We start from the raw sequence: 55,765 nt of genomic DNA, 5'->3' as shown, positions 1-55,765 counted from the left end.
CACTCCCTCAAATTTGGCCCACCTGCCTCCCCCATCATCATGACAGAGGGGCAGCTGGGCCAAACCTGAGTGGCGGCATGACCCGCTGCACCAGGTCACAGCACCCGGAGTGGGGAGGTGAGCCCAGGCAGCCCCTTGACCCTTTGACGTGTTCTGGAGATCCAATTTTAGGTTGTCACCCACAGGTTGAGAAACCTTGTATTAGACTATCACGGGCAGGATACACTCCCCCAATAGAGGGTGCCCAGTGTTCCCATGAAAACATAAGATTCGCAATCCCAAATGTGGCGCACCGAGTCTGATATCCACCTAATGCTTCAGAGGAAGGCAAAAAACCCACTCTCTCTCCCCTGCCATAATCTACCCGTTCAGCACGTGCAGTGATCTCCTGGAGTGTCACTTTCTCCTTGACCCCTGCCACGACTGGGACTCCGGGAGTGAAATCCTAGCCCCATTGAGCCAATGGGAGTTTTGCCATTGACTTTGATGGGGCTGGCATTTTACCCATAGTTCCGCTTGGACACAGAGAGCCAGGCAAGATTCCACCCAGGAGAACAGGGGAAAGTGACTCTATAAAAATGGCTCTTTCTTGCTCAGCAGATCTGCTGCTTGCGTGCTTGTCTCAGGGTCAGATGCCTTTATTCTCACAACAAAAACAAGGCCTTTGCAGCTTTTGACTTCTACTAGCACTGCAGAGGTGAATTCACTGGATCCCATTCCATCTAGGTCCTCAACACAGTTATGTGCTAATCATTCAGCAGGCCCACTGCATTCGCCATTGGAAAACACTGACAAATGTCCCTGGGGCAGATGCAGCCACTCAGGATCCCCTCTGTGATCGCAGAGGCGTCACCCAAAAGGCTGAATTTGGACAGTAGTGTCTATCGTTAGCAATAAGAGGTGCAGAAGGCAGGCAGAATGGTAGGGGAGAGATCTTTGCAGGGGCCAGCTTGTATCCCTCAGCAACTTCCTGCTTTCACACTGAACTAGGCCCCTCCTGAAACCTGACCTTCTTTCTCCAGCTCCACTCATCACGCTCCAAGGGCAACCTCTATTGCTGGTGATGATTCATGAGGTGGAGAGAGAGCCCACACTCCCCTTTCACTGCTTCCTTTCCAGAGGGGGCCTCCCCCTTTCATAAATGGCAGCCTCCCCTGCACTGATGTAGTTTGAGTTCCCATTTCTGGGAGGGCTGCAGACAGGACGCTGCCAGTGTCCCTCCTCCCACAGCAGAGCCAGAGATAGTAAAAGTTCATGGCAAGCTCCCTGCCCGCCCCCCTGCTGCTAGCAGTGGGATGAAAGGCATGGAAGGGTAACTGGCAGCCAGCCGTTGGGGACTGCTTTTCCGTTAGTCTACACATACTCCATTAAAGGACAGCCTGTTTGTGCACAAAGTGAACTAACTTCGTGCCTCACTGTGCTTGTCCCTGACCATTTCAACAAAGCAATGTTAGGTTATTATCTTCTATTTACTCTAGCCCACCTGCTCGTTGCACTCAGGGGTTTCATGGCTGCCTCAACGGAGACATGGTAATGTCATGATCGTATCATGGTATTTGATGCTTTGCATAAAGCCGCCGATCTCAGCTTTTAATTTTTTTAAAGGATCAGTTTCTAGCCCTCGTGGTTACAGGTCAAAGTTCAAAAACCTGACCCTTGTGCTCGAACACCAGATGGCAAAGACACCCCCAAATATGTGGGGTGGGGGTATTAAAAAACCTCATGATTTTGAAGCCAATGTAATGATTTTTACAGGGCCCGATCCACGGTTTTTGAACGCTCCACGTTAGCAACGCTGTAACAGCAATTGTTCCCGCTGTCTCTCTCTCTTCCCTGGGTTAAACCACCCCCCCACCTTCGCCCCTGCCCCTCAGAGTGGAGAGAGTTAGTCAAATTCTCATAAACCACAGACTGGGGGGAGGCTGCGTCTCTGCAGCTTCTCGGCTCTTTGATGTCACTGATCTGAACCCTGGGTCCCGCAGGTGCGGCTGCTGTTGCCATGGTGATGGAGGCAGTCGTCCCCTGACTACTTTTTCTGATGAACATTGACTTTAAAAACAAAACAAAACCAGAAAGAAAGGAGCCACAGAGCTGTCTCCTGGGTGAGCTGACTGGTCTCAGTGCAGCAGCATGTATCCTGGGACTCCATGTTCAGTGGGCCAGTGCTGGGGGCGGAGGGCGGGAGCAGCAGCTCCTCTTGAGCTTGTTCGCCCTCCATCCCCACCTAAATTCAACCCAGATAAGAGCCTGTGGTAATAACAATGCCTACCTCTTCTATAGTGTTTTTCATCTGTAGATTTCAAAGCGCCCCCCTCCAAAGAAAGTCATTATTATTATCTGCAGGTGGGGAAACTGAGGCCCAGTGAGGGAGAAGAAATTTGCTCAAGGTCACCCAGCAGGCCAGCAGTTGAGCACCCAGATCTTCTGAGACCCAGCCCAATGCTCTGTCTACTAGGCCATACTGCCTCCCCTGTAGTGCCTTACAGGGGGAAGGGGAGCAGCATCCGAAGACACCGAGCTAGGGTTGTCCAGTGGTTAGGACACTAGTTTAACACTTGGCAGACCTGGATTCTAGACCCTGCTCTGCCACAGACTTCTTGTGGACCCTTGGGCAAATCACTTGGCCTCTCCATGCCTCCATTGCCCATCTGGACCATGGGGACAAAAGCCCTGCCCTGCCTTGCAGGGGTGTTGTGAAGATACATGTATTATGCTCTGTGAAATACTTGGGTACTCTGGTAGTAGAGCTCGTATGAGTACTGTAGACAGACCTTTCCCTAGAATGCAGCCTGTCATGTCAGTGGTGTTCCCCTCCTCACACATCTCATGATGTGTTGCACTTTCACCCCAGGCCTTTGCAGAGCCTGATTGGCTCATCCTCCTCCCCTTCCATAGGAGGCAGCTATTACTAAACCCAATTTCCAGAGTGGGAAACTGAGGCACAGAGCAAGGAAGAGACTTGTCCATGGTCATGGAGAGAGTCAGTGACGGAGCTAATGGCCAGTCCCGAGTTCTGAGCCCTGAGTTCTGGCGAACAGGGTTCACGGGGTTCATGGATCCAAGTGTCAGTGGATAGAAAAGGAGAGCCATGTCCTACAGGTGGCTCAGAAGCATATTAGCCCCCTGTTGTGGAGCTGTATACCCCTCCATTTCCTAATTCCCCTGGTCCCTATCCAGTGTACGCACACCCATACACACACACACACACACAGAGCTCCTCATGGGCAGAGCCTCAGTTGCGAGATGAATTCCCAGGCACCGGTGCAGAGTCCGCCCTGCTGGCAGACAGCCTTTGTCATCTAGAAAAGGAGAAAGGGCACTTTTGGGCTTTCTCACACTGTCTCCCAGCTCCCTCCACATTCATTTCAGAGCGAGCCTCGGAGACGGCTCAGTTGCCACAGGAGCCGAATGGCGGACGCTGAGAATTGCTTCTGAGAAATGGTGCATGGGGTTTAATCATCCAGGACCTTTCTGTGGTTTCTCTCTCTTATATCATCTTCAAAGTTCAGTCACGCTGGGCGCCCACACAGTGGCTAGCATTGCAAAAGGGCGGCTGTGGGACAGGGAGCCAGTGAACAACACTAGCAGTCGCACTGCGGCTGCTGAAGCTATCGCCAGTGCCTTGCATTGGGGGAGTATTACACACCCCACTGAGCAACAAAACCCGAGCACGGAGCGCGTCGGGCCGGATTGGACGGTGTACGATGGCTCGTTTGTGCCAGCTAGGCTGGTGCAAATGGCACTATAGGGAAGTGAAGAATATCCCCGTCATAGACAGGCCCCGCTCTAGCCTCGGGCATCCTGCAGTGGGCTGGGGGTAGATTGGAGGGGGTGTGGCTGAGGCAGAACTGTAGCGCAGCGATTCTGCTCCCCTGTAAAGCCCCGGGGGGGCGTCACTAAAGCAGGGACACAAGTTAGGGCAAATCTGGAGCTGCCCTAGTGTCCTCGGCCACGCCAGTGCAGATGAATCCCTTTGTCGGTGGGATAGCCAGCTGTTTAGCCATGCAAAGCAGCAGGGCAGGACAGAAAGTGAAGGAGAGTCCCCCACGCGGTTGAATCAGCAGTTGGGTTTTAGGGTGATGTTTGGCCAGGACCCCAGAGCTAACACATCTCCAGGGACTGAACATTCAGTCCAGTATCAGGGCTGGCTTGTTCTCCGTCTTAGCTTTCCATCTGCCTCACAGCACCCACGCAGATTTTTCCCAGCCCTGCACGGCTGTGCCGAGAGCAGCAGCCCTCTATAACAATAGCAGCTGCCCGGCACCAGGCCTCTGGTCTGACATCCCAAAAGATCTGGCAACACAAGGCCACCCCAGCACCTTGCCGGGGCAGTTCTGAGGGAGAAAAGAGCTACCATAACCCATTGGTCATCATGCATTAGGCATTCCCACACTGTGTCTAGCCCACAGAGGATGTGGGTCTGTTACAGCACAAGGTGTGCAGGCTGGTTCTCAAGCTCGAGCAGTTCATGCTTTTCGTTGTTAAGATGCCTGGTTCCATCCCTGGCGTTGGCCAAGATGGTGGCGGTGGTGCAGCTCCATCCCTCCGGGTTCCTCCGTCACTTCTGCCTTTTCTTGGCCCTGTCCCTGGTAGTGGCCTTGCTGTGAGAGTGTGCTGACCACCCACATGGCCCACAGGAGCCAATGGGAGCTGTTAAGAGCTCAGCACTTTCAAAATCCAGGCCACAAGGGGCACGTGGTGCGTGGTGCTGAGCATCCCTCAAAAGCACTGGGTGGTCCCAAACCCCTGCCCGGGTCACTGGGAGCCACGGTCCCTGTCACCTCACAGGAGTTGCTCACACAGTTTCAGCTGCACCATGGGCAGAGCCTGGATCTCCCCTCTGCAGAGTGAGCCGGCAGGTCAGATGGGGTGAGTCTGTGGAGATTAAACCCTGCCCATGCTGAAGTTAGTGGGAGTTTTGCCTTTGATAATGGGGCAACTTTTGCTGGCTTCAGTGGGAGCCGCATCTGTGGCGCCGAGGGCTAGGTCCCTAAAGGTCACTTGTGTGAGGGTGGCGATGACCCACCCCTGCTGTGTGCATGGGAAGGCGGCAGGTAGCTGGGGACCGAGGGATTTGCAGTAGGGAAGGCAGGAGGGAATGAATGCCCAGTGAGGTGCTAATGGGATGCACCTATTTGCTGGGAGCTGGGCTGCCACCTGACTGGATTCATTTCAAAGTTGGCCCCTAGGAAGCCCATGGTGGCACAAGTTCAGGAAGCAGCTGCAGTGGCAGGGGGGCCAGACCCCCCTCCACCATCAGAACAGCTGCTCAGCCCTTCCCAGCTCGAAGTCACAGTGGGTGCACTTTCAAAGGAAGCCTCTGTACTTTTTCACCCGGTGCTGGTTAAAAATATCACTCCAGATTTTAATAAGGGCTGTCACTCGAGATATTTCTGTCTGGGAGTGGGAAGTGAAACCCTCTCTCTGGTCACAGCCCATCACTTGATTCTGCCAGAATGAGCTTGAGCTGCTCTTCCCCAAGGCCAGGCAGACATACCCCTTCCCTGAGCACTCCCACTCTTCCCAGCACTTGGCACTCAAAGCTCTGAGAGCCTGTTACAGCTACAAATGACTCAGACATTGCAGCACCCCTGTGCAACAGGCTAATGTTGAGCGGCAGCTCTGCCCAGTGGACAGGCCACTAAACTGTGCCTTGGCAAGGACTGGGTTCTCTTCCTAGGACTGCCATTAACCTGCCATGTGATCTTCTGAACCACTTCACCTCTGTTTCCTCTTCAAACCCTTTGCCTAACTAAGCTCTTAAATGCCGTGACTTTCTCTTATGATGTACAGCACCTACCACAACGAGGCCTCTAGGTGCTATTGCAAAATATAAATAACAAAACTCCCCATCTTACAGGTGAGGGACAGAACAGCTACAGGGGCATCCCAACTCAGGGAGTAGAGCCCAGGAGTTCTGATGCCTACTCCCCACTGCTGTAACCACAAGACTGCACTCCACCTAGCTAGGGATAGAACCCAGGAGTCCTGTTCCACTTGGGCTAACCTCCAGACCTGACTCCTGCTCTCTGGGCTGAGAATTGTAGGGACTAGGGTTCCTGACTTGCACTCCTATAGTCTAACATTTACATGTATAGATGATGCTCTTTATGCACTTAAAAACTATTCTTTATATGTTCTTAAATCCCCCATTAGTGCCTCCGCCCAAAGTCATTTGTCCTCAGCAGGTCAATGTGGAGTCCCCAGACCAACCAACCTGGACTGAGAACCAGAACAGAAAGTGCATTGGAAAAATGTTGAAAAAGCAAACTACAGCCAAGTTTTCAAAGCACTGTCACTTTAGAAAAGTCTGATTTTTTTTAACCAAACTTCCCAGCAAAAATGGACCCTTCTGTGAGATAAAACATACAACCTTTCAGAAGATCAGATTCAATTATGAGAAGTTGTGGTTGGTGTTAGAAACTGGGCTTATAAAGAAGGGTGAGCTTCAAATTACTGGGATGCGTGGCTACCATTCTGTAAAGATCATCCTGGCTAAGCAGCTTACTCTGAGTGTAGGGTTTGGTGAGACAGAACAGATATGTAACATCTGAAGGGCCAGGACTGCCCAGAAGGGGTGGGCAAAAGAGACAGCTTGCCCTGGGACCCCTGTTTGAGAGGGGCCCCAAACCTGAGTGGCACTGGGACCTCAGGTGCCAGGTTATAACACCTGGAGCAGGGAGCTGGGGCCAGACCTGTGGGCCTGGAGCTGTGATTGTGGGGTTGGCTCACTCTCCAAGCCCCGCAACTGTCCCTCAATGTTTTGCACCCTTGTTTCATATTTTGCACTGGGCCTCTGAAAACCTCTGCAGCCCAGGGAATTTTTTCAGTATCAGCCTTTCAGTGTCCCTGTTCTTTACACTCACACACACATGGGTGAAACACAGGGACACTTTACTCTGAGTAACTGGAGGATCCCACTCTGCCTTGCCACATTTGGCTTCTGATTCCTTCCCCACCCACCAGCTCCATCCCTCACTCGTGACCCCTTTGTAGTGTATAGGAACTGGGTAGCATCCCTTTAAACAGTTTATGGTGCTCACTGGGTTCGCTGTGCAACAGTGTGTGACTGTAACTCACTCTTGCATGTTGTATGTCACAGTAAGTGACATTATATGGACCCCACATACCCCGGTGACTCCTTCAGACTATTATTAGTGTCTAAATTAAAAAGACACAAGGCCACTTAGCTTCTTTTGGCCTCATCATTCCTCCCTCCCATTGCTTTCTGCTCATTTTCCTCCTATACACGCAGACTGTGTCCAGAGCAAGCAGGTCTCACCCAGCCAGCTGCCTCTACTCTTCCTACCCTAGTTGTTCCAGGGCCCTTGGATCCCCACTCACTCCTGTGGTGTACTGAGGACTGTGTTTGAATTGTAAGCTATCACTTTAAGAGCGCGGGGGAGAAAAGGGCTGAGTAAGGGTGCAGGGAGGTCCTGGTCCAGTTTGCAATTGCAGGCTAGGGTGGGGGCTCAGCAACAGAGTGTGTGATCAGAGTCAGTCTGGAAAGAGCCAGATTAAAGCAAAGTGCAGTGCGGTATGCCTTGCTGCCTTAGGGAGTAGCCTGTTTTCTCTCTTTCTGTTTATGGGTCCTTGTGTGTTATTGTTCTGAATTCAAAGAATTCAAGTAGCGTTACATTACAACCTTCCAGCAACAGCATTTATGTTTTTATCTAACATCTCTGTGTGTGTGCTATGAACATAACCACCCCTGCCCTTTACAATGTTACCTCTCAGTCCTGGCATGACAGCCCTCTCCTGTGCCTTTTCCCACTCCTCAGTCTTGATGCTTCAGCCGCTCTAAGGGTCTTCTTCACCTGCTCATTCCCTCTCCCTTCCAACCATTCCCAGCCTCTCTCATGTCCCCACAAGCCAGCCCAAGACTCTGCAGTCCCTCACAGCTGGGCCTCTCTGTCCCATATGTAAGGCACCAGACAGAATACACTGCTGCAATTACTAGCACTGACCACTGGATGTCACTGCAGGTGCACACACCAGTCACTGCCAGGGGATTCTGTGCAATGCCAATGACCAATAGCTGGCATTGACAATGTCCTAAAAATGTAACGGGGGCTTAACATTACATGAGCCAGGAACTGAGCACTAGTACAATGCACTAAGGAGGGTGTGGACTACAGTGGGATCTGTGCTCCTATAAATTGAGTTTAGGTAGATTTGAGCTCTTGGGTTTTAGCATGGAGATAAAAATCCGCCTGAAGCACAATCCTGGAAACTTCTCTGTAGTTCAGCAAAGTTCAGGTAAATATTTCATCCAGAGGGGAAAAAATCCAGCCCTTTGGTGCTTCCTAGTTTACCTTGGGTCAGAAATGCTGAAACACAGCAAGGAAAACTGTTCGAGAATATTTCTGCCTGGAATTTTACCTCCTTGGATACATTTGAACAAGATGTAGATAAACATCTGAACCTCTAAACCTTTGGAATTGGTATAATTAATATTTTATATTCCAGTCGTTCCCAAAAGCCCCGCTAACATAGTATGAGACAGTCCCTGCACCCAAAAGCTTGCAATCAGAATAGACAAGACAAAGAAATGAAAGATTTTATACCCTTTTTACAGAGGGGGAAACTGAAGCATAGAGAAATTAAGAGACTTGCCCTAGTTCATACAGGAAGTCTGCGCCAGAGCTGGGAAGTGAACCCTCCTCTCGAGACCTAGTCTGGTGCCTTAGTCACAAGAACAGGCTCCACCCTGGGAAAGATCCTCTCAGTAGTGATTATGTCCTCCACAGAGTCAGAACAGTCAGTTCCATAGTTCTGAGCACAGTATCTCATTGTCTCTCTTTTCTCTCTCATGATCTATCTATCTATCTATCTATCTATCTATCTATCTATCTATCTATCTATCTATCTATCTATCACCAAGATATCTGGTGTGCAAACAGAGACTCATCATCCAGATGTATTCAGACATGTATACATGATCATTACATTTTCCACTCTGAACTTTTCCACACAAGATGTAAAACCTGAAGGTGTTTTATTCCATAGTTCATCGTCCACTTTGTGGGCTCTTCTCTTCCATTGTGGGTAGCATGCCAAACAACAAAACTTTGCAAGGGTGAAGAATGACATGCACTCAGACACAGCATCCCTTGCATGGTGTCTCCCTGACTGCAACGTTTCACACTTGGATGTGGCACTGAATGTCATGGACTCAGAGCTCAATGGCGCTTGCGCTGTTGAGATTACTAGTGACATGGTCACCTTACATACAGGAAGGAAACTTTAGGGCAGGAAGGGATTGCAACTAGCCACACCAAATAATAACCATCTGTGGGCAGGTCTGCTGTGTTTCAAGAGAGGTTATGCCCATTCCAGACCTGGCATTAAAATAAACCATTGAAGTAAAGCGAAAGACTCTCATTGACTTCAATGGGTTTTGTTACAGGGCCATGAGTTTGGTCCACTAATGAACATGAACCACTAATTGACGCAGCAGGTTTAAAACAAACAAAAGGAAGTATTTTTTTCACACAACGCACACTCAACCTGAGGAACTCCTTGCCAGAGGATGTTGTGAAGGCCAAGACTATAACAGGGTTCAAAAAAGAACTAGATAAGTTCATGGAGGACAGGTCCACCAATGGCTATTAGCCAGGATGGGCAGGGATGGTGTCCCTAGCCTCTGTTTGCCAGAAGCTGGGAATGGGTGACAGGGGATGGATCACTTGATGATTTTCTGTTCTGTTCATTCCCTCTGGGGCACCTGGCATTGGCCACTGTCAGAAGACAGGATACTGGGCTAGGTGGACCTTTGATTGACCCAGTCTGGCCGTTCTTATGCATACTGGAGGAGTCCTTCTGGAAGACTTCCAAAGAGGTTATACCAAGTCTTGTTAAGTTTTCCCGAAAGGCATCTCTGGAAGTTTGTGTAACTTAGATCAGGCTGGAGATGGGAGACAGAGCAAGGACTTCTGCAGTCCTACAGCTACACTGGTATTGGGCATCGTTCACTCAAGCTCCCTATGATTCTTTTAACATCATGCACCTTCTGCTTATGCACCTGGCCCAAAAAGCCAAGTATTACGACTGAGTGTCACGCTCTCGGTTTGGCACATCTGTTGGTGCTCATGGGCTGGCTGGTGGACAGCAGTGGGATGGGGACTGGATGTGGGCAAGTAGGACTCTAGTTTGCATGGCAGCTGTTGGCTTTATATCACATCCAGCTGCAAGAATAAAGGCACTTCCCTCCTGCCTTTAAAGCAGCAGCACCTCTTACTATTTGCTGCTATTTAAAATTACAGTACTTGGGGGAGTATGAGTTTGTTCCAAGGGCTGTTAGTTGGAGAAGGAAAATCTTGTGCCCCTAGATCACAGGTTCAAATCCAGCTAAGGCTGGTAACAAGCAAGCAAAGGCCATCACTCGGCCCTGCCTTGCTTACTGACTCTGATTGCACATGTACCTTCAGGAGCGGGTCCTATTAGCTCAGTGGGCTCTGAGGAGAATCAAGACCCTGGCCCCTCTTCGCTCCCCTCCTACCTCTGTTTTCCTAGCACCTGTCCCTCCCACAGAAGCTCATCCCTGTTGCATCAAAAGCCTTCTCCCCTGGGTGCCTCTAGCTGTCAGCTACAACCTCTTACCCCCCCCACAATAACCCATGCCTCTTCATTTCTCCTTCTCCCTACTATTTTGGGTACAGCTTGTGCAAAGGGCACCCTATAAAATGAAGCCATATTGGGTTAGTGTATGGTTCAATGGGCCGGAAGGTCTCGGTCCATCTCCGAGAGGCACATGTCCACTGAACCCCTTGATCATCGAGCATCTCCAGCCTTTTTCCAGCCCTACTGCACCTGAGCCCACTCTCCACCCCTTCACCCTGGTTCCCAGGGCCTATCTGAAGCTGAGCATCTTCACCCCCTGCCTCATCTTCTGGGCCTGCCATCGGATCACCTTGATGGCCTTCAGGCTGATGTGCAAGAGCATGTCGTACTTGAAGACCATCTTGTAGAAGGTGTCAGCCATCAGGGCTCCAGTGGGGTCGGCGTGTTTCAGGGCCGTCATGGGCGTGTAGAAGGCGTTGGTCTGGTGGCGGAAGGGTGGCTTGGCGGCACTGATCACCTGCAGCGTGTGCTGCAAGGGAACCGAGACAGCCCCACGTGAGTGCTGTGCCGCCCTTTGCTAAGCCAAGAGTAACATAATACTTTACCAGCACCGTGCTTTGCAGCTCCATCCCAGAGCTCCCTGTGAACATCAGCCTCACCACGCCCTGGGAGGTAGGTCAGGACCCATAGTCCTGCAGCGCGCTGTGCTTTTAAGGGATACGGTAGCGGTGTCGCCCTGGGACTCTGGTTGTGCCGCAGGTGGTGGGATCTCAGAGAGGACACAAGAAAGGTCTCTGACTGAATCTCCTGGGTTCGTGAGCTGCCTCTATGTCCAGTACCCAAACGTGTCCAATATGTTACAGTCCCCATTGTGCTGGGGGGAAACTGAGGCTCAGGGAAGGGAAGCGATTCTCCCCAGGCCACCAGAGGGTCAGTGACAGAGCTGGGAACAGAACTCAGGAGACCTAGAACCCACTCCTACACTTTAACCACTAGACAAGCAATAGGTGTTTACAGTATACCTGACTTGATGGAGCAGCAATCTCATCTGACAGGGGGAACCCCCCCGTTTCCTATGCATCATCTCCCCACAGGGCGGGGGAGGAAGTATTGTCTAAGGATTTGTGAATCATGGGGTAGGAGGCAGTACCATTCATCTACTCAGTGCGTGACACACATCCACCAGTGAGCAAGAGAGTGGGCGAAGGGAGACATCCCAGGGTTCAGACTGGGGCAAAATCCTGGGTTCCACCCCACAACACAGATCCTCAAACCCATGAATCTCATCTTGTGGAGACTAAATCTCTTCCTAAGCCCCCCTCCCTGGACCTAGGGAGAGTGGTCACTTTGGATAAGCTATTACCAGCAGGAGATTGAGTTTGTGTGTGTGGTTTTTGGAGGGGGGTGAGGGGGTGAGAGAACCTGGATTTGTGCAGGAAATGGCCCACCTTGATTATCATACACATTGTGAAGAGAGTGGTCACTTTGGATGGGCTATTACCAGCAGGAGAGTGAGTTTGTGTGTGTGGGGGCAGAGGGTGAGAAAACCTGGATTTGTGCTGGAAATGGCCCAACTTGATGATCACTTTAGATAAGCTATTACCAGCAGGACAGTGGGGTGGGAGGGGGTATTGTTTCATGGTCTCTGTGTGTATATAATGTCTACTGCAGTTTCCACGGTATGCATCCGATGAAGTGAGCTGTAGCTCACGAAAGCTCATGCTCAAATAAATTGGTTAGTCTCTAAGGTGCCACAAGAACTCCTTTTCTTCTTCCTCCCTGGACTGCTGCTGCACCTGGGGTGAGTCACACAGAACCCTAGAAATGTCAGGCTGGAAGGGACCTCAAGAGACCAGCAGGTCCAGCCCTTAGTGCTGAGGCAGGACCAAGTAAATCTAGGCCCTCTCTGACAGGTATTTTTCTAACTTGTTCTTAAAAACTTACAATGGCATGGATTCCACAACGTTCCTTGGAGGCCTGTTCCAGAGCTTAACTACTCTGAGGGTTAGAAAGATTTTCCTAATATCTCACCTAAATCTCCCTTACTCCCATGGTGATGCCATGGAGGGCCGTGTGACCAAGTGCAGACCAGGGCCGGAAAGACCCACTGGACTTTGAACGTTGGTAGCAGGGACTCAGAGACCCGCTTTGTGCCTTCCAAACAAACCCAGGGGGGCCCCGCTGGGATCAGTGGAGGGGGAGAGCCAATCTAAATGGTCTCCTGACAGCTTAGAGATGCTAAGAGGCTTTGGGGCAGGATAAAGTGGGGATTAGGGAGGATTATTTTGTGAATGTTGAGGGGGAGGGATTAATTAATTTGCGAATGAGCCGGAAGATATAAACAGAGGGAGGAAATATGAGCTAACGGGACATGACATTCTTTGAGTAAAAGGAAAGGAGGCCAGATAGCCTCCATTTAGCATTGCCACTTAGTGGGATTCGTGAGGAGGTTCTGGGGAAGCTTGGCCTAGAGGGGAGAAGAGTGGATTTGCAGCTTTCAGTCATTGGGTTTAGAATCAAGAAGTAACTAGAGCAACTGGTACCTGTCAGCTGTTGGGCAGCAGAATCCAGATATATAGCCAGAGCTCATGCCAGGTGGGCGTGAGGAATGGAGTCCCGCTAATTTGCCTGCCAGGAGTGGTGCTGGAACTAGGGGTGCTGCTGCACCCCCTGGCTTGAAGTAGTAATAACAAACACCAGATACATGGTTTCCATCATCAGCTGCCAGGTGAACTGTGGCCCCTGGAATCCATTCTAAGGGGGCACTGGTGCTCCAGGACATGTGACAGTGACCGCCTCCTTATTCCAAGTGACCAAGCAGGCGGAGGGAGCCCTCCTTAGCTCACACTTGTCACCTGGCCAATAAGGCAACGGATTTTCTTGCCTGCCCAGAATGGATTGCAGCTATGGTGCACTGCTGCCTGGTGTCAACGTTAAGACTTAGCATCTCACCATACTGCTGGGACAGGAGCTCGGGCTGTCTCCTGGCACGCTCTGTCTGCAGGGAGGGAACGCAGAGATCATGGAGGAGGTAATGGCATTGCTGGCAATTAACATACCAGCTATTAGCCCTCCTGCTGAGATCTCTCCACAGTCCACTAGGGACTGATGTGCTCCATAGGGGGACCCTCCCTTCTAAAGGGATACCATGAGGTCCGCCAGCAAGGCGTGCTTTACCACGGAGAGTGGGGTGGAGATCAGACGCCTTGTTTGGGGCGTTCCAGATCTTGGGGTTGTGTCATGTGCGCTTGTGGAAGGGTGTGTCCACGAGAACATGTTTCTGCTGTGTTAGCGTGTGGCCAGGAGCATTAGTCTGGAGAAGAGAAGACCGAGAGGGGACATGAGAACAGCTTTCAAGTACATAAAAGGTTGTTGCAAGGGGGAGCGAGAAGAATTGTTCTTCTTAACCTCTGAGGACAGGACAAGCAGCAATGGGCTTAAATTACAGCAAGGGAGGTTTAGGTTTGGACATTAGGAAAAACTTCCTACTTGTCAGGGCGGTGAAGCACTGGAACAAATTGCCCAGGGAGGTTGTGGAATCTCCATCATTGGGGATTTTTAAGAGCAGGTTAGACACCTGTCAGGGATGGTCTAGAATATCATACTTAGTCCTGCCATGAGTGCAGACGACTGGACTAGATGACCTCTCGTGGTCCCTTCCAGTCCTGTGATTCTATTATTCTATGCCTGCTGCTGGGTGGGTGATGCATATGGCACGTATGAACAAGGATAGAGGGCAACCCTCTCTGTGTTTGGGGGCACACCCACGAGTCCTTTTACCTCTGCTATGTCACTGGGAGTCTGCCCCAGGCTGGAGAAAATCGCCTTGGAGTTCTTCAGGTAGAGGTTAGTGAACATGTCTGCCGTCTCAGGGTCTGTTGTGGAGTAATCTGCATTCTCTGCATCTTCATAGACCTTCGTCTCAAACTCTGTCACCACGGGGCCAGGCTCTATCAGGCTGACGCTGGAAACACAGGCAAGCATAACAGCCCTGTTCACAATGCAGTGGGTCTGTAGATTTTAAGACCAGAAGAGTCCACTGTGATCCTCTAGTCTGACCTCCCAGTGTTAAGGCATAGTTCTGCCTGGGCACCTCCTACCGTGTCATCCCTGGATGCCAGACCAGCCTGTGTTAATGTCTCCTAGGTAACCATGCCCGCTGACATCATGACACCGCATCGGCATGGAACCGTGCCCAGTGATGCTGTGTTAACGAGGGGGAACAACACAACCCTATGCGGCGATGTCCCAGCTTCGTGCGCTGACGTTGCTCCTTCCCGCAGTGACGTTGCCTCGTGACACCTCGTCTTGCTCTGACCGGATGTTAGGATGTCAAAACAGGCCGGGAGAATCGCCACAACACAGTCTCCTGGGCAACGTCACTGCAGAACTAGCTACGGCAAAGCTGGCCACGCTCTTGGCCTTTGGAATCCAGACCGATCCCACGATTGCTTTCTGGGGCTCATGTCTCACCGGTTCTCTGCTCCCTCAGGTCATGCTGCAGGAGCTCTGATAGGCGCAAAGCTGGGACTAGAATAGTCTCCCCAGCTCCTACCAGCTGAGCACTAGTTCCCTCCTATGCCCCAAGCTATCTCTCACCTCTGCATGAGGCATAGAGGGGTCAGCCTTTCGCTCCCAGGCCACTCTGCTGCCCTTCCTCTTCCTTGTGCCTGCTCCTGGCCTGCCTTCCCTTGGGGACTCCCAGCCTGCAAGACAGGCCAGAGGCAGATTATACTAGGACGGAAACTAGGCTAAGGCAAGGGGGTTGGGACTTGATTCTCCTAAGAATCCCAACCCAGCATGCCCTATGGTGGCCTCTGATGAACTCTAGAAATTAGCTAGCTCCCAAATGACACCTTCCTGGGGACTGGCCAGTGTTTTAAGGGCCAAGCAGCAGTCGCCTCCGGGGAAAACTCACCCTAGCCAACCTGACCTGTGCAGACAAAGAATCTCAGCACAATCACAGAACAAAGGCCTCAGTATACTCCGGTGAGAAAAGCATACACGGAAGTTTGGACAGCAAGGTCCCCCTGCGAATGCCCAGGGGTTATTTCACACACTGAGCTATGGGGGACTCAGAATATCTCAAGGACTTGTAGATTTAAGATAAAATAATGAATAGGCCAACGTGCATTCCTGGGGCTTGGTTCTGGCTGGATGGCGGCTGCCTCGCCTAGCTTGCTGGCATGAAAATGTCATTATTTCTTACTCACAGTATGGAGCAAAGAGGGGTGGCAGCTGCAAGCTGGCTGTGGGTTGTGAGCACTTGTCAAGAATGTCCCACAAGACAGGACTTTAGACCTCTGCATAAGAGCCCTGTTGCTTGCCAAATGAATGCTAAGGGTGTATTCCCCAAAGGGGATCCATTTCCTATTGGAAGGTGGTACCGTGTTGTCTGCGGTTAGTCCCAGAACTGTATTCCCAGGGGATATTCCAGGGTCAGTTTTCTGTTTAAAGGAATTAATGATTATGGAGGCTAATCCCAGCTGTCTGCTTCTGCCGAGCCTGTGCCATCTCCACACCAGGGATGGCTCCCCACACCTGTGTGGTATTTTAAGCTAATACCCTCAGAACAGAGAAATGAAACAGCACAGATAATTTGGAACCCTGGCTGTGTCTGTAACATAATAAAGCTGATTCCCGTAACTCACAAGATGTTGAACTTCAGCGCCTGTATGACGAGGCTTTCGCAGAATCCTTCCACGGCAAACTTGGAGGCTGTGTAGATGTCATTGAACATAATGCCTGGAAGACAGAGGCAAGAGAGTGGTGAGAGGCGTGAGAACAGAGCTGAACCACAGCGAGCGTGTGTCAGTTACGTGAGCCCACAAAGGAGTCTCTTGCACGTTGGATCTGACGTGGTGAGCTGGTTGTGGGCAGGGGTTGAGGGGATACGGTGTGCACCAGGTAATCGAGGGGTAGCTATTGACAGGAAGCCATCGGGGATGATCCATTGGCCAGTCATGCAAAGCAGGGTAGTGGCTTTGAATTGCAGACTGCCAGGGATCTGACTGCATGCCCAGCACAGAGCAGGCTTGTTGATTTGTGAGTTAGACCCAGGTGGCAGAACCCGCTGGGGTGCGGCGCGGATACAGCACTCTCAGCTCCTCAGGGGCAACTTGGGAGCTGCTAATTACCAGCCTGCAATGCCCTGATTAGCCTGCTCTAACAAGCACCAACGTTTTCATTGCCTTGCAACTCCGGTCCATGGAGCCAAGTGCTGGAGCTTATGTGGTCTGGTGGTTGCGAGCATGAGAGTGGGACTAGGGAAACCTGGGTTCTGCTCCTGAATTGCAGTGCAGCCCTGGGAATGAAAAGGTCGGCAGCTCTGTGCCCCAGCTTCCCAGCCTGTGAAAGAGGGATAAATCTGACCTGACGCTGAGAAAGGCCAGGGAACTGTCACGATATTTAATCTGAGGCTATCTATCAATCTGTCTCCGCTCTTATGCAGAGCCTCCACATCGGTCACTACGCCGCACAGCGTGGCCAGTCAGAACGTCACAGCAGCGGGGCCAGAACTGATGCCATCCTGCTCCAGAAACCTTAGTTCCCCACTCATCTGAGCTAAAGGGCACTCTCCATTACCTCCTGGCAGTATGGGGCCTATGGCACACAGCGAACAGATCTGAATCCCTCCATCTGGGTGTAGTGGTGACACCCGCACACTAGCGATTTCACTACATCATTACCAATCAAAAGGTCAGGATCAGTGGTGCAGGAGGTAGCTGGGGAGTGGAGTGGGGTGGGGGTGGGGGCAAGAAAACACCCCCTGACCTCCCCCTCCAAGGCTTTTGCACTTGCTCAAAGTTCCATAGGCCGTGGAGCCAGGGGAGGGCCATGACCCGACCGCTTTTAAGCAGTGGCCCCGTACTAAATCAGTCTGGCTGCTGCTGGAGCAGTCTGGATCATCGCTCTGGCTGCGTGGTCACAACACCGCTGTTCTGTACGGACAGAGTGAGGGATGGGTCAAAGGGTGCTGTAACCTGGCACGTAGGGAGCCTGTCCCTGTACTGCGGGGCGCAGGGAAATCTGCTGGGAATGCGACTGCTGGTAGCACTGGCTCATGCACTGGGTGGGTCAGAGAGAGGGGAGACTCCCTGACTGAGAGAGACGCAGGTCCCTGACGGGGGAGGGAGGAGGGGACCGGAACAGGGCCCCAGCCGGTAGACCAGAATTCTGCCCTCCTCCCCCCGAAGAAATGTCTGAATTGGCACTGCTGGTCAGAAGTCTTTTTTGTGTGTGTAGCTTTTTGTGTAGCCAGTAGAAGCCCTTACTGGACTTTATTCAGTGTGTAAAGTCCCAAGAAGAGAGAGGTCACAGGACTCTGCATAATTCTCCTCTGTAATTAGATTTGCATCAGGCTGATAAGGAAGTGCTTCCTAACACTTGTACTTTGTAAGGGATGGTTATTTTTATCCCCCAGACTTTACTGTAAACCCACAAAGTGCCTCACCACAGCTGAAAAAAACCCAACCAAAACAAGCCAACCCCACAATCAGCTAGCTCAGCAGAGCAAGTAACACATGGAAAGCTGCAAATTAAAGCAGAAATGGACTTGCCGTGGCAACGGGCGCATGGAAACTCACAGGGGGTCTGTAACAGGAGCTACTGGAGTCAGTGAATTCTGGCTCCAGTCACATGACAGCGGTACTGAGCGGGGTTACCCTGCTCCAGGCCAAGAGGCCGCCTGCCTCCCCCTGTATAAACAGCTGTGCCCCATCACTATGCTCTGGTCTTATTCCAGACCTGGGCATAATTGGGGGATTTTGCACCCTTCGCCTGAAGCAGCTGTCACTGATCATTGGTGGGGATGTGCTACTGGGCCAGATGGATTTTAGAGTCTGATACAGGATAGCAACGCCTACAACCTTGAAATCTCCCAGGGACCTACGTTTTCACTATTATTAATTTATTGGTGTTCTAGGGACTTGTGGACACCATGACTGAGATCAAGGCTCCCTCATGCTCTGTGTTGTACATACAGCTAGTAAGAGATAATCCCTGCTCCAAAAAGGTTGCTAGAGACAGACAAAAGATGGGAGGGGAAACTGAGGCACAGAGCGAGGCCGTGACTGGCCCAAGGTCACCCAGCCGCTCGGTCGCAGGCCTAGGAACAGAATCCAGGGGGAGCCCTGATTCCCAGCCCTGGGCCTTACCCGCCAGGTCATGGGGGGCTGCTGCAGATCAGTCACAGGTGGACTGGGCCCTGTAAGTGGAACCAAGTCCAGCCCACCTGTGCCTCAATAACAGCCTCCTGCCCAGGCCTGAGCGAGGCAGCTGGTCTGTATAAAGAGCCGGAGAGGGTGAAGAGACAGGAAGGAAGCTATAGCAGAGCAGCAGTGAGCAGGTGGCTCCTCTCTGAGACCGGGGTGGGGGCGGGAAAGGAGTTTGGGCCTTGAAGCCAAAGGCAGAGGAAGCTGTAGAGAGGTTTCAGAGCATGACAAAGGCTCCTGTAGCAGGGACCCTGAAACACCAGGGGAGTTTTGAGACAGCACCTCAGGGAGAAGGGGCCACATCCAATTTATAAGGGGGGGGAGCTGTTTTGTGTGTGTTTATTTTGAGCTTTATGCCAATAAAAGCAGACTCTAAGGAGAGAGATTATGGAACAGCGAGACGCCTTTTGGGAGTTATGGAGGACTCCAGGAGGGGAAACTGAGGCAGGGTGCAACAGAGACACCCGAGGTCTTGAGGGGGCATTCAGCAGGTGGCTGTCCCTGTTACTATCATGTAAACAAAATCCACTTTCTCTACAAGCCAAAGCTAAAGCAGCCAGGTCCCCAGCTGGTGCAAATCGACGTGGTTGTCGGTGCCCGCGTACACCAGCTGAGGCTCTGGCCCGAGATGTGTAAGGGCCTGACTTCTGGCCTGCTCTCGCGGCTTGGCAGTAGCTGCCTTCTTGTGACCTCTGCCCTGGGCATGTTAGCCTGCCGGCCTCAGCACTAGGTGACGGAGAATGTGAAGGCTACAGCCCACAAAAAACCTTTTCCCCCTGGCCTGCCCCCTCGGAGCGGAGAGAGTTAGTCAAATCCTCACAAACCACAGGCTGAGGGGAGGCTGCGCCTCTCATCCCTTTGATGTCACTGAGCTGAGCCCTGGCTTCAGCAGGTGTGCTGGGGTTGCTGGGTGACGGGCCAGGAGTTCCGACTGTGGCATCTGTGACGTCCCTGCGTGGGACCCGGCCACCAGGTCCTCTCCCTCTGGAGGCATGAGTGGGCCCCACCTCCTCACCAAAGAGCTTGCTGTCTGTTTGGCACCAGGTCCCAAACACCTTCCATCTTCTGGGGGGGGCCAAGTGGGAGATGGAACCTAGAGACTGACCTTTTCATTTAATGCAGCCTCTCTCCATGGGCCATTTCCTTCCCCAGAATTCCTCCTTCCACCTTTCCCTGTGTACGAGGAGCCGGTCACTCTCAAAGGGCTTGGATCCCTGATCCGTCCAGCTTCCCATGTCAGGTCTAACTGTTCCCCACCCTGAAAATGACTGATTCGATGGACGTATTTATGTTGATTTAAATAATAACCAGAAAGATGCCTGTCCAAGATGCTAGGCCACCCATCCTGCGTTAATGCTACACTGAAATCTCAGCAGTATTAATTGATCAACTCAACTGGAACAGAGCCTGTCACCCACAGAAACTTCTTTCCACCCCATCGTCATCAAGCCCTCAGCCTTCTCAGAAAAATCCCTTTTTGTGGTTCTACCACCTAATGTGGTGGATTAATTTAACGCTAGTTTGGGGCAGATGAGACTATTAAAAGTGATTAATTTAAATTGTAAGTTCCTCGGGGCAGGGACTCTCTTTCTGCTCTGTATTTGTACAGCACCTACCACAGTCTATGAGATTTTCACCTAATCACCTGACTCCAGGATTTGGGGCTATGAGTAAAAACATTAACTAGCACAAAACTGACTCATAAGTGGCACTTAGGCTAGTGAGTCTCGCCCTGTGTATGGTGAGACAGGAGGCATAAGTGCAGGGAGACTGGATCTCTGCTCCAAAAACTTTAACAACACTAACGCTTTACAACTGTATGTATCAAATAGAAGATTAAAACTCCACAGTACAGCTGGAAAAACCAGGTCCTTTTTAGTGATAAACGGACACATACTTATCCAAAGCCAGAAACTGCCATCCTTATGTGTTGGCTGCCATCTTGGATGACACCAGGAAACCTCCAGTACTAAAACCATAAAGTTGCTACCATTAGAGCTGAAGACACAGGTGTAGTTTGAAGTCTGTATTTTGTGGGGGGCAGCTGCAGTCAGGCCAACAGGGCCACACTCGGGGGGGGGGGTGCAAATTCCACACCTGCCCAAGGTTTGCAGCTGGGGGGAGGCAACACCGGCTCAGAACCAGCTTTGCATAGATGTAGAGGGATGTTCTCCTGGCCCCCACCTACCTTGCAGGCCCATGACACTGCTGATCACCACAATATGCCCACTCCGCCTCCTCTTCATATCGGGCAGCACCTCTTTGATCATCCTCACCACACCGAAGAAGTTGGTCTCCATCACACCCTTCATCTCCTCGATGGTCTGGCATTCGATGGGGCCAATCATCCCCACCCCGGCGTTGTTAACTGCAAGATATGGACAAGCAGTGTAGCGTCAGCAAGGAGCCCTCTTGTATTGAACGAGCATGGTTTGCACGGGCTTGACCTGTGTAGTCTCAGGCCGTGTCTGCACAGAGGCTTGCACTGATCTTGGTTTCAGTGGGTTATTTTGGTTTAGCTTAGGATTTCATTGCCTGGCACCTGCTTTCAGGTGCGTTGGTGCAGCTTTGCCAACCCAAGTGCACAATATCACAAATAAGGCCCCCCGAAATCATGAGGGTTTTTAAAAATAAAAATCAATTCTGGGTTCTTCCTCTTGGCCTTCAGGGTTTTTGAGCCTTTTGGGATTGTATTTTCATGCTGTGCTCAGTGGCCACGAGGGCTGGGACCTTACTTTGAAAGCCAAGACTCTCATCTCATCCAATGAAGTGAGCTGTAGCTCACGAAAGCTTATGCTCAAATAAATTTGTTAGTCTCTAAGGTGCCACAAGTACTCCTTTTCTTTTTGCGAATACAGACTAACATGGCTGCTACTCTGAAACCTGTCATCAAATCCTGTGTATCCAGGAGCTGGGGCTTTAAGAAAACACGTGGTAAGACTCCTGATTGCAACAGTTGGACACACTGTTGGTGTGAGTCTCTGGTTACAGGCCCGCATAACAACTGACAAGCTCCTTGGGGCAGGGGTGCAACACAGGAGGGGAGTCAGGTCTCCACTCCCATGGCCACCGACCAGACGATGGAGGGCCGTCCTGGCCAAATTGAAGGGAGTAGCTTTGCGACCCAGCAAGCCAGGATGCAATGCCACTCAGTCAGACTTGACCCAGCTGGCCCTCCCTCAAGGCCAGGCAGGTAACCTAGGCCCCTTCCTTAGTTAGCAACATTCTGGTTGCATTCCTAGAGATCTTTCTCTTTGTGAGTCTGGACGGGCCACAGGCTTTTACCATGGCCCAGTCCTGCCTTCCCAGTGCTGAATAATTGCAGACTGGTTTCCCCATGGGTCTGGCAAGCAGCGCAGTCTGGAGCGTGCAGCTAGGCCTGCTCCTTGGGCTGGAGAATCCCTGTGTGACCTAAGGTGGATGGGGCCCAATCTGGCTCCCAGCCCAGCTCTGACTGAGCCAGCGGCATTGCAGTTAATGGGCCAGGTGGGTGTGACTGAGATGAGCTGCCCTTGCTTCCACATTAGACCCTGGCTCCTGCGGCGTCTCCACTCCCTCGCCCTGCTGAGGGCCTGAGCCACTGCCCTGGTGGGGCAGCATGAGAGACGTCCAAGAGGCTCTGCGTGGGAAGGCGCGTTCAACATGGTTCTCGGGAAGCAGGAGAGCCAATCTCCTGCTCCCAGAGTGTCAACTCCACATTGTTCCATAATCTCAGGAGAGGGGCCCCGGGCACGTGTGTCGCTGACCTACATAACTTTCACAGATCAGCCTCGGTGTAGTCTGTGCAAGCAGGGAGCAGCAAATGGGTCAAGGGCTCCTGCGATTAAAGATGTGACTCAGTGCCAGCCAAACTGCCGGCAGCCTCTGACCCAGTTCGAGGGCTGAGAGGGCTGCTAGCATCTTTCCCCCGCAGTGGAGTTAAAGGTCACGGTCCTGTGCGATGTGCAGCGGATGTGGGGAGGGCAGACATGCATCGGGCACAGGGAAAGGAGAGATGTGCATAGGGGATGGCAGACATCTATAGGGGAGAAAAGGACATGCAGAGAAGTCCAGGGGCCCAGAAGAGGACATATATATATATAGGGGATGGCATATAAGGGTGAGAGGGAGAATGAATATGCAGAAGGGAAGATCATAAATCATAGACATGTAGGGCTGAAAGGGCAGTCATCAAGTCCAGCCCCCTGTGCCGAGACAGGACCAAAGTGAACCTAGACCATCCCTGACAGGTGTTTCTCCAAACTGTTCTTAAAAACCTCCAATAATGGGGGTTCCTCAACCTCCCTTGGAAGCCTGTTCCACAGCATAACTACCCTTATGGTTAGAAATGTTTTCCTAATATCTCACCTAAATCTCCTTTGTTGCAGATTAAACCTGTTACTTCTTGTCCTACCTTCAGTGGACATGGAAAACAATTGATCCCCATCTTTCTAACAGCCCTTCACATATGTGCAGACTGTTCTCAGGTCCCTCTCAGTCGTCTTTCCTCAAGACTAAACATGCCCAGGGTTTTAACCTTTCCTCACAGGCCAGGTTTTCTAAACCTCCGGACATTTTTGTTACTCTCCTCTGGACTCTCTTCAATTTGTCCACTTATTTCCTGAAGTGCGGTGCCCAGAATTGGCCACAGTACTGACGCTGAGGCCTCACTGGAGTGGGACAATTATCTACCCTGTCTCACATGTGACACTCCTGTTAATGGGATCATATTAGCCATTTTCACAGCTGCATCACACTGGTGACTCATGTTCCCTTTCTGATCCGCTAGAACCCCAGATGCCTTTCAGCAGAGCTCCCGCCTGGCCAGTTATTCCCTATCGTGTCACTGTGCATTTGATTTTACCTTCCTCAGTGTAGTACTTTGCACTTATTTTAATTGAATTTCATCTTATTGATTTCAGACCAGTTCTCCAATTTATCAAAGTCACTTTGAATTCTAATCCTGCCCTCCAAAGTGCTAGCAAGCCCTCCCAGCTTGGTGGTGTCTGCAAATTTTATAAACCTACTCCCCGCTCCATTATCCAAGTCATTAATGAAAATACTGAATATAGTAGCAAACCCAGGACTGACCATGTGAGACTCCATTAGATACACCTTCCCAGTTTCACAGCAAATCATTGATAACTACTCTTTGAGTATGATCTTTTAACCAGTTATGTACCCACTTTATAGTAATTTCATCGAGACCACATTTCCCTAGTTTGCGTATGAGAATGTCACGTGGAACTGTGTCAAAAGCCTGACTAAAATCAAGATATTTCACATCTACTGCTTCTTCCCTATCCACTAGGTCAGTAACCCTGTCAAAGAAGGAAATTGGGTTGGTTTGGCATGATTTGTTTTCGACAAATCCATGCTGGCTATTGCTTAAAAACCTATTATCCTCTAGGCAGGGGTTTTCAACCTTTTTTCATTTGCAGATCCCTAAAAAATTTCAAATGGAGGTGTGGATCCTTTTGGAAATCTTAGACATAGTCTGCACATCCCCAGGGGTCCGTGGACCACAGGTTGCAAACCACTGCTCTAGGAGCTCCCAAACTGATTGTTTAATAATTTGTTCCAATATCTTTCCAGGTATCAAAGTTAGGCTGATTGGTCTGTAATTCCCTGGGTCCTCTTTGTTCCCTTTTTTAGGTAGACCTGTGTAGGGGAGGTTAGGACTTGTAGGGGCATTGGAGAGCACAGATATATATGGGAAGAGCAGATAAGCACAGGTGATAGGGGGAAGAAATGTGGCGGGGGCCCCATGCAGGGGGCAGCAGCAGGAGTTTGGGCAGAGGCAAGCAGGGGACCTCACTCAGTATGTCGATGTGCCGGTTGGGGATGCTGTTGATGCAGCTGATGATGGATTGCTCATCGCACACGTCCAACTGCCTGATCTCCAGGGTCTTGTTGAGGGTGACTCCGGCGGCCGCTTCCAGGCACCCTCTCTTGCCCAGGTTCCTCATGGTGGCAATGACTGTAACACAGAGCAGCCTGGCTGCAGGCACTGGGGTTTGCTGAAGCTGGACAGGGCCCGGTGATGCTGCAGGGCTGGGAGCGAGGAGAGCAGGTGTAGAGGGGGGGCCGCGATACACAACGAGCTTCTCCTGCTATTCCCACTGCAGCAGGGGTGGGTCCTGGAGAGCAGCCCGCGAAGGCAAATCCCAGGGCCATGCACCCCAGAGGCTGCAGGGCTCTCAATGGGGCTTAGAATGGGGGTTCAGAGGAGGTGTGGGGTGTCAATGTGGGGCCTCCTGTGCCATCAGGGCCATGCTGCTCCTAGTAAGTGTTCTGGCACCATGGGCCCAGATGGAGGGAGGGGGCTCCAGACTTGGCTTGTGTCTCGTTGCCCCAAGCATGTTCTTGCCCAAGGCTGGTGCAGGCCAGACAGCCATTCTCTCCCGCAAAGGCCTTTGGGTCAGCATCGACATGGGGAGATGTACCAGCTACTCGGGGTTAGCCTCCCCTCCCATGTCCTAAAGGAATACGGCAGTCATGCTAACTCAGTTCCAGGCCACTGGGTCAGATTCTCCCCCTTCCCTCGCTGGGATCCTGGCCACTGGATCACAGGTTCCCCCATGACCCCTCGCTGGGATCCTAACTACTGGATCACATTTAAGGGGCCCAAACCATCCTGGGAGGGGAGCAGGTAGGAGGAAGGCAGCTACTCCCACTCCCTTGTGTTGTCCCATTTGAGTTCCAAGCTGGGGCCCCTGCCCCAGAACAGAGGGGCAGGGGAAGGACCCATTGCCCTCTCCATTTCTTTCCCTTTGGAGCAAATTATTTATTTTACCATCTCATGTGTAAAGACTTCTCCTGTGCCCCACCACTCATGCAAAATGTTCCTAGTTCCCCACCCCTTCCCGGCTGTGTCCAATAGGCCGGGTACCAAATGCACCCACAGCCTGGCTGCATGCTGGCATGGAAAGACCCCAGGACAGGCGAGGGAGCTGGTCAGCTCTTCTTTCCCCATCCTGCTGCAGTACTCAAGGCTTGGCGGCATGGGGAAAGGAGATGGACTCTGCTGTTCTGGGAGTGGGGGTGGGAATACGCAGCCCCGTCCAGCTGCAGGGGAGTTGTGGGTCTCCCATGATCCCAGCCGTACCAGCTCCACCCGGGGGCAACCTGGGCATTCGCGCCTGTGTGCCCGACACCCTGGGCACATGTGGGAAGCGCTCACCTTTGAACCGCTTCTGTTTGTCCTGGGCCATTTTCACAGCCAAGGCCAAGCCGATGCCGGAGGAGCAGCCCGTTATCAGCACCGTCTTGGGAGCCATGCCGTTCCCAGGAAAAGCGGGGCACCAAGGAGGTCTGGTCTGGATGAGACGGGCAGGCGCAGCAGGGGTCCCTGAAAATCCTCCTGACGCAGGAGCACTCAGAGTGTTGCTCTCAGGCTGGAAGTTCCCAAGGGGTCTTGGCAGCTCCCAGCTCTGTCTTCACATCCCGCTCCGACCTTCCTTCCAGCCCTAATAAAGGATGGCCTGGCTCCTAACTGGCCAGCGCCCAAGACCTTAATCTTCTGGGCCTTGTTAATCTCAGGATGGATTTGCACGATGATTCCTGGCTAATCTCGTCTGGCTACCACCACATGTGATGCACAAAAAGCGCCACGGGAACTACGGCAGCAGGCAAACCCTCTTACCGAGCATGCCTTGCATTGGGGCCCTTGTCCAAGCGAGCACTGTGCAGGAAGGTCACGGGCTGGGTCAGAGGCAGGGCAGGTAGTTAGCACAGTGGCAGCACTGTGTGAGGTGGGAGCAGGGTGCTTTGGCGGGACGGGCGGGTGGATTTCTGCTCTGCTGGCTAAAACACCTGGAAGGTTCTTGGCTGAGCCTTGCCAAGCTGGTGCAAAGAGTCTTTTTCAGGCCATTGCAAACCCCCTTGGTTTTGCATTGCCACGAACCAGCCTGAAACGCTGCAGGGAGCTGATTCCTGATTTGGAACCCTAGGCTTCTCAGGGCTGCAGATTGGGCTGCAGACCAGGGCTGTGTTGGCCCCATGGGAACAGCTGCCCTTCTGCTGGCTGGGAGTCGTTTAGTGAGCATGTCAACGAATGGGCACAGTGAGGGCTGAACATACCTGAGCCCCTCTCAGATACTAATGGATTTAGCCTCGCAACTCCTGCTCTGCGAGGTAGGAAAAGCATCGTCCCCATGGGACAGACTGGGGAACAGGGGCCCGGAGAGATGAGGTGATTTGCCCAGGGTCACAAGGAGTCTGGGAATTTAACCCAGGTCTCAAGTTCCAGCCCTACCTGGGGGTGACTTTGCCCAAGGTCATCCCAAGAGCCAAGCATAGAACCCAGGAGTCCTGGCTCCTGATCAAACCTCCAGGCCCCTTTCCCTCGATCCGACTTCAGCATAACCCTTCCCCGGCTGGGGCCTACGTGGAATTTCCCACGGAGTTTGACGCTGCATGCGGATCAGAAGTCAGAGCCAATGCGGGAAGGTGGCTGGATCCCAAACTCCCCCGACCCATCTCCCCACCATACCGCCATAAGGAAAGGAGAGCAGCCAGGTATGAAATAGACAAGATTTATTTGTAGTGAAAAGATTTTGGAGTAGATATAAATAGAGATAAATCTGTCTTCTTACAGGGCTTGGTGCTAATTTGAGTTATTTTTCTCTTTTTTGTACAAAATAAAAGCAAGGATATGAAAAAATAACATTTATTACCACTTGTATAAAACACATCACAGTTCGACTGGCCTCTCAGGTATGTACAATAGAGACAGATCCGTCCTCTTAGCAAAACCCAGGATCCTTCTAACACGGCGACACCACACCCCTGGCTGGGTTAGCTGCAGCAGGAGGTGAACCTGGGGATCTTAATGCCTGTCGCTACTACGTCAGCTGAAATCCCCACCTCTGTTAGCCTTGCCGACAGCAGGCTTTGTATGTGGCCCAGCCGCCACTGAAGAGGACAGAGCTCTGCACCAAGTGGGTCAGATCTGTCTCCCACTTCGGGTTCTTTGATGCTATGGGGGTTAGTAGCACCCCAGGCAGTCCTGGCTTTGGGGGTCTCTGGTGTGTTGAGTTCAGTGCGTGCAGCACAGTGGAGCGCACAGAGATGGGTTTGGAAGGACAGTCGGCGTCTAGGCCGTTGGAGATGGAAACATACTCCTCCCCCCTTCGCCCCGCCGGTCTTTCCAGACCTGGGCACGGCCCCATCACCGGGTCCTGGCAGCCTACATTCCAGAGAGCGGAAGCCTCTTTGGGCTGACAGGAAGGGACAGGGAAAAGCCCAGCTCTTTCCTTACTGTGGCTGTTCCACTTGTCTGCTCTCGCCCTTGACACCTGCCACCAAACCCCCTTTTCTCCCCCCTGCCATGTCCAGAGCAGGGCTTGGGGCCAGTCCCCCAACCCCCAGCATCTGAACAAGGCCCAGCTCGAAGCGTGACCCTGGACTCCCTGCACCTCCAGGTTTTCCTCACCTCTGGTCAGCCTGAATGGACCCAGCTGCACCTTGATTCCCATGGCCCTGGGCAAATGGCAGAGGAATCTCTGTATGAGTCACCCTGGCTCCTGGCCAGCCCCAAACCTAGCTGACGCTAGCTTCTGCCTTGTTCCCAAGGAGGGACTTCCTCCCGGAGGATTGGGAGCAAGGCCAACCCTGTCGGTGGAACGTTATCTACTATCAATATTGAGAGCTCCGGGCCTCTCCATGCGGCCCGATAACCCATCGCTAATCCCAGCCAGTACAGAAACAGCTGGGCGCTGTTTCTTGCTGTGGCCAGGCCTGTTGGCTTCACCCGCCAGCTCAGAAAGGGAGACATGGCCACTCCCACACAGGGGGCAAGTGCATGGGATCTGCACTACCTATCAGGGTCCGCTGCCACTGACATACAGTTCTCCGTGGCCGGGGAACGGTGGCTGCCCTCAGGCAGGTTGCTGCTATGGGGAGCAGAAAGGTGAGCCTCAGCCCGCGCACAGAAGGGTCTGGACTCCGACCCGCAGGGAGGCCAGTGCTCTAGGTTAGAAGGAGCCACTCTGGCACTGATCTGACGGAAAGAAGTGGAAACCTGAAGAGAAAGGCAACGTAACCACCCCCTTGCCTCAGCTCCCAGCGGTCACTGGCCAGAGAGGTCGGAACCTAGGGGAGAAAGTGCACGAGTGGGTAGATCTTCCCAAAGGACGAGGAGCTCCGAACCCAGCCAAGAGGCTGCAGGGGCCCAGGGAGGAGGGCGCAGACACAGCATCCAGGGCTCTGTGCAGGAGGAGTGCTGGGACATACCAAACGGGACCATCCCCAAGCTCCCGGCTTGGCTTCCCAAAGGCACACAGAATACGACCGTTAACACTGAGTAGCTGGTGAGGAGGGAGGAGAGACTCTAGGATCAAACAGATAGAGCATATTGGGGCAGAGCTGGGGGCGCAGGGATACGGGTGGGAAGGGGAATACAGGCATGGAGAGCTACGGGACAGAGGGATATGAGGCAGAAAGAGATGGGAGTGGAAGGATACAGGAAGGGACAGAGAGAGATGACAGTGGAAGGATATGGGGCAGAGAGAGACGGGAGCGGGGGCACAGGGGGAGGGGCAGCAGAGAGCCAAGGCCGTGAGATGGTGGAAGCACAGGGGCGAGGTCTCCCTTTGAAACGATGAATTTCGGTCCTTCGGGCTCCTTGGGCGCTGGGGGTGCCATTCCGGCCTCTCACCTGGCCGGTGCTCACTTGACGGGGCTGAGTGGTGACTGACACCCCAGCAGAGGGCGGAGCACGAGCCAAGTCTGGCCCCTGCGGCCGCCACTGCCCGGCCGAAGTGGGGCGAGGGGCGGAAGTTTTGTGCTGATCCTAGTCCCGCTTGCTGCGCGTTGGCTGTGGCCCCTCGCAGGGCCCTGCTGCCCACCGGGAGGTCTGTCACAAGGCGACGCGGGTGCAGTAATGTCTGAGCTTGCAGGGCAGGATGCCCCGGTTGATTTGGTGAAACTCCACCAGCTGGATGAGATCGGCAAAGCGCGTCTGGCCGTCATCCATGGTGAAGTAAAGCTGCCCCTCTTCCTCGCTCTGCAGAGAAATGGGGTGGGAGGGTGTGTGCTCAGCTCTCCTGGCCCATGCTTGGACAGGGCAGGCCGGGAACAGCCAGCTCCCCTACAGACTTATTAAGCTATTGTTTCAGTGACCTCTCCTGCCAGGAGGCGACACTGGAGGGAGTGGGAGCGTTCCCAAGGTTAGTGTTGTCTGATAGTGTTGTCCTCTTCAGGGACTCACACAGGGAGAGGCTGGGAGCTCCCCCCACAGCCAGTGCTCCTGCCCCATTTCCCTGCTGGGAGCTCTTTTTACACCATTCCTATATGTGACTCTCCTCCCCATGGGTTTGCTCCTTGAGCGAGTTCGTAAAGCACCCTCACCCATATTGCTGGGAAGGCAAAGTCTGTGGCAGCTGGGGCTGGGGAGGGGCACTTACTGGCAGGATGAGATAGTGCTTGACTTTCTGTAGGTGGCACAAGGACAGGACGTAGCCCTTGGGGTTCCGCTGGCTTTCCCGCACCAAAAACACCCTAAAAAATCAAAGCAAGAGAGGGGGCTGTTACCAATATGCTGTCGCTGCCCACCCAACTTCTGCTATCCACCAGGGGGAGCCCAGAGCAGCATCTGAGCTGCTCAGTCAGCTCAGCTGAAATCAACACAGCCTCACGTGGAATGCTGTTGAAAGCAGCCGAACCCGTGCCACGACCAAGGGGTGCTGTAACCCTTTGCAGTGAGAGCTGGCAATGAACTTGTCCCAGACAGTGGCCTGTGCTGGATAACTCTGAGGCATAAAATCTTGCCTAATTGCACAGCCCTGTACCAGGGAGGGACATTCCCTCCTGACCCCAGAACTGATGGGTGCCCTGAAGCATGAAGATTGAAAGCTTTTCTTACTTTATCCTCTCTAGCGTCGCTGCTGGTGCTCATCTTATCCACAAAAGCAGTACTGACAACCTCAATTATTCAAAAAGCAAGTCAGGCCCCAAAAAGTATGAGATTTATCTTAAAAATAACGATTTTTTTAAAAATTGGGGGTTTCTTATTTGCCTTCTTGGTTTTGAGCCTGTAGCAGGGGTCACATTTTCTCTGCAACCACAAGGGCTAGAAACTCACTTTAAAAAAAAATGCTCAGATTCTCATGTCATCACAAGTCTCCAGAAGCTGGCGCTTTAAGGAAACTTTAAGGAAAATATTGTGAGACTGGGGATTAAATTGCTGTCCAAGTGTCTTTGGAACCTTGCTAAGCATTTGGCCTCACTGACATCCTGCAGCAGGGAGTCCCTTGAGTTAATGCCTACTTCGAGTTAATAGAAGCCATGTAATCAGTGTTCAAAGCCTTTCCGTACCCATCAACTAATCCCTGCTGGATTATCAATCGCTGTGTGTCTTCCCTTGAGATTCGCCCATGAAACCATGGCTGTGTTCGATGGATGGCTGAGAAAAGAAAATGGAGGAAAAAAAGCTTTTTTGATCTGACTCTCTTACAAACCCTTTCACAGAGAAAATTTGTATACCGTGGTGGGTTTGCAAAACTGAAGGGGTATTGGAGAGAGCAAGAAAGAGAAAAAAAGGCAAACTCTTTGGGGCAGGGACTATCTCTTTGTTCTGCCTCTGTACAGTGCCTAGCACCATGGGGTCCTGGTCTGTGACTGGACCTCCTAAGTGCTATGTTAACACAAATAATAAATTAAAGTAGCACTGACCCCAAATGAGATCAGGGCCCCATTGTGCTGGGTGCTGCATAGACAGAGAGTGAGAGACAGCCCTTGCCCCAAAGGGCTCCCGGGCTAAATAGACAAGACAGACAAAGGGTAGGAGGGGAAACTGAGGTACGGAGAAATCAAATGACTTGTCCAAGGTCACTCAGGGAGTCTGTGGCAGAGCCAGGAATTGAACATGAGTCTCCACTGAGCATCTTAGCTACAAGACCATTCTTTGGCTGGCAGCAGTAGTAGGCCCTTATCCACCATGTAGATCAGATACTGGGGAAAGTTTCAATTCAGTCCCCAAAATTCCCTTATAACCAAAGTTAGAAGAATATCCAGGGTGGCGTTTTAGGTTCTATAAAATCTTTTTGTTTTTTTTAATCTCAAAATTCACTTTTGGAACAAGTTCCCCTCCACTTCGTGTCTCCGTCTGCACCAGTGCAAGGTGTGTGTAAGACACAACCACCCTGATCTGCTAGTGTTTCACACCCACTTGGCACTGACATGAGCTTCAGAGCAATTGGGCTCATTGTATCCCTACAGCGTCTGGTTCTGGCTCCCCTTTGATCAAGCCCAGAATCCTTTTGGGAAGGACGTCTCCCTGGGTGACCCTCAGCCAACCGAAGGGGGTAGAGGGGTCTTCACTCACCTGTGCTGAGCGGCGAGCCCTGGCAAGGAATCGGCAGGCTGTAGCGGTGACTTGTCTTCTTCTGTGGCACGGAAAGCAAGGAGCAGGGCATTACTATGGGGTGTTGTTATTAGGCCTTAGCACAATGCTACTTTCATGGAAAATCAAACCAGAAACGAGCGCCACGGTGAATGCTGGGAATGACCTGGGAGCAAGGATAGGACAGACCTAGAGAGGGCGAGAGCGCAGGCTGCAGCCGGGGGGAGGCTGCAATCTGAGGGCTACCGTAGCCTCATTGCAATCTGGTGCAAGGGCACTGTGTCTCCACACCCTCACCAGAGCATCCCACTGGACGCCGATGGAGCTGGGCTGAGATGATCTCACCTTTCCCGGACCGGAGGAAGAGCTCTGTGGAGCTTGGAAGCTTGTCTCTTTCGCCAACAGAAGTTGGTCCAATAAGATATCAGCTCACCCACCTTGTCTTTCTCCTATCCTGGGATCAGCACGTCTACAACAACACGGCATCCACCAGCCCATATCACAGTTTAATTGTTTAAGCTAACCCGGTGCAGCTCTCTGTGCAGATAAGCCACCAGCTGGAAGCTGTTTGGACAGCTTGATGAAGATGCACGGCCCCAACACCGCCTCCAGCCTCAGCCCGCTTCCCTGCCCGGCCTCTGACTTCTAGCTCCGCCTGGAAGCATGAACTCACCCTCCACGACTGAGCCTCTTCCAGGGCCACCGTCAGCGCCTCGTTGGGGTTCTCAATCACACGGCCTGTGCACCCCGAGAAATCCATGGCCACCAAGGTGTTGTCAGACATGCTCCTCTGTGGGATGAAATAACAGCTGAGGCGAGAACAGCCACGGGGGTGGGGAAGGGGGACCCTGTCCTGGAAGACGGGAGCCGTGGGACAGAGATCTACAGTTCTACAGTTCTACAGTTCAGGGCCCTGTAAGCAGCTTTGAGAGGGGTCCCATTATGTCAGCACTGAGTCCTTTCAGCAAGGGACCTGGGGGCCTGTAAGTGTTGAGCTGTAGCAGTTCAGGGCATAAACAGGGCTCTTCATTGGGCACCTCTCCGCAGCACAAAATGGACTCAAAAATCAAAGCTCCATTATGGGCATCATAAAATCCCACCACGGCCCATGGATCCCTGGGTATTTTAAAGGAAACATTTCGTGGCCAGCTACATCATTAGGTACCACCCAGCCCCTGCTTCAACTAACTGCCCCATCATCTGCATAGGTCATGTGGGGAACGTCACTTTGAACTGACGCTCTCCAGTGACTGGGTCCGATAGGTGCCCTCCAGAGAGGTTGCCCTCACAGAGATGCTGTTTGGTGAGCAGTGCAGACAGAACCTGATATGTAACCCCCAAAAGGGTTGCATCTGGTCAGATCCAGACACCAGTCTCCTTGTCCTCCCTTCGGCACCCAGTGCTGACAGGCTACTCCTCTAGAGGGTGCTGTCTGAGGCCATCTCGCCTTTAGTTCTGTTTGAACAACAGCACCATGCCTTGCTGGGCAGCTCCTGCGCCCTGGGAGGGGTGGGGGAGCCCGGGGAAGGGCTAGTTGAAAATTTCCCATTGAAACTGTTTTTCTGATTGGAAATTGGGATTTTGATGAAACACATTTTTCACAAAATGTGAAATTTCTGAAAAACAAACACCCCCAAGCCCAAAAAGTTTGATTTGGAAAGGCTGCTACGGTGCCTCATGGGAGCTGTAGTTCAGTTGGCCCATGTTGCCATTCTTCTCTATGGGCCAGGCTCCCCAGCTGGACTACATCTCCCAGGATGCACTCTGGCCAGGGCCTCCCAGGATGCACTGCCAAGGAAAAATCCCCATTTTTCAATCAGCTCTCTAGGCTGAAGGCATTCACCACACCCCTAGTTGCAGGGGGAAGAAACATCATCTTCTGCTGTGCTAACAGGAGATCCGGCGGTGTCGACACAGGAAAACATCGGCCTGGAACAACAAGGGCAGTGAACAGCTGCCGCCTGTCCAGATCCTTTCCCACCTGGGCTCTACCTGTTCTGTGAGCACGTCAGTGAGGACGGCTGTAGGGAGAATGTGGGAATGGGGCCACCACCGTGCACTGCAATTTGGAATCCGCTGAGCCGGCCAGGGGAAAGCGGGGAACGCTGCAAAGGGAGCTCCTCAGGGTGGCTCAGGCGAGGCGCTTACCAGGGGCGTGGTGCTGATCCAGGACTGGTGGCTGCGTCTGGACTGGGACTGCTGGTAGTTCCTGTAGAGCTGCACGCCATACTGGGAAGGAAACAGCCCTTGTTAGCATCAGCAGCACCAGAGCCAAGCCCAGCGGCAGGGCACTGCCTCACCCCGGGCGAACGGCATGAGCTGCAAGGCAAGCAGCACCCCCACCGGCCAATTAGCCCCCCATCGCAACGCGGGGGGGAGAGGGGGGGTGCTAAGTAGCAGCACTAACCTCACCAGCCCAAGTGGTGCTGAGCTCCCACAGGAAACAGAACCGAAGTGCAGTCCCCGCTTCCGCCAGCAGGTGTCGCTGTCCGCTCTAGCATGCCAGTGGGCTGGCAGCAAGGTGCAGGGGCCGGCTGGAGGCTCTTACCTTAAAGAGGCGGAAGGCGGCCATCCAGCAGGTGCGGCTCTGCTCGTCCTCGCTGCAGAACAGCTTGAGGCCCTTCATGCCGCTGCGCACCTTGTAGGGCTGCAGAACAGAGCGACAACGGTAACCGCAGGGGGCTGTCTTCAGCGCCGGCCGGGAGGCCACGGCACCGAGCTCCCTGAGCGCGAACCGAGCCCCCCAAGCTGTGAGCCCTGTTTTAGCGGGAGGGGAGAGCGAGGCACGGACTAGCCCCAAGAAGTCTCTGGGAGAGCTGGGAAAAGAACCCAGGAGTCCTGAGTCCCAGTCCCGCGCCCCCAACCACTAGACCCCAATCTTCTCTGATTGCTGGGAACAAAGCCCGATATCCCAGGCCCCTCTGCTCTACACTCCAATCTGACATCTGGCAAGCCAACCCAGGAGTCCTGGCGCCCAGCCCTCCTTTGCGCTAACCACCCGGCCTTAATGGTTGCTGCTGGTGTGTCTCCAGTCCCTTCCACCTCAAGAGGCGCCTGGAAGGACTTTGCGCACCTGGGCCCCTGGTGTAACCATCCTAACTTCTGCTGGGTTTACAGCAGGGATGGATTTGGCCCTGTTTGTGCAGGGATTGCTTCACTTACCGCTGTGGCCTCTAGGGTGCCAGGTGGCAGCCATACCCCCTCAAAACACCTGGCCTCCCTCACCTTGATACAGAAGCTGAACTCGGTGGGCGTGCTGTAGAGTTTTCCCCCTTGGGCGATGAAGTAGACATTGGACTCGTTGAGGTCAGCGAAATACTGTAGGTGCCGTGGGTCCTGGGGGAGGAGAGGAAGGAAGAGCATGTGCTGTTTTAGGGGAGGCAGTCCTGGGGCAGGGGGACCAGGACACTTCCCGTCCAGCACCCTGAAGGGCCAGAGAGACCAGACTCCAGACACCGCCGCGACCCAAGCATGGGGCACAGGGGACTCAAACCCAGGAGCCACCGTGGCCTTAGAGCACGAACACCAGGAAGGGAAACCGACTGGCCAGAGGTAGGGAAACTGATCGGTCTCTAAGCTCTTTGGGTCTCCCCATGCATTTGTACATCACCTAGCAAAACGGGGCCCCCCGGCAGACCAGGGCTGTTGCGTGCTACTGGAATACCCATAATAAACACTGATAATAACTGGCTCGAGGGAAGGAAGGGCAGATTTAAATGGCATCAAAGGTCAAGGAAGGGTTTTAAAAATCACTTCTGCTTTAATAGCCTCAGTGCGTGTTCATTCTGGATGCTGTTATTTATGTACCGTCAGTCTGCTGGGCAGGTTATCAGCAGGGGAACTTAACCAGGAACCTTTGGATGGAATTAGAGGGGCCTGCGGTACCTGAACTAAAAGCTCCTGCTCCCTTAGCAAGGGCTGCAGCAGGCTCATCAATATGCGAGTGTGGCCCAGCCACCACTAGAGGGGGAGAGAGCCCTACACAGCGTGCACATGGGTGACATATGTGTAGCATCGATAGGGTACTCAGCGATTCATACTGGGATAAGAGCCTACTGCTGCTACCAGCTAAGGGAGCTATGCCTTTAGTCCAAGAGATGTACATCCCGTGCTTTAAGCTAACTATCCAGGGTTCAAGCCTCATTTGTGACTCATAGAGGGCATAATTCGGATCGCTCCACCCAAAGTAACTAAGAACTAGCCACTTCTATAGGAAGCCCACGGCCATAAGATGTCTTCAGCCCCACCCCTCCTGCGGTGCCCCCTCTAGACCTGTTGCTGAGCCTCACCTTAGATGTGCCCTTTGTGGAGTAGTAAAGCCCTGAGCGCCGGAGGGAGAAGTAAAACCTCTTCCAGACCTTGCGCCCCACCTCCTTCAGGTGCAGGAAGCCCTGGATCTCTGGGCAGCTGCCAGAATTGAGGAAGTTCTGCAGGACAGGAGGGGTCGGGGAGAGCATGGGAAGGAAGAGTTGGGAATTGTTGGGAATTGCGAACAGAATGTTGGGAATCATCAAGACAGGGATAGATAATAAGACGGAAAATATCGTATTGCCTCTATATAAATCCATGGTACGCCCACATCTTGAATACTGCGTGCAGATGTGGTCGCCCCATCTCAAAAAAGATCTGTTGGAATTCGAAAACATTCAGAAAAGGGCAACAAAAATGATTAGGGGTATGGAACAGCTCCCGTATGAGGAGAGATTAATAAGACTGGGACTTTTCAGCTTGGAAAAGAGGTGACTAAGGGGAGATACGATAGAGGTCTATAAAATCATGAGTGGTATAGAGAAAGGAAATAAGGAAGTGTTATTTACTCCTTCTCATAATACAAGAACAAGGGGCCACCAAATGAAATTAATAGGTAGCAGGTTTAAAACAAACACAAGAAAGCATATTTTCACGCTACACACTGCCAACCTCTGGAACTCCTTGCCAGAGGGTGTTGTGAAGGCCAATACTATAATGGGGTTCAAAAGGGAGCTAGATAGATTCATGGAGGATAGGTCCATCAATGGCTATTCGCCAGGATGGGCAGGGATGGTGTCCCTAGCCTCTGTTTGCCAGAAGTTGGGATTGGGTGACAGGGCATGGATCACTGGATGATTACCTGTTCTATTCATTCCTTTTGGCGCACCTGGCATTGGCCACTGTTGGAAGACAGGATACTGGGCTTGATGGACCCAGTCCGGCTGTTCTTATGTTAAGAGCTGATACTGAACTGGCCCCATAACTTGAGGCTATCAGGCATCCAGCTCAAGCATTAAGCTCTCTGACTAACAGGCTGCACGGCGGGTTTATCCCAGGTGCATTCGCTTTCTCCCCACCCCACCACAAACTTGTGCTATGCCTGTTTATAAGGCGAAGCTACTTGTGGGCGGTGCCTATGGACAATTCCCAGGGTCACTTTCCTGCTTCAAACCATGTGGGCTAGAGTCAGAACTGGCCACCGGCGATGAGTGCCAGGAGGGCAGTCTGGCAGTGCATACCTGGATGAGCTCCGAGTGGGTCATGCCCTTGTTGGCATCCAAGCAGCTGGAGACCATCACCTCAGGGAACAGGGACTGCTGGGATCAGAGAGAGAGAAGATTGTTAGCGGGGACTCTGGGGCAAGCACAAATGCAGCAGACGGGCGCTGCACCATAGCAGCCCCCAGCATCTGGCTGGGGGGCAGACTGGCTCCCCTGGGATCAGGACCAGTGGGCTTGTGACCTCCTGGTGCACTGGGCAGCTGTCCATTTAATGCAGGGCGGTGCTGGAATTAATTTCCTGGCAGTAAAGGGTAGATGCTTAGTCCAGCTGTTTTAGCATATTCAAAGCTCATTCCCAGCTGGGCAGCTCCGGGACCCTGGGGGTTCAGGAGAAGGGAAGGCAACCAGATCTTCCAGCAGCTTCGGGGATTCTTCCCCTGAGTACCACCAGGTCCCCTCTGGTCAGGTCAATGTGTGTCTGGGATTGGCTTCTATCCAGGCAGGGCTGTTCTGTGCCCAGGATGCTGCCTGGATCTCGCCCACTGGAGTCCAAGACATGAAAGGCCAGTGGGTGGCCCTCCGGGTCATGCCGGGCTGGGTCGCCCAGCAGCAAGGTCGGCAGGCACTTACCGGTGAGCTTTTAAACAGCTCATACTTGGCAAAGTTCTTCCGGAAGACAAATCTGCTGTCTCCCCCAATGGGCCAGGTGGCCTGGACCTCCACCACTGACTCATGGTCTTCCAGGCACCGCTCTGTGGAGGAGAAAGCCACAGGGTCAAGGAAGAGCCCTGCCAACCATCATGCACCACAGCACACTGGCTTAGCTTGAGTCAGCCTGTCTCCTTCTAGTTGCCAGCCTCAGCGACTACAGCAGCTTGCCACCACCCCAGCTAAGCAAGTTGCTCTCTTAGCACAAGTGGTAGGAGCTTGTGCTGTGGGGATTCATAGTCCCTTGCCTGATCTCACCCAAGCCTGCAGTTGCATGCACAGACCTGGCAGCGTGAGCTCCCGCAAGGTCGTGTTTGCATTTGGGCATTAGTGGACACACGTGCACAGAACCAGCTGTGCACGTCTCCCCGCAAGCTCCTAGTTGCATACGTGCACTGGTGGCCATGTGCAGAAAGCTGGCCGTGCAAGGTTCCCCGGGGGTGTACATGCCTCCTCACCTAGGGCCAAGTGCTGATGGAGCTCCACCAGGGACCAGCTGTCGTCATGGAGGGCATGAGTCTTTTGCACCAGCATCTCGCAGACGTGGTGGGCCGTGGCGCCTGCCATGACCTCCAGCGAGCGGCAGGTGCCATCTTCGCTGAAGACCTTTACCACCTGTGGGGCAGAGGCCAGGCCAGGTTAACTTCCCTCTCCCACAGCCCTACCCCCTCACTCTGGACACTCCCTGGGTTCCCTCCCCTCCTCATGTCTCAGTTCTGAATGCACCAGTGGCTGGGTCAATGTCCCTGCAGTGGAGGTCAGGATGGGGCGTGGAGAGCCTGACAGCCAGCCCCAAGGGCAAACCCAAACTGGGCTGAGGTTTATCACCCTCCCAAGGGGAGGCAGTGATGTGTGCAGGGTAGCAGGGTGATAGCAAACAAGCCCTGTCTCCGCACCTGCTCCCCTCCTGGCCAGAGCAATTGTCCCCCCAAGACGCCCTCGGTCGGTTTCAGGGCGTTTGCATCCTGCTCAGCACTGTGGGATCACACAGGAACTGCCAGCCAGAATCAGCCCCAGAATCCATCTAGCCCAAGGTCCTGACAGGGCCCAGCACCAGATGATTTTGAGGAAGGTGTAAGAACCCTCCAGTAGCAGTGGGGAAAGCTGCCACCCCCCATGGTGGGTCTCATCTTGATCTCTAATAGCTAAGAGATCGGAGTAAGACCTAAGCAGGAGATTTACTATCGCAGCGTCGGTTTCAGGGTGGAATGCACTGCTCCAGGCCAAGCTGGCTGAGCAGCTGTAACTGCTCCCTGCAGAGGATAAGAACCTTCTACTGCAGCCAACTAACTGAGGTGCTTCTTTAGTTCAAGTGCTAACGGGCTGTGCTTTTGCAGCAAAAGGTCCCAGGATTGGTCCCTGCCGGGTGTGGGTCCTCCCCCCACTCCAAGCCAGCGCTCCCCAAAACCAGCTCTCTCTGTCTCCCTCCCGTGAGGCCGGGTCATGGAGCAGTTCTCAGGCACTGACTCTTTGGCACAGGGAGGATTGACCCCCTGGGAGCCCAAATCCCTCTTGCTGTTCACTGGCGTCAACTCATCTATGAAGCCCCCAGCAACTCCCCCTCTGGCTGTGATCGCCCCCTGGCTCTCAGGCTGCCTCAGTAAGCGAGCGGGTAGCTTCGGCGTCCCTCTGCTCCCAGCGCCTGGGAAAGTGGTTCCAGGGCTGTGGGTTGCCCAGCGACCGGGTAGCCTTAGCCTCCTTTTGTGCCACAGAGGGAGATCTCTGGCTCTATGCAGCTGGGGCTGGGCAGCAGGCCAGCTGGCCCGCCCCTCGGCTCCAGAACCAAATTCAGAAGCAGCAGAACGAGACAGGGGCGAGTCCAGGGATCAGGCTTCTGGCTGTGGGGAGAGGTCAGATTGGGGAAGAGATGGTAGAAGTGCAAGAAAGCCTGACTCCGACTGGCCCAGCCCAGCTTCTACTGGCCCCGCCCCAGAGGGGAGTCCGTGATGTGTCTCATCTGAAACAGCTGCTGCCCATAGCCCAGGAGGGTCCTGGCTTAAGTTGGGGGGGAAGTGGATAGCTATGTCACCACTGCCCCTTGGCATGGGCTGAACACCCCTTGCTCCATGTTGCACCCCACAATCCTTCTGGTGTTACAGGCTCCCCGTTGCGGGGGCCTGATGGGCAGCTGGGGAAATGGCCAGGCAGAGACCTTCTGCATCCCCCAGCGTGTGGCTTGGTGACACCAGGGCAGTGGATGCGGCTCAGGCTCCGCCCTGTAGCGATATCCCCAGGGCATGACTATGCTGACCCCTTCCCTCCCCCAAAGGAATGGGCACTGCTGGCTAATGAGTAACAGGCTGGGTCTGCTCCCAAGAATACAGAGGGTGTGAGGTTCCCTGCCGGGCCTCTGGAGGGGAAAGATTGCTGGGGGTTTGGAGCTTGGGGCGGGATACGGATGGGGAAGGAAAGGCCAATGAGTAGCATTCCCTAGGGGTCCAACGCTGCACCCTTGCACTGTGGGGAGAGGAACCCCATGACCAGCTGCTTAGCACTAGCTGGAAGTAGGCCTGTCAATAGACAAGTGTCAGCTGCCAGCAGAGTTTGGGGGTGGGCTGGCTGGTCCTGTTCCCGTCACAGTCAAAGGCAGGAATCCCAAGGTGCAGGATTGGGCCCCAAATCTCTCCAGCAACAAAGAGAAAATAAACAGTGCAAAGATACTGGAGCAGAGTGGGCTAGGGGCTAGAGCATGCATCAGGACTCCTGGGTCCTATTCCCAAATCTAGGAGGGACTATCGTCTGGTGATGCAAGCAGGGGTTCAGGACTCTGGGGGTCTATTCACATCTCTAAAAGGGAGCATTATCTAGGGGCTAGAGCAGGTATTAGGGGTTCAGGACTCCGGGGGTCTATTCACATCTCTAAAAGGGAGCATTATCTAGGGGCTAGAGCAGGTATTAGGGGTTCAGGACTCCGGGGGTCTATTCACATCTCTAAGAGGGAGCATTATCTAGGGGCTAGAGCAGGTATTAGTGGTTCAGGACTCCTGGGTTCTATTCCTGGCTCAGTGGTCCATGCTCATTACAGTACTTGGTTGCAAATTGAGGTGTGTAGTGAGTCAGCTAGGGGCCGGGGAGGGGGGAGCTTTTGCGAACATAACCAGCTCATTGAGTTTCTAACCTTACAGCCCTTTCACAGGGCTGTCTGCCAGGAGGGTGGCGGGGTCCCCCAGCACTGAACCCAAACAGCCTCTCTGGAGGGAGCTGGAGCATCGCTCTGAGCAAGGAAATGGAGGCAAAGTGAGGTGGCCAAGGTCCTGCAAGCAAGCCTGGGAGAGAGCCAGCAGTTGAACCTGGATGTCCAGCCTCCCATTCCCATCCCTGTTAGACCATCCACTGCCAGGGGATCCTGGCAGGAAGCAGCATCATGGCTGGACCCTGCCCACAAGGAATTTACAACGACATCGAAGTGCAGCAGCGCCTTGGGCTAGGCTGAGACCCGAATCCTCCCTGCTAGTCCCCGTTTAACCCACCAGAGGGGGATAAGCACCTGCTGAATTGGCACAGCGCGTCTAACAATGCCCTTTGCAGAGCCGGCCCACTGTGCCTGTTCTCTGTGCCCCAGCTGTGACGAGGCCCCATGGTGCCAGGCACTGCACAGATACACAGCGAGAGGCGCCCCTTGCCCAGCCTGTGGGAGAGACAGGCGCTCCCCAAAGGGCTTGTGACACTGTAAACTCTTCGGGGCAGGGACCGTCTCTTTGTTCTGCGTTTGTACTGCGCCTAGCACCATTGGACCTTGGTCTGTGACTGGGGCCCCTCGGCACCACTGCAATAGAACTAAGGAAGGGTGGGAGGGGAAACTGAGGCACAGGTCACAAAGCAGCTAAGGGAACGGCACGCAGGCTACTTAACTCCCAGGCAGGCCCTAGCGGGGAGGAGCAGGGGGCAGCCCAGGCCCTGGGGTGGCTTGGGAGGCTGCCAGCCACTGTCTTGAAGCCACAGGCTCCCCCCTCCCACGTGCCATGAAGTTCGTGACCTTTGCAGGGAGGGTTCAGATTTCCTTCAGTGCCTTCCTTCAGGTTCTACCAGCTAGGGGCGGGTGCGGGGAGGCTCTTTCTGTGGTTGGCTGCTCTCTACCAACCACCTGAGCTGCTCTTTGCAGACACCAGCCATGCCCTGAGCGTCTGCACACGGAGGGGGCAGACGGTCGTTAGGGCTGCAATAAAGCAGTTCCTGGGCTGGCCCCACGTGGCACCCGCTGCTTGGCTCCTTTTATCTCTATCCAGGGGCCATTGCCTGGCAGGAAACCAGTCCAGGTGCTGATCCCTGCTGCCTCTGGGACATGTTTTGGCTATGTGTGCCATGGACCCCTTGCTCTGAGCCCCCAGACGGCCCCTGCTTGGCCTGCCATGGGCATTATCCACCCGGCACCACTGGACCTCTGTAGCCCGGAGAGAAGCAAGGTGTCGAAAACCCATGAACATCCCATGCCCACCTCCCTGCTCTTCCCTTCGGTGATGGCTCATCCGCTTCCCTCCGGGAAGTGCTGAATTTCCTCAGCCAGCAGCCAGGCCAAATCAAAGCCAAAGGCGTTGGCTTCTTGGGCTCTGTCTACTCCGATGCTGCTGACCCCAGGGAACAGGGGTCCCGCTTGCTTGTCCCCTCTGCCGGAGAGGCCTTGGGAACCATCTGCCCCCCGAGCTCACAGCCTGGGGGCAGCCTGTCCTTGGCATAGGGTCGCAATGGTAACAGTGACGTGGGCTTCCTGGGAATGGCCCTGACAGGTCTCCCAGGGTCATTGGAGCTGTGGGGGGGCGCATGAAATATGGGGGGTGTGCTGCCAAAAGGGGATTGATTTACAGTCAGGCCAGCACGGCCCCTGTGTGGTAGGCCCTCAGCTTGGGGGAAGGGCGCTGCCCGGCTGGGGCTGTACTGAGGCCTCTGAGCTGCTGATGGTGGGAGGAGACTGTCACGAGCGTGTTAGGCCTCATGCTGCTGCCACAGCCAGCTCTCCGTCCCACAGGCTGAGGAGCCCCTGGCTCGTGGCCCCCACAGTCTGTCGGGATGGCTGCGCTGGCCTCTCAGCAGCACCTCCCAGTGTGTGGGGGAGGGACACCAGCTCCCACCCTCGGCCCGCTCAGCTAACCCAGCCCTGGGGGCGAAGGGCTGCACCCGAGGTCCAAACCCCAACCCCATCACCGTCCCAGGGGAGATTCGGGTCTTGCGGCAGCCCTGGGTTGATTTAAGGCTCGTTGACGTTCCATGGGAGGGGGCTGAGCTGTCCCCTACCCAAGGGCTCCCCAGAACCACCCTGACACCTGCTACCTGCACTCCGGGCAGGTGAGATGCCCCTAGAGGAGGGATCCTAAAGTGCAATGGAAATGTACGATGGAGCACGCAGACAACACCCCTGGGGGCAATGGGAAGGGCCGGGGCCGGCACCAGGGTAATCCTGTGAGAAAGTGACCAGTCCATGGCTATGTGATCCCCTCCCCCTGGCTGTCTGCTCCTCACCCCACCCTGACCCCACCGCTGCTCCTCCTGACTGATCAAGTCCCCCAGGGATTAGAGCACCCCAGTGCCCCCTCTCGCTCACCCAGCAGCACCCATGCTCCAGATGAAAGGCAAGGGAACCTTTATAGTTATTATTCTCCAAAGCCCTTAATCGTAATCTTATTCCTTGCTGGCGAGTCAGTAAATTGGCTCCAAGATCTGAGCACGTCGGGACACACAGACCTCCTAGAGACGTCCAGAGATTCTTCCAGACACATAATTCCACTCTCCCCACCCAACCCAGGGTAACTGCCAGCGTCAAAACCCACAGAGTCCCTGGGCTATGTCCAGTTGTCCCTCTGAACCTGAAGGAACAGCCAAAGACCGACACATGTACAGAGACTGACATGTCTAGAGGGCTTCTCGTCCAAGAGGATCCCAAAGCACTTTGCTCACGTGGAAGAAATAGAGTCCACCATCCCAACCTGCTGAAATGCAGCCACCTCTGGGGTGGAACATGTCAGCACTTTGAGCAAGGCCTCAGCAACACTGCCTAATACTTTAGGGCAGGGAGTGAAGAAAGGTACTGAACTGTAGGGGGAGTTTAGCAAGGGGGAATGGAGCTTTCCAAATTGGGATTTGGCCAGAAAGCCAGGAGTTAAAAACCTGGCTTCTCGCGAAAGGTGCCGTGAAATCTTCAGTGACCACGATTGGTCCAGATCTTGAGAAAAACAAGTTCCGGGGACCAGAGAGCAAAGCCAATCAGATTTGTCAGGGAAAGGGAACTGAGCCTAGAAAGAGCAGCCACTTCCCTCCCTTGTGGTTCAGCTCACCTGCTCCTGCAGAGACTCAGCTGCATTTCCCAGCTGTTCCCTGGCTCTCCTGGGCCTGCTCCAACCCGTCTCATCCATCTGGCTTGACTGGGAGGTCTTTGGGGCAGGGATGGTTTATACAGCACCCAGCACAGTGGGGCCCCGATGGCTAACTACTACAGCCCCTTCCCCCGCCCCCAGTACCAGCCCACCAAAGTCTCTGCACAAGGGGGCACTGATCCGGGTCTCCAGCGGGGGCGGGTGCACTGGGCGGGCCACACCGTGCTGGGGCACCTGGTGTTTTCAGGGTGCAGTGTTCGGCACACCACGGGTTAAGCGGCTGTGCTGGGCCCGGCTCAGAGGCAGGTGATTGCCTGGGGAGGTGTCAGGTGGGAAGTGCTGGAAAGTTTCCAAGGGTGCCTGGAAACTGTCCCACCTATAATTACAAGCTTGTGGGGGCCTGGGTCGCCGAAACACACCGGGATCCATGCCGACCATCCCTATGGAAACCAACCGCCTGCCTCATCAAGCCCCGTCATGCCCAGCTGCCCTGCACACCCCAGCCAGACTCAGCTCAGGAGTTCGATGGGGCACCAGCACAGGGGGATGACCCACCCAGGGTCAAAAAGCAGGTCAGCGGCAGAGCTGGGAACAGGACCCAGGAGTCCTGACGCCCAACCCCACTGCCCCAACCACTAGACTCCACCGCGTGCCAGAACCAGGGAGAGAACCCAGGTGTCCTGGCACGCAGGCCCATTGATTCCCTGTGCGTCCAACCACCACTGTGGCTAACGCCGCAAACCCGTCCAGGAGCTGCCCTGCCCTCCCAGCCCCTGAGCCGGTGCACTTACGTGGGGGCCGCTTTCCCACTGCGGGCCTTGCCCTGCCGAGGGGCTGCTGAGGATGGGTGACTTGGAGGGGCTGCAGAGCTCGGGGAAGGGGTTGGGGATGGACGGGAGCGACGAGGCTCGCGGCTCTTCCTCCTTCAACTTCCTGCCAGAAAGGAGAGGTTTGGGGTGAGGGCGCAGGGGCCTGGCATGTGAACCACACTGAGATCACAGGAGCCATACAACGTTCCGATGCAAACAACAGCACAAAGCGTGGAGGATCGGGCCCAAAGTATCCAGAGCCTGAAGGTAGTCGGGCGCCCGGACCCTTGCAGCCCCTCCCCAGAGACTGACGGCTGTGCCAACAAAAACTACCTCCGCCCCAGTCAGCAGCAGCCGCAGGCCTGGTGATTTCACTCTGCTCTTAAAGGGACGCGCCGTGCACTCCCTCAGCCGGAGAGTGGGCCCAGCGCTGAGATCCAGAGGTGGGCGGGCGAGTTAATAATTAACTCTAAACCCCTTGGCTCTCCCTAGTGCTGTTCATCCAGGCTCAAAGGCGAAGAAGGAGCCTCCCTCCTTGCAGGCTGCACCCCTGTCTCCTCCTGCTGGATCCCTCCACCAGCTGATGCTCCCCTCCCTCCCCATGGGGGAGGCTTGTGGCACAAGCCTCCATTTTGCAGAGGAGGAAACTGAAGTATGAAGCGGGGAAGAGACTCACCCAAGGTCACACAGCCAGTCAGTGGCAGAGTTGGGACTAGAACCCAGGAGTCCTGACTCTCAGCCACCCCTCTAACCACTAGACCCCATGGTCCTCCTAGTGCTGGGCATAGAACCCAGGAGTCCTGATTCTCAGCCACCACCACCTGACTCTAACCACTAGATACCATGCTCCTTCCAGTGCTGGGCATAGAACCCAGGAGTCCTGACTCCCAGTCTTGTATTTTAACATGATCGACCTTCCAGGACCATGTGGCTTGGAGGCTAATGGTGGTGAGGGCATCACAGCTCCACAAGGGGACAGAGACACTCACTCTCCCCCCAGCCCCCTGGGGCTGGCCAGACACACTGCTGGGAAAATCATGGGACCCCGTTGTGGAGGGCAGGACGGAGTTCCCCACAATGCCCTGCTCCTAACCTGTTGACTTGGATGACCAGCGGCTGTGAGCGCTTCACGTCGCTGCCGGCCAGCAGCCCGGCCTTGTCCCGCTCGCCGGTGGGGAAGGCATGGCCATTGGACAGGCTCCGGGTTCGGTCCTGCTCCAGGTGGCCCTGGTACAGGTTGTCCAAGGTGGTGGGCAGGTCGTTCCGCAGTGCTGCCAGGTCCATGGCATTATCTGCAGAGAGAAGGGAGGAGACTGGGATGGTTACTCGTGCCTCTGTGGCTTTCTTCAAACCACCGCACCTTCCCCACCCGCCATGCCGAGCGCCAGGCTCAGCCACAGCCTGTGTCCTGCTGGGCTAGAGGCACCGAGGCCTTTTGGGGAGGGGGCACCCCTGCTCAGCACAGAAGAAGGCTGGATGCACCTTCACCCACACCCCGCGCTGCCGCTGAATCTCCTGCCACGGGGAGCTGCACTGAGGCGCACCCCCTTCCTCCAGCCTGGGGCAGAGAGCGCTGCCCTGCTTCAGGAACGGGCCAAGCTGGGGAATGAGGCCTAAGCGCCCATAGGAAGGTTGGGCACCTAGAAACCCCGGGGAAAGGCAGCTGGCAGGGAGCACCCAGGCACCAGCCAAACGGGGGGGGATTCCCTCTCTCTGACCTCCCACCCCCAGGTGACCATCTGTGACCGGGGCGCGGCACAGGGCAGCGCAGCGATCACCCCACCCCCACGGTGCCTGCACCCCAAAGAGCCAAGCTGCCGCTTCATCGGCTCGGAAAGCTGTAGCTTACGTTACACCAGTGTGGCTAAGACCAGATTCTGGCCCTAACAAAGAGAAAGCCCCATCCGAGGCAAAGCATGAAGTACCCAAACCTGCCAGAACCCTTCCTGCCCCTGGAGGGCCAGCCGCGTGCCCCTGGAGTGTGCCCTGAGCTGGGGCTGGGTTCCTGTTAGCTCATCCCTGCCGCGTGAAGCGGGGCAACCCCTCCCCTGCTATAGCAACAACCTCGGGCCACATCCCTTATTGCAACTGGGTCAGATGACTCGGGTAAAGCTGACGCCGGCCCAAACCAAGATAGTGGGTTTGGGTCTGTTCCCTAGCAGGCAAGGGCTGGAGAGGCCCAGTGGTAAGAGGCCCTGCTGAGCCACACAGGCAAGCTGGCTTGTGCAGGAACCTTGCCCCGCCTGTGGTGCTGTCCCGTCAGGCTCATTGGGTGCCCCCGGCGCCTTGGCCAGGAATTTTAAGCAATCAGGCAGGTCTTCTGGGCACAGTTATCCCTATTGCACAAGTCAGTCGGCTAATTGCACATGGACTCCATGCACTCTCACTAAGTGTGCACCAGTCTCATGCATGTGTCACTCAGCTCATTGCACATGGAGTCGCTGCCATCTCAGCCCATCAGCACCAAATTTGGTTTAGCCCTAAAGAAACATTTGCTGAGGCCGGGTATCATGCTCTCTGGCGCCTCCAGAAACGGACCAGTGTCCCCTTCCATCTCCCCTGCTCCGTGCCTGCGCTCTCCGGCAGCCTGGCCAGCTCAGCTGTACCGGGCTTTTACAGGTGCCAATATCCCAGGCTGGCAGCCTATGCTGGGTGTCAATCACTGACTCACGCTGCGGGTTGCCCCATGCTCAGCTCTCCGGCAAGAGCAGCTACACTGCTGGCACGAGCCAGAGCCCATCTGGCTACACCCCAGGGGCAGCCCAACGTGCCAGGCACCAGAAGGAAGAACTGCAAAGCCAGAATCAGAGGCAGGGGGCACTGGCATCTGGCCCCTTTGGCCACGATCCGGCAGCTGGCCTCCACAGGGCACTGGCTCCCAAGTCTGCGGTGGCCCATTGTTTTCCCTTGATCCACAACAAAGGGATGAGTCAGCGTGTGGGCAGGTGACTCAACACAGCCCCACCCTTCTCACTGCAGACCTCCTCCACGTGCTTGCGTGCAGGCGGCCTGGCTAGAGGCTGGTGGGATCTAGAGCCGGGTCGGAGGCAGCGTTCGTGTTTCCTCTGTACTGGGTCCCTTTCCACCTTGCCCAGAGGTTTGTGTTGGCCGTGGAGGTCAGGGCAGGCATTGCCCACACATTCTGCTGTGGAATAGCTGCTACTGGGGCGGGCATGGCCCAGTCTACCCGTCCCGGACCGGGTGCCTCTGTCCAGGCAGATCTACAGACACAGAGGCAATCAGTTAGCTGCTCCATCTAGCTGATCGCTGAAGGGGCCATTGGTCTAACAGGCTAGCAGCCTGGACTGGGATGTCCAGATGATCCCCACTGGCCGCTCCTGGGCTGCCGGGCCCTTCCAGCTGGCCCGAAGACTCTCAGTTAGGAATTCCTAAGGTGCCCATCACCGTGGTGGCTGGGCTCCAAAGAGCCACGGGTAGGTTAGAAAAGCAGCTTTCTGGATTTGTCTGTGTTGCCGTGATGTTGCGTCTGCCCCCCTCCATCTGGGTCCGGGGGCTGTCGTGGGACACGGGGTTGAGATGGGGAAGCTGTGGTGGAGTCAGACAAGCTGGAGCAGCCAGATTCGCCACTAGGCCTGGTGACCACTGAGACAGGCCGGCCGGAGCGTGAAACAAACACTGGGTGGGTTGGATAATGAGGCCAGTCCTGTAGGCTCTGGGGCCAGCTTCTGATCCCTGTTACTCCCCTGACTTCACAGGATTCATGCCAACCCAGCTGAGAGCAGGACGCAACCCGTTCAAAGCTCCCACGACACAGCTGTTCCTATCAGCTCAGCCGTCTCCTCTTCCTTCCATCACACCCCGGGAGGGATAGCTCAGTGGTTTAAGCATTGGCCTGCTAAACCCAGGGTTGTGAGTTCAATCCTTGAGGGGGCCATTTAGGGACCTGGGCCAAAAATTGGGGATTGGCCCTGCTTTGAACAGGGGGTTGGACTAGATGACCTCCTGAGGTCCCTTCCAGCCCTGATATTCTATGATTCTATGACCCCCTATTTGCAGGCTGCGACCCCAGCGACAGAGGACTCCCTCCCACGCCCTGGTGTCTCAGCACGGCTGACCACCCTGGGGATGCTTGAAATAATTTGCAGGGCCCCGTGCTGGAGGGATCGATCTGGAGGAAACAGGATTGCTGGCGTCTTCTGTTGCTAATTACATACGTGACCTCTCCTGGCTCCCAGGGAAGGTGAAGCCGAAGCGTGGTGCTGGGGAATAAAGACAAGGACAATAAAGACAAGGGAGGTGTGCCCCGCTCAGAGAGATGGTGGGAGAGAGACTTGGGAGTCTGGTGGGTTTTCAACTACCAATGGCTTTTCATCACCACACCCCGTGTCGCAGGGCAGGGCTTTATCCCCAGTGTACAGTGATCAGACAGCCTTCTGGCTAGCCAGGCTTAAACTTTAAAGTAGTCAGGGCCAAATCTGAAACAGTTCTTTCATAAGGTACAGGTGGGGTACTGAGAAACAGAGTGGCCAAGCAACCTGTCCCGGGAGTCTGTAACAGAGCTGAGAATTGACCCCACTGCTCAACTAGCGTCCTGCCTGCCAGACCAGACTTCCCCTCTAGCTCTGCATGGGGACTGGATGGCTCCAGGGGGCTGTCTGTGGGCCACAGAGCCTGTCACCCGTTTGGATCCCCCGCTCCGGTGAGTGGTAGCCGGATGCTGTCACGCAGCAACCCAGGCCTGCTATGAGTCTGGGGGCCTGCACGACCACAGTCAGCCCCTTTGTCTCTCCAGGGCAGGCTGAGGCCTGTGGCTGGCAGGGCGGGTGTCTCGTGGCGAGAGGGAAGCTCGGCCTGCTGATGCCAGGGCTGTGCCAGCCCAGTGGAGATTAGTAGGGGACTCCAAAGGCAGGGGGGTGGACACACATAAGCCGGCCCCTGGTCCCCGATTTAACCCTTCTAGCTCTGCTTTGGGGGGATGCTGTCTACAAGCTAGCTGTCCTAGCACCCCGTTGCCGGGGGCAAGGAAGGGAAGGCCCAACAAGCCCAATTCATTCTGGCTGCCGCGGCCGCAGTTTGGGGGAGATACAGCGCCCCCCCTTCCCCCCAGTGTCAGGAAACAAACAGGTTTTATGGGCCTGGGAGAACATCGTTAAAATCACTGGAGTATTAAACTGGAGGCGTCTGCAGCTCCATGGGCATGTCGGGGGAGGGACCCTTCCCCTGCCACGCCGGCACCCCCTGCAATGTTAGGCTCCCCGCCAGCCAGTCGGAGCCCCTCCCCACACCAACATCTCCAGCCACAGCAATGTTGCCCATCCAGCCGGGGGTCTGGGCCGGAAGGAGGAGGGAACATCAAATCTGGCCAGGGGACAGGGGCACCTGGATCCTCAGCTTGGCAACTTCTTGCTGTTTCCTTCCCTCCCCCGCTCTGCTCTGACTCAAGCCACCCTGGCCCGAGGGGAAAGGGGCAGGGTTCCTTTAAGGCGGGCCCTGAGCTGTGATTCACCCTCACGGCTTCCTGCCTTTTCTATCCCGGCTTGAAAACAACCACCCACCCCAGACAAACTGCAAAACAAAGCAGTGATCGCCAGGCGGATTGTGCAACGGGCACTACCAGGCACCACCGAGACACTGGGCGTGGGACCACAACCCACCCAACCATGCCGGGCATTTTCTCCCACTGCAGCCCCCTGGCATGGGGTGGGGGGCTGCTGCATGGGGGAGAGGTCGGGGGGTAATGGGCAGTGGGTGGCAGATCCCAGGCCTTTGACTCGTCTTGAACCAGAACAGCATTACACTGGGTTTGTGCTTGGATGGGAGACTGTGCTGACCCTGCAGGATAAAGCGTGCCGGCTATCTGGAAAATGGCACTCTTTGCACGCAGGCACGGGGTGACTCTCCGGTAAGCGAGGAAGGCATGGCCTTCGGCACTGAAAGTCCAGGGGCCTTCAATCCTAAATCATTCAGGCGTTTGTGAACATTTTCCCCACTGTCCCCGTCACATGGATGTGATGCAAATCTGAGGCCCTTGTGGTGATTAAATCCTCTTGTACCTTGTACTGGAATCCAGGTGTTTACCTTGGTATCCTGGCAAAATTCCAATCTAGGGTAACTGCATTCTGCTGACCTACATTCCACCCCAGAGATTCAACTGGGTGCAAAATTCTCCTTCACGTCCTGACTGCACCTCTTATATAGTGTCGCTGTGAACTGTTACAAACAGCTGTGACCTTCTACTCCAGAGGTGGCTGCATTTGGGAAAAAGAGGACATGATTCCCAATCACAATCAATCTGCTAAACTTGGGATCCTTTAGTAGGCAACAAATTCTATGGTTTTAAATTAATTTATCATAAAACCTCCCCAAGGAAGAGCAATGGGTTTTGCCTCCAATATTTAAGTGGCGCTTAGACCCCTCTGCACAGGAGTGAATCCCCCCTGGAACCACCAGCAAGGTACCAGCCTGAGTGTGCTTGGAGATCTTCGCATAGCACATGAGCGGTAAAGGAAGTGCAGCCAGGACACTGCTTCCCACAGCCTAATGGAGCTGATCATCACTTCCTCCTACCCCGCAGCCCATACACCTTCCTGCTTCTGGCTAAACCAGTTCTACACCTGGACCTCCCCAGCATGATGAACTGCTGGCCTCTCCCTGCTACAGCTCACCCCCTTGGTATCTGGGACATCCAGCTGGCCGGGATGTTCAGACACCAGGTCGTAACGAGGGCGCTGTGTGGTCCTGAGCCTTTGTCAAGGAAAGGAGAGCTCTGCTACACAAGGCCATATTGCTTTGCGGGGCCTAGGACTAAGGGGTGAATGAGAGAAATCAAAGGGAGTATCAGTCCAGAATAGACCAGTGGTCCATCTGGCCCAGCATCATCCCCCTAATCTGGAGGGCTGGATTAGCCCACTGGTGCCATTCAGTCTGCTATCCCCCCATTCCCTGCTGCACAGGATCAGAGCCCTGCGTCACACCTGGTCTGCCACAGCCAGGCCCAGCTGGTCCAGTAACTTGCCTCAGATGATGACTAAAGCTGGATGAGTCAGAGGAAGGTGCTGTTTTCCTTCCACCCTCATGCAGCACACCGAGCTCTGCAATACTGTCCCAGGAGGGCAGGTTCCTTCCTGACCCCTGTAGGTAGCCGTCGCTTTGTGCCCTGCAGCATGAGGATCAATACCTCTCGTGATTGTATCCTAGTAGGTGCCAGGCTTATTCAGATAGCGCCTCATGGCGCATGGATACAGCCACCGGCTCAGACTCAGGAGGGAGACGCCCAAGCCCAGCCATTAGCTCTGGCTGGAACAAATCCTGTAGCTGCCACAGCAATAAACCTGCGGAGGGATGTAATCCAATTGGCTTGATTCCTTGGCTCCGGTTTAAGAACCCTTTTCTACAGTCGAGTGCGTTTCTGGGAAGTCCCAAGGTCGCAAAAAGCAACTTTAGTTTGATGAGGAACAGCAGGCACTTGTAAACAGCGATGCCAGCTCTCCTCTGCAGGGGCTGCAGCTTCCCTGTGCTGGCTCGGCCAGCCCTGAATCATGCCCCTGCTTCAAGGCTTCTACGGGGCTTTGCTGGGGTAGAGGACCAGCAGAGTGCAGATAATCTCTGGCCATTCCCCACCCCACCTCACGGCTCCCGCGCCCAGCGGCCCCCCCAGCTAGGGCAATGAGGGATTGGGTCTTTGCCTGTTTATGCTTGTTCTGAATGTGGCCCAGTGGGTCTGTCCCTGCACTAGATCCTCAAGTCCCTGGAGAAGGGGCTGCTCATTTTGTGCAGCGCCCTGCACGCTGCCAGCACCCAGCAAAGCATGAAACATAGCAAGGCTGAGGTTCATGGCCGGCTCCTGAAATCTACAATCTGCCCTGACTGTGGCACTGGGGGGATCTGGGAAAAGGAAGGAATCCTGAAGCCAGGCTAGAGTCACACGGGGGCATGTTCAGAAGATTAGGGAGAAGCGTGGAGACGCATCTGTGTGTGGAACTCAGCCCAGCACGGCTGCTGCTTCATAAACCTCCCCGCGAGCACATACCGTACTGCAGAGCGAGCGAAAAGTATGAGCTGGATTAGAGCAGAACCCAAGAGGGGCCGAGAAGCAGACAGAGCCCTGGGGTTAAAGTCCTCTGATGAGCCAGAGGCTGCAAACACAGCAGAATTTCTACAGAGGGGAAAACATTCTCCCCATAGACACATCTACCGATCTGGATCCAGCATACATATACGCTTGGAGCAGGAGACTGGTGGTCAGGCCTCCTGGGCTCTAGACAGGCCTCTGCCTCTGGCACACTGGGTGACCTTGGGTGAGTCCCCTCCCTTCTCTGAAACTCATTTTCCCCAGCTGTAAAATGCAGGTGAAGATACTCACCCTGGCTTGTTAAGCAAGGGTAATTTTCAGGGATGAAACGGCTATGGAAGTGCAAAGCAAGGTAGGTACATTTCTCTGATACCATATCACACATAGCATGGTGCATGAAACGCCGCACAGCATTGTATTTCTTACACGCCCAAAATACCTGATTCATTACCTGTATTACACTTTACAGATATAATTTTCAAAATGGCTCAAGTGATTTAGAAGCACAAGCCTTATTGACCTGCAATGGGCCTTGTGCTCCTAAGTCACTTAAGAGGCTTTTGAAAACCCCACCCCAGATATCTATCAGCACCGGGCTGCTGCAATCACAAGCGCTTTCAAGATGTTTATAATAAAAGTGTCATGTGAGTGTGAACCAATCATGTACATTGTTTCCGGTTTATTCGTAGCTTAGACAGAGTTCAAAGGGATTTGCACCAGTATACAGGAAATGTTAGCGTCTAAAGTTTGAACGTTGACTCGACGGCTAATCCAGTAGCTACCAGCAACAATACAACCCACAAGAGCGTAGTGTCATATGAGACTGGAGTCACGCTGAGGGCTAAAACAATGACCCCAAAGCTGAGGAATGACGGTATGTTTACACTGCACTGTGAAGCCAGGTGTGTGGACTCGGTAATTCCAAGCATGTGCTTGAGCGTTCATACTGCATTTTAAACCTGGGTTTACGATTGCCGGACCTGGCACTCACAGCCGTGCTGACGCGTCCACGCTGCACAATGACGGGGCCGGGACCCAAGTCACAGGGGGACTTGGGCTCTGATGACCCACCCCCCAGCAGTGTCTGAGGACCTGGATGCTGAGTGCTCGCTGACCTGTCAGACTAATTTATGTGTGCACGGAAAGGGGGGCTTGGGCTCAGATCAGAGACAGAACCCAGGCTTAGCGTGCACTAGAGACATAGCAAAGGCTGTAGGGAGGAAGGGTAATGTGGGCATTAAAGAGCTGGAGAATTGGGTTCAGTGCCCTGTCTCTGCCACAGGCTTCCTGTGTGACCACGGGCAAGCCTCTTAGGACCAGATTCCTAAGGTATTTAGGTACCTAAAGATGTAGAGAGGCTCCCCAGCAGGTGCCTAAATACCTTTAACCACAAGGCCTTTAGTCTCTTTGCATCTCAGTTTCCTGTGTGCAAACGGGGGCAATAGACCTGCCCTACCTCACACGGGGCGCGAGGAGGAATGCAGTATTGATTGTACCTACGCTCCAGTGTCTCCGTGACAGGCACCTTGCAGCTAGGTAGAAAAATAGCTTATGTCCAAAGGCGTGTCTGCTACACAGTTTGATACAGGAGTGTAGAAAAGGGTTAATGCCTTTAAGAACCTGGTGGCTGGTTGCAAGGAGCCCCAGGATCCTCCCTAGTTAACATATTTTCTAAAATATGACCCATCTTCCTAATCTAAACGTGGCCCAAATGGAAACACCAAGAATGTACCCGCCCTGTACGTACAGCCCAGGAGCAAGTTACTACTTATAATGAGCACCAAGCTCCCAGAAGCCTCAAGATCAACAGCCTGTCATCACTGGTCTCCGGCAATTTACAGCCTTGCCGTCTCCTAGTAACTCTGGCCCTTCATTCCTCTGCCAGTTTCTTCTTTTGACATAAGCACTGGCACAAGGACTTTTGGTAACACTTTGCTGCCTCAGCCGATGCTCTTTGTCACCTCTCAGGTCCTGATCCTGCTTTTATCCTTTACACAATGCCGGATCTGGCCCCTTTTAAGTGTTAGAGCAACCACTGCACCAATGTATTGCATGGACACAGGGAAATACAAGTTCTCTCACACTGGTATAAATAGGAATAACTCCCTTGACCAACAGAGGCCAGCATCAAACTGCAATGAGAGAGGAGGATCAGGTCCCACAGATCATAGAGGTCCAACCCTGCACAATAATGCTCCTCCCTGATCCAATAGGGGATGTTTTCTTCCTGGCCCCCAGTTGCGTGAAGGGTTTGTAACCAGAAGCATGACAGTGTCATGGTGGCCCAGGACTTCTTGCCATGAAATAAATTCCTGTGGTCTGAGTTTGTGCTGAGGCACC

General features: G+C 54.1%; 2 protein-coding genes across 2 annotated transcripts; both read right to left on the bottom strand.

Annotated features, from left to right (window-relative positions):
- Positions 1-10,852: 10,852 nt before the first annotated feature.
- On the bottom strand, positions 10,853-26,035 carry LOC140903755 (retinol dehydrogenase 8). Its single transcript, XM_073325522.1, has 6 exons — positions 25,939-26,035; positions 24,574-24,735; positions 20,965-21,144; positions 16,215-16,308; positions 14,344-14,527; positions 10,853-11,092 (listed from the first exon to the last, which is right to left on the bottom strand). The coding sequence occupies exons 1-6, from the start codon at positions 26,033-26,035 to the stop codon at positions 10,853-10,855; spliced, it is 957 nt and encodes a 318-aa protein (XP_073181623.1).
- Positions 26,036-29,533: 3,498 nt separating this feature from the next.
- GRB7 (growth factor receptor bound protein 7) lies at positions 29,534-51,500 on the bottom strand. Its single transcript, XM_073325621.2, has 17 exons — positions 51,433-51,500; positions 49,569-49,613; positions 48,359-48,614; positions 46,487-46,685; positions 45,376-45,517; positions 38,738-38,894; positions 38,202-38,323; positions 37,590-37,667; positions 36,390-36,527; positions 35,326-35,436; positions 34,649-34,747; positions 34,249-34,329; positions 32,774-32,890; positions 32,083-32,143; positions 31,074-31,161; positions 30,164-30,257; positions 29,534-29,763 (listed from the first exon to the last, which is right to left on the bottom strand). Exons 4-17 carry the CDS (start codon positions 46,675-46,677, stop codon positions 29,617-29,619), a joined length of 1,626 nt encoding a protein of 541 aa, XP_073181722.1. The 5' UTR covers positions 46,678-46,685; positions 48,359-48,614; positions 49,569-49,613; positions 51,433-51,500; the 3' UTR covers positions 29,534-29,616.
- Between the last annotated feature and the right edge of the window lie 4,265 nt (positions 51,501-55,765).

The sequence above is a fragment of the Lepidochelys kempii genome, chromosome 27 (assembly GCF_965140285.1).
Source record: "Lepidochelys kempii isolate rLepKem1 chromosome 27, rLepKem1.hap1, whole genome shotgun sequence".
Lineage (NCBI taxonomy): Eukaryota > Metazoa > Chordata > Testudines > Cheloniidae > Lepidochelys > Lepidochelys kempii.
Note: the sequence above shows the minus strand (reverse complement) of the source record. Positions and strands in the feature narration are given on the sequence as shown.

Bases quoted from the DNA above. Each gene is read 5' to 3' on its own strand.
- LOC140903755 (XM_073325522.1), bottom strand. From the start codon at position 26,035: ATGGCTCCCAAGACGGTGCTGATAACGGGCTGCTCCTCCGGCATCGGC. The intron at 24,736-25,938 runs GTGAGCGCTTCC...TCTGTGTTACAG, and splicing joins CAAACAGAAGCGGTTCAAAG to TCATTGCCACCATGAGGAAC. The intron at 14,528-16,214 runs GTGAGTTACGGG...CTGTGTTTCCAG, and splicing joins GCGCTGAAGTTCAACATCTT to CGTCAGCCTGATAGAGCCTG.
- GRB7 (XM_073325621.2), bottom strand. From the start codon at position 46,677: ATGGACCTGGCAGCACTGCGGAACGACCTGCCCACCACCTTGGACAAC. The intron at 38,324-38,737 runs GTGAGGAGGCAT...TCTCCTCCACAG, and splicing joins CCATCAGCACTTGGCCCTAG to AGCGGTGCCTGGAAGACCAT. The intron at 34,330-34,648 runs GTAAGAGCCTCC...TTTCCTTCCCAG, and splicing joins CCGCCTTCCGCCTCTTTAAG to TATGGCGTGCAGCTCTACAG.